General features: G+C 39.0%; 1 protein-coding gene and 1 pseudogene across 1 annotated transcript; one reads left to right on the forward strand and one right to left on the reverse strand.

Annotated features, from left to right (window-relative positions):
- Positions 1 to 12453: 12453 nt before the first annotated feature.
- LOC148013839 (aldehyde oxidase GLOX pseudogene) lies at positions 12454 to 16035 on the forward strand (annotated as a pseudogene).
- Positions 16036 to 46262: 30227 nt separating this feature from the next.
- LOC148013840 (pentatricopeptide repeat-containing protein At2g27610-like) lies at positions 46263 to 51979 on the reverse strand. The gene is made up of 2 exons (XM_087666637.1): positions 50075 to 51979; positions 46263 to 49987 (listed from the first exon to the last, which is right to left on the reverse strand). Exons 1-2 carry the CDS (start codon positions 50150 to 50152, stop codon positions 47678 to 47680), a joined length of 2388 nt encoding a protein of 795 aa, XP_087522763.1. The 5' UTR covers positions 50153 to 51979; the 3' UTR covers positions 46263 to 47677.
- Positions 51980 to 72089: the final 20110 nt, after the last annotated feature.

Below are 72089 nucleotides of genomic sequence, written 5' to 3' on the forward strand. Positions count from 1 at the left end.
ATACTACTCATGTTGTGAAACATATAAAAATAGGAATGCAAGGATAACCTTCCTTGATTAATCTTTACACACAGGGTTTATTGACACATTTTTAAATAGGAATGCAAGGATAACCTTTTGGAAAACATGGTAATTCATATTATTCTCATAATTACAACTGTCCCCAAGAGCAAACAAACCCAAAAACTACTTATCACCCTACCCTGTTCTTTAGGGGCCTTCCAATGCTAAACCACATTGGGCTTGTATAGGTTTCCTTTACTATCTTAGGATTGGGATCGAGATTATAACCTCAAACTAGAACCCTACTGGTTCTCGCCCACTGTAAAGGAGAAACTTCTTATATGGATGACCATACAATCAACAAATAATTAATAATGAGTCGTCCTTTCCAAATAAGGATCATCTTAAACTTTCCAATTGAATTTTTAAATAATTTTCATTCAACCACCAAAAAATCCAACTCATAAATTGAGTTTAACTTCAAACATGTGAGCACACGTCAATGAAACTTAAGGTATATAGATTGATTTTTTATCAATATGGAAAAAAACAAAAAGAATATTTTATTGTTTATCATATAACTTTTGCTAACTTGAAAAAATATAAGCACAATGGGCATAATCTATAAAATTTTTATCTTTCTTGACATGATTTCTAGGGATAGACTACAAAAACACTAATTTTCATAAACCATTTAATGATATTGTGACAAAAATTCCATCTAAAAGTCTAATCATTAAAAAAATAATTATATTTTTTGATAATTTCTATGAATTATATGTATAATTTTTAAAGATATTTCTATCTTATGTAATTAGTTTCCTAAATAAAATAAAGTTTTAAAATATTAAGCCTATTTTTTGTATAATTTATTCCATCTATCTAAGTTTCTTTTAATTTTAACCATATTAGCTATAATATTTACACCACTTATATAAGTTAAATTATATTTTCCAATTTTCAAAGTTAATGTTTACTCATTTTTACCTATAGCTTTTGCTATACTTTCAAATTAAACCTATATATATATATATATATATATATATATATATATATATATATAGCTTTTGCTATACTTTCAAATTTAGGAAGTTAATGATAATTCAAAAGCTAATGGAGATATTATAAGTCATAATTCTAATTTACAATTTTTTGTGATTAAAATTCAAATACTATGAATTGTTTATAAATTTTTGAAAATAAAATAATATGCATAGGCTATATCTAGAGACATATTCTCAACATTTTGATTAGTTGATGGTCTCGCCATGTCAATGTGATATCTTCTCATTATAAAGATTACCTCACCTCTCGTTAATCTCACTCTTTTACTCATCACATTGACTCTCGCACTCACTCTCTCAATTATGAGTTAGAGGAGGGTGTTTTTCTAAGGCTTTAAAGGGAAAAAAAAAAAGGAAAAAAAAAGTTAATTTCTTAAACAAGAAGATGGAAACAAATTGATAAGTAAGTTAAAAATGTTAAAATTTTAGTTTGAAATTAATCCAAAAAAATTATTTTAAATTCAAATTTAATTTGGAATATTTTGAGGGTATTTATGGTATTTAAAAATTTTGGAAAATATAACAAAAATTTGATAATAAATCTTAATAAATTAAAAAAAGTTATAATCAAAATGAGGTAAATAATTCAAAATATATCAAAAATTTAATTTTAAAATAAATTAAATTATAAATAGTTAAAATAATAACCATTTATAATTAAAAATTAAAATAAATATTTAAAATGATAATAAAGAGAAATAACTTAATTTAGTTCAAAAATCTGTAATTAAATCATAATAATATTTTAACTTAACTATATAGAAAACAAATCAATTGGAGTTTCTATGAGGGTATATAAACATCTTCTTTTGGAAAATCCTTCCACTAGATTCGGTATTCCCGTAAGAGGCTATTCCTTAAAGGCTTTTCTCTAATTTCAAGAATTCTTTCTAACAAGGTCCTAATAATTCCTTAAGTTGGTATTACAATTTATTCATCATTAAGAATATGTTCAAGATTGGGGACATAGGATTTCAACATGCTTATGTGAAATACATTGTGAATCTTCATGTGAGGAGGTAGAGCTAGCTTATAGGTATGTATCCCAAGATATTTTATGATTTTATATGACCCACAATATCTAGTACTGAGTTTCTTGAATTTCCCAAGAGATAAACAACTTTTCTTGGGGTGAACCCTTAAAAAGACTATGTTGCCTTAAAGATTTGATTTGTCCTCTTTGGGTTCGTATAGGCCTTCTATCGATCTTAGGCTATCTTTATGTCTTGATAGATTGCCTTGACTTGTTTGAATATATTATTTAGCATCCTTTTGGAGGCTTCAACCTTTAGGATTCGAGAAAGTTAGAGAAAATAAGCACTCTAGCCCATGTAATGCTTGGAATAGTCTCAACCCAATGCTTTGCTAAAATAAGGTATTATAGGCATATTGCACCAATGGAAGGTATTCAATACACTTCTTTGGCTCTCTACTACAATAGGCTCTCAAAATATCCTCCAAAACTTGATTGACCTTTTCAGTTTGGTGGCCATTGATTTGTGGGTGATAGGCCATGTTGAAGCATTGTTAGGTTCCGATGATCTAAAAGAGATTTGTCCAGAATTTGGAGGTAAATAGTATGTCACAATCATTGATGATCCTTTTTGGAAGTCCATGTAGTGGAATATCTCCTTGATGAATATCCTAGTGATATCTAATACCTTATGAGTTAATTTAATAGGAATAGCATGAGCTATATTAGTAATAAGCATGTCTACAAACACCAAAATGGAATCATACTATTAAGAGTGAAAGAGGCAATATTTTTAGCTATTTTTAATTGAATTTTTGGTTGTTTTGATGCATGGTTGATTTTTTTAAATTGGTTTTAGATTTGTTTTCGAGATTTTGGATAGTGGTTAAACAAGTTTGATTAGTTGACGATGATTTGTGATTGATTTATGAGTTGATTGTATCATTCATTAAGAAGTTTGCTCCACCCAATTTGTTGGTGCTCCACAGAAGGGAAACAAAAGGGCTTTAGTCTTTGAAAATAAAAATTCCTACTAACATTTCTTCCACTTCTTTCTTTTCATTGTCTTTGAATTTAGCTTTCATGCCATTGCAGAGAAGGAGGAATTATGCTATGAAGATGTCAAGATTCATGCATCTGAGGATAGCCAAAGTACCACCTTTTTAATAATACCAACTTCGGAGGGTTTCCTTAGTGTATGTGGAGAAGAATACCCTATCCACCAACTTCCAATGGGGTGCTATCTAAACATACAGAAGATTGTCAATACACCAAGCGTCCCATGTATCATGTTGTTGAGCATCTACGAACAAGTTCCATCTTTTCTCCTAGTTGTGGTGGACTTACTCTTGAACCTTCTTCACAATCTCCCATTTATGGGATCCACTAACTTCTCTAGCCATCTAAGGAATGGGGCAATATCCACTTTAATTTTTCCTCCTTCTTCAAGCAATTGTTGCATCACTACTACTTCTACCATTGGAGGTACATCCACCTCTTCCAACGCTTGGACCTTTAGTACTGTGTCCTGGACTGTCTCTATATCATTCTATGGCACTAGAGTGATGGCTTTGTTGGGAGCTTAAACTTTGCATCTTTTTTAGATTAAATATTTTCTTTTAAAATTATTGGTTCTCTTTTCTTGGCACGTGTAATTGCAACTACCTCTAATTCTACTAGATTGGAGGTAGGCTCTTTAAGTATATGATTTGGTGAAAAACTCGGATATATTCCATGCTAATTTTAATTTTTGGCAACTAATGTTTAAGTATATGATTTGGTGAAAAACTCGGATATATTCCATGCTAATTTTAATTTTTGGCAACTAATGTTGATGTCTCCTAGTTGCTGCAAAAGATTCAAAAGCATATTGACACAAAGATGTGGCCTAAGGATTGCCAACCCTACAATTACTACCAAGACCACCTGTGAAAGAAGTGGATGTGACCAACTCCTTCTAGATCCTAGCAATCTAAAGACTGGCGTCTAGATAGAAGGTTATTTCATTGCAAATACATTGATCAACAGAGGGTCCTCAGTGAACATAATGACTAATGTGATGATGAAAGATTTGAGCCTACAAGGCATGGAGCTGACTCAATGGCTCACCAGAGAAAAATCAAGCCTTAGGCATCTTCCATACAACAAGAGCATAGTTATAGGGTGAGATTACTGCCTAGCACACTTGACGGTGAAGCTAAACTCTTATGGGATCTCTTATACCTTGTTGTTGAGAAGACTGTGGCTATTTGAAGCACGACCAAGGACTAATTATTTCAAAGGAACCCTAACCCTAGGTAGGGAACCCAATAAAGTGGTGCTAAAGTTCTATGATTCATAGAAAGGACATGGATCCACTTTCATAGAAGTCTCATCTAACCCTTCCAATGAAGACACAAATGGCACATCAGTAGAAGAAGATGTCGTCAAGAAAAAAAATCCAAAGAAATTTGAGGCTTTGTCTATGATAGTGAGCACCATAAACCAACCTCTAAAAGAAATTTGAGGCTTCGTCTGTGATAGTGAGCACTATAAGCCAACTTCCAAAAGAAGCAAAGTTTTGTCGATGGGTGAATATCTCTTACTTGAACCACACATGACCTCTTAAATTAATTTTAACAATGAGATACATGAATATATTACTCTCCCTATTATATGGTCATAATAGAGCTAGAGACAGAAGCAAAAAATGTAATAAAGAATCTATTCTTCTCTTATAGAGCCCTATAGAAGCAAAGATAGAGTCAGAAGAGAAAGATTATGACATTGAAGATCAAGATTCCAATAGGAGTAAGAACATATTCAATTAGAAGAGACTACAAATGAAGATGAAGTTCCAAAGGCCTAAAAAGCTAAAGATCCCATGCTATTGGATGGAATGATGATGGTACCCTTCAGATAATCAATGAAGAGTCTCTACAACACCACCTACTATTGCACTTTGAATGCTTGGACAATATTCAAAGGATGGCCTTATAGTGCATGGAAAGCCACATAATCTTGATACAAAGTCTACCATGATAACTTCATTAAGCATAAAGATTTCAAAGAAGGAGACCTAGTCCTCACATATGACTTACGCTTTGGTAAGTTTCCAAGAAATCTCCGATAGCACTAGATGGACCTCTACAAGATACTTGAAGTCCACCCTAATGTCTCTATTCAAGTGCAAGTAGTGGATGCCTTTGATGATCCCTTCTTGATTACTGTGCCTAAAGAAGTACTTCCCTTCCTAGGGATCCTAGCAATCACAATCAATAGTCCCCCTCCCCTTGGGGCATCACTTATTACTATTTTTCATGCTACTACTAATAGCCATTGCTCTCATTTTGAGGAGGCATCATTCTTTTGCCCCTATAACTCCATCTACCACCCTTGTTTTATTACCTTCTTTTTCAATCCAGCAGAGGTGGAGTGGATGGTTTGAAAAATGATGTTCTTGTCAGTCCCAAAAGAAAAGAATGAAAATAAAAAAACCCAAAAATAGGTTATGAGAGAAAAGGACTTCCATCCTTGCCAGGTTGAGTTGCTCTTCAAGAAAAGGTAGAAATACCCTCGAGAGCAGGGACAACAAAAAAAAAGAAAAAAATACATAAAACTATTATGGGAGAAAAGGAAAAAAAATCCCCTACCATCATAGGTCCTTCTTCGAGAGGCAACACCCTTGGGTGGGAAGTTGGTTGTCGAAAAGGTGGCACCACTCTAGAGTCCAATTTAGTTTATTGATCCTTTCAAGATGTAATTTTGAAGCCACCTTCCTCGGTGTGTTGTTTCTTGTGATTCCACAGATATTGTCCGACTCCTATAATAGATATACGATCGTACACCGACACATGTTCTTGATATGTTTGCTATCTCTCTGGGTACGCCTCTTCATCAACATACACTATTCGATATCATCAACAAGCAAATGCCGATCTTTGTCAATAACCATTGAGTGAGGTGAGCTTTCATCCTAATAGGATGGAATGAGTATGGGTTGCCCTTTGTATCTATCAACAAAGCATGAGACAAAGGGTGGGGCAAGTGACCACTCTTTGCTCTTTTTAATCAATGAGAGATGCAATGTGTGAATGGAGTGTTGCATGCATGGATTGGACCTCTCAATACACAATGTACTATTTGTTCTATGCATGATACTATAAGGCTCTTTGGCCTTCTATTTCTCACATCTTATGCTAGCATAGGGCAGTGGGACATACTTATGCACCATCGATTGCGCGCAAGGTTTACAACTTTTGCAAAAGTGACTTTGAGGAATAACTCAATGGGTGTTTAGACACATGCTACCCTCCTGTATCTATCAATAGAATATGAGATAGAGGGGGCTTTGTGTTATCGACCTTATGTTCCAAATACCAAGAGGTGAGGATTGAGGGATGTTCTAATGCTTAGCAAGAGGTATGTTCTTGTTTCCCTATGCACTCACGAGATGGGCCTTTGCGACCACTACACAACATGCCACTTTGTTTTGTGTACTAAATTACAAGGCTACCTAGCCTTTGTTTCTCACATTGTATGCTGGCACAAGGTGGGATGCATTGATGTATCCTCAATTGTGCACGATGGTATATTCCCTCTTAACCCTTCCATCTGCCTAATTCTAAACTAGGTGTTAACTCTAGGTTCTCTTCATCCCTCTTTGAGCAATGTGAGTGCATGGGGTGAGTGCATGATCTATGATTCTCAAACCAAGTGGTTAGTGAGATTGAAGGTTGCATACTTCATCAATGATAACTTGCTAGTCTTCATTAACAATGCTACCTCCTTGGGAGTTGTGTAATGGTCCCTATTGTGCTAAAGCATGGCGTGAACAAGCTATGGTGCCTCCTGTAGTCAAGTTCGACACCTCACATACCAACAAGTGACCATGATAATTTTCTCAATTGGTCGAGTGTTTCCAATCCTACTCATTGTATTTTGTATTTGTGTGTTATGTCATAAGTATGGTGATACGAGGGTTGGGCTATTTGTTAGTGTTTAGGTCCATGTTGGTCATTCTAACCCAATTCCATCAGGTCTTTAATGTGTCCCTGTGTATCCTTTCTACATAAAACTATGAGAACACTCTTTACACATTTCAATTCAATGTTGATATTTCTTTTTCCAATGTTATTAGGGTCATTTCCCACCCACCTCTCATATTATAGCCCATCCCTAGGGTTTTTCTTTTTCAATTTTGTAATTTTTCTTATTTTTTGATCCTTCCATGTGAACACATCCTTGGTTCACTGAAACTGGATTCAAACATTACAAACCTATTTATTTCTTTGAAGTGGCCACTTTTCCTTTTTATATTCCCTTGTTCCCCATTATGGTTCACCCATTATTAATTTTTGAAGGATTTTATAAGATTTTGGCATGTTTCCATATGAACATGTATTTTTTGCATTAGAACTAAGCTTTAACATTATAGCCTTGATTGTCCCATCAACACGCATATCTTTCCTTTTTACATCCCATTATTTGGATGTATGGATCTGTTTATTATTAATTTGTTAATTTTCTCAGATATTTTACTTACGTATTTTTGACATTTTCCCATGCAAATTTGCTCAACTATCATTAGATTTGCATTCTGTGACTAGACAGTCCTGTTTAGCTCTTTAGATTGGACATTTTTTCTTTTTATCGCACTCTATTTTGACAAATGGATCTTCTGTTATTAATTTTTTATCAATTTGATGTGTGTATTATTGGTTATTTTCCATGTGAATGTGCCTTTTTCGGGTTGGATGTGGAATTGGCATTGCTCATCATGTTTCCCCTATCGTAGTGCCCATTTTTCCTTATTTCCATACTTTCATCCAACTTACACATTCTTTGTACTTACTTTTTGCTCTATTTTGTATGTTTCGTCTTCTTGAGTTCTCGCGTGAATGTCCACTTTTTCATCACGAGATGCATTCCATCATTTCTTATGCTCTGCATCTATCTTGCATGTGCCTCTGGCTTGTGTTTCAGTCCCCCTACTGCAAATTCTTTTATGCCTACTCCATGCATACACACGAAGGGGGCATTGCCTTTACTTTCCTTTATTTTTTTAAAAAAACACTACAGACACACACCCCCCACACCACAAAACAAACAAAAATCTTAATTAATTATTTCCTAATAAAAATTCAAGAATAATTCCTCCCTTCCCCCACCAACCTCATCCACCACCACCTCTATCTCTCTCATCTACAACCACCCTCCTCCCTCTACCACCACACATCCCCCCCGCCCCCAATCCACATGCAGAACAAAGTTTCACCCTCCCATGTACGCCCCTCCTAACCCCCCGTCATGTGAGTCCCTTCTTGCAACAGCCACACCTCCCCCATCACTGCCCTCCCACATGTGTAGGCCCTTGTTCACAAGCGAGTTGCTCGCATTTGATTTTTTTGGTGCTATCCGTGTTCATGTATTCCGTTCCTGCCTGTGTGTGTGAATTTTTCGTTGATGTTCATGCACAAGAGGCCCAAGTGGTCTACTCTTGTCATGACGTCATATTCACGTGCTAAAGCCAAGTAGAGGTCATTTTACCCATGACTCACACGTTTTTGGAATTAAAAAATCCAAACAAATGCATAAATTACTTGAAAAAGTCTTTGAAAAAATTCAACAAATTTTGAAAAAAAAATCAACATATTAGTAAAATAAATAAAATAAATCTTTATTTACAAAGTAAAATAAATAAAAATGGAGAAGTTAAAAAAATTAGAGCCAAAATCTAATAAAATTTCAACTAAATCTATCATTCCATGTAAGAAGTTGCACTTGCTTTATTTTTCTTAATTGGCTAGAGTTCTTTTGCTTGTTCCTGTGCCTTCTTTTGCATACATGTTTACCTACCAATTTCTATGTGCCATCAAACTTTGGGGGCGTTCCACAATACACTAGGTTTTTCTTTCTTTTCCTTCCTCCATATGCATTCTAACGCACATTTAATTATAATAAAATAAACCACCATTGTACCACTCAAATTAATAGAAAGCATCTCCTAATTTGTAATAAAAATGAGCCCAACTATTAATTTTGTAAAAGAAACCTTGCCATTGCAGATGCACCTTACTATACAAAAATCCACATGGCTTTTAAATTAAAATCAACCCCACTAATTCACTTGTGCACGTGCATTCACACTCCATACATCCTAAATTGTAATCAAAATAAATCCCATGTCATCACACATGTATGTGCTTTTGCTGCAAAGATCATATAATTTTACAAATGAAGTGCATTATAGAGACCCTTGGTCAATCCAGTCTAAGAAAGGAAGGGTTATGATAATTTTGATTCACCAAGCATTAAAGGAAAATTAATAATAATCTGATGATTTATTTATCACCTAATTAAAGGAATCTACTTAGCCCTTATCCACTCACTACATCATACCTTAAGTAAACACAATGCACATACGACGATGGAATGACTCATTCATGTCTGGTCTTATGAGTGCTATACTAACAGGTCTATTAGTCCATGGTCTTGATACACATTGACCCTCATTTGTTTAATCACAAGGATATTGTATGCTTGACTTTTCTTTTCTTTTTTCAAAATTGATTACAAGGATTAGGGCATATATTTATCTGCATATAACCAACATATGAGTCACATTTGTGCATAGGTCATGTAAAATTTTCCATAGGTTGTGGTTTACTTAGGGAATGTCTAGTCAAGTCATGTCATTCACGGTTGCATTGATCATTTCTATTCTCGATTGTGAGCTCTATTTCCTTTTTAGATGAAATTCCTCTATTTTCCTAGTTTGTGTATGTGTGGGTTTTCTTCTTGTAATCTAAATGGCTCCCCTACTAGTGATAGTGGTGCAACATGTTTCACTGCTAGTCCCCGACTATTTTCTCTTGTTAGAAGAGGATTGTATGTCAGGTGGGGTTGAGTGACTTTGGTACTCTTCAGTTCTCACCTATGGATGCCAAGGTGTGCTAATCTTTTTCAAATTCATATAAACACAGGCAGGATTGGTTTTTATGGCTATGATTTCCATATTTCTTTCGCCAATTTGAGTGAGGCCTTGTCCTTACCTCACTCTACTACACCTATGCCAGTAGTACAAAGTTATTGTCTATAGAGCATATTATGAAGAACAAATTCGCTAGGTAAGGCATGAAAATATCCTACATCAATCTATTAATAGCTGATGCATTAATTAAACCAAAGGACATAATTATACAATCAAAATGTCCATAGATAGTGTTAAAAGTAGACTTTAGGATATCTTTGTTTTTAATTTAGATCTGGTAGTAACCCAATCTTAGATCAATCTTCAAAAACATTTTTGTTCCTTGAAGCCTATCAAGGAGCACATCAATTCGTGAGATGGGATATTTATTCTTGCACTTTTAACTATTTGAGTTGAGTGGACTTCCTTCCCATTTGCTAGCTCAATAATCAGTTTCTTAGTAGGTTTGGGATCTAGCTGTAACTTCTTTATACATTTAGGAGATATGAAGGAGTGAGTAGTACCACAATCAATGAGAATCTAAAAAGATTTATCTTGGTGCTCTGTAGGCACTTGCAGGATAGTATATTGGTATCCAACCTCTTGATTATTGGTGGATGCATGGGTGATAGCTCTTTCCACTTCTTCGAAAATGGCAAGGTCATTTTCTTCTTCCCTAGCCAAGAAACAAGCTTGGCCACCCATATCACATCTTGCTCCTTGTCCTTGCCCTCGATTATTGAAATTACTCCTTGCTAGAGAGTTATGAGGAGGGTTTGCATTGGCACTCTTTGCTGCCCTAGTGAAGCACTAGGCTCGAAAATGGCTTCGCTAGTTGCATTTAAAGCAATGCAATGAATGATGAGAAGAGAAAGACTAGAAATATTTTTTAAAAAAAGAGAGAAGCCATAAAAGCTATGAACAAGGAGGTGAAATGAGAGACAATAATTGTATTATTGCCAAAAGATATAAATTATTATGTCTTATGCCTTTTATACATATCACTAAAATATATCTTCTTAGCAATTCACAATCCATCCCTTTTTGGTAATAAGTAAGCCAGTAATGAAGTCCATGGTTATATGTATCCCTTTTTTATAGTAAGTAAGCCAATAATGAAGTCCATGGTTATATGCATCCATTTTCCCTCAAGAATAGGTCATGGCTGCAATAAACCATTTGGCTTATGGATGTTATCTTTATTCCACTAACAAGGTACATACTTCATAACAAAATTCTTAGTATCTCTCCACAATCCTTTCTAGTAAAATATTTTACTAATCTTATCATAGGGTTTAAAGACTCTAAAATATCTAGCTAAAGACAAAGAATATAACTCCTCTATAATTTTCAATTTGAAAGAAGAGTAGAGGGAATAACAATCTTGTCATTAAGCCACATTAGGCCATTTTAAAGCCGATAATGTGAGTTGTTCTCCATGAGACCTTACTATAATTTTTAAAAAACATGGTTGAGCTCATAATCCAAAAGATAGGCCTTTTGTAACTCAATCCAATCATTACGTAGCTCAGTCATAGCTAAAACTTTACACGTCCACATTCTGAAAAGAAATCGACTACCACATTATCCTTACCCCCTGTATGAGTGACATCAAATTTATATATATATATATATATATAGGTGGATAATTTTTCTATATATATATGGATGGATAATTTTTCTCTTAAACTAGTATCCTTCTCATTCCAAGGAATGAGGGTGACTTTATGATGCCATATTTATCCTCATAGCTTGGCAAAAGATAACCAGTGTCATCATCATCCATGTAAATAAGCACTTCATATATATTCTTAAAGAAAATTATGCTCTTTTTGTGGGAACATTTAGAAACACATCTCCGTTTTCATAACATATTAATGTATACAAACACATCTTGAGTTTCAAACGTATTGATATATGCCTCATTTAGCAAAAAAGTTCTCAATATATCCCTCCATTTTGACCAAATACTCAAAAGTGCCCATCCAAATTTCCTCATAACATTGTCTCCGGGGCTTTTACCAAGTTTCAAACTTTCCTGTATGGAAGATCATAGATGTAAACATCCATCTTTGGACGGGAGTAAATAAATGCATTACATTAATGAATATCTTTGAATACACAAGCTAGCTAGGCCGATTACGTATAGCATGTTGGTCAAGGCTCTATTACTTAATGATACATGTGCAAACTAAGGTCCTCGAGATACCGTGCGACTCTAAAGACTTTCTAGCCAAGAAACTACCATACCCATGCCATCGGAAAACTTCTTTACATGGAGTTACTTAACACAATTATATGATGTATACATATTTTTCTGCAAAGAAATGTAAGAAAAAAAAATGTTAAGCACACGAGCACATTGGCGGTTCAAATAAACGTTTATTTGCGAGAAGGACAAAAGGGACCAAAGCCATGCCTGGATCACGTTACTGTTGACCCTGGGCTATGAGACTATATATGAGTGTGGGGCCCAAGCCCCTAGCGATGGAGGCAGGCACGATGATTCATCCTTGCACGTCCGCATGCCAGCACGTGCCACGCCCCTGCCATTTTTCCTATTATCCACCCCAATCAGTTGCGTGTGCACTCCATATTATTCAGTCCTCCATGTTACTTCAGTGTATATGCCACCTCCTCAGTAATCCACATATGTCCTTCATTCAGTACAGCATTCAACACATTTCCTGCATTGTCACCTCCTCAGTAAACTATCCAATAGAAGAATTGCCAGGACATTAGAAGCAGCCATTGAAGCTGAATAACCCCACATGACAGCCTGTGTGATGGGGGGGAAATCATGGCACACAAAGGACAAACTGTTCATGAGAAACTGAGGTTTAGTGCCAACCATATTGCTAGATTTTTTTTAAAAACCTGCAAACTGTAAGAAAGAACTTGCAAATTGTCAAGGTTGAAGGTTTTTGCATCGGCTCTGAAAAATGCTGTTCATGGACATTGAGACAAACCTAATAGGTGAAACCCATTCTTCTGTGATGCTGGGCGGCGCCCAGGGGCGGTGATGGCCGTACTGTTGTCTGGGTCTATGCCAGCCAAATGAAGCAAGGTTTTTCAGTGAGTCACCTTCCCATCATGATGCAGCAACCCTTAGCTGGCTGGCAGTAGTGTTGGCCCATTTGTAGCATTCCCCAACCCAGTTTGTATAAACCAAGGTTTGTTGACTAAAACCCAGCCTTTTGCCTCCATATAAACAGGTCATGGTGTTGTAAGCTTGCACTTGAAGGGATTCCTTGAGCTCAATAGTAGCCAACAAACATCTTTTGTTGGCTGCTTGCAGCCCACTTCTTCTCTCGACAAACGAATTAGATGATCTCCTCTCTCCATAGACACCATACCCCTCATGACACAGTTGTTGTCCCTCCCTCTCTCTCTCTCTCTCTCTCTCTCAAACATCATTTGCAGTGATGGTCGACAAACTGCATCCATTCGCCGCATTGCTCGGCTAACTTGGATTGTTTGACACAACTCAATTGATCCTTCTCAAATCCTTGTCTAACTAACTCGTTCTTATCAAATTCATCTCTCAATGTTCATTGCTTATACACTTCATGATTTCTTATTCCCAGTCCCAAACCCTTGAAGTATTCCTTCATTCTGATTAAACACATTTGCACACAATCCATCCATAGTGAAGTTAACCCAAACTGTGCTTCATCAATTTGAAAAAAACCACTTAACCACCAACAAACATAATGAGACATCAGCAGCCAACGCTAACCCATTATTTCCTATTGCTTCTACTGTCTGTGTTCTCCAGCTTCCATGATGGCTCTCTTGTGGCAGGCCAGACATTTCAAGTGCTAAATCCGAATGCTGGCATTGCTTCGATGCACACTGCGGTCACGAGATTCAACACTGTCATTTTGCTTGACAGGACCAACATTGGGCCTTCCCAGATCAGGCTTCCCAACGGGCGGTGCCGCGACAACACGCAGGACCTCACCCTCAAGCATGATTGTACTGCCCATTCAGTCATGTTCACACCAGGTCCGAACACTGTACGGCCACTCTTCATCTTCACCGACACATGGTGCTCGTCTGGGGCGTTCTTCCCAGATGGCACATTGGTGCAGACAGGAGGTGATTTTGAGGGCAAGTTCAAGATAAGGAGGCTGACCCCATGCCCATCAAGTGGGCAGTGTGACTGGTTTGAGGAGACCAGAGTAGCCCTGAAGGACCCTAGATGGTATGCCACCAATCAACTGCTGCCGGATGGCAGGATGATCATTGTAGGAGGAAGGTCTGTGCCTTCCTATGAATTCTTCCCAAAGCCAGCTGGGCAAGGGAGCTTCTTCCTCAAACTCCTGGCTGACACAAGCAACTTTGAGATGGACAACCTGTACCCCTTTGTGCATTTGCTGCCGGATGGGAACCTGTTCATCTTTGCCAACAGAGACTCCATTCTCCTCAACTACAAGACCAACAGAGTCCTGAGGAAGTACCCCACCATCCCCGGCAACCCGCGCAACTACCCGTCCGCAGGGAGCTCCGTGCTGCTGCCACTCGACGGACCAACCAACTTCGCGACCGCAGAAGTGCTGGTGTGCGGCGGGGCGCAGCTGGGGTCCTTCAAGAACTCGGCGAAGCAGTTTCTGTGCTCGGCGTCGTGCGGGCGGATGGTGGTGACCTCGCCGAGGCCGGCATGGGCAATGGAGACCATGCCAATCCCGCGGTGCATGGGCGACATGGTGCTGCTGCCGTCGCGGGATGTGGTGATCATCAATGGGGCCAGGAATGGTGCCCAGGGTTGGGGGTTTGCCACCAATGCAGTGCTGAACCCTGTCCTGTACAGACCAGGGTTTAGGGCAGGGAGGAGGTTTGTGGTGCAGCCTGCAGGGAGGATCCCTAGGGTTTACCATTCCACAGCCAATCTGCTGGCTGATGGGAGGGTCCTCCTGGCAGGCAGCAACACACACCAATTCTATACCTTCTCAGGGGCCTTCCCCACAGAGCTCAGGCTTGAGGCATGGTCCCCTCCATATCTGCAAGCAGGGAACAACATCAAGAGGCCCACCATTGTCACTGCCCCTGCCAGGCTTACCTTTGGGCTGGTCTTCAATGTGGTGTTCACATGCAGATCAGCCCCCCAAGGTTTTGAAGTGAACCTGATGAGTGCCCCTTACACCACCCACTCTTACTCCCAAGGCCAACGCCTGGTCAGGTTGAAGGTCTTGTCCGTTGCATTGGTAGGGGCCAATAGGTATAACGCCCGTGTGGTTGCCCCGCCCAATGGCAACATCACCCCCTCTGCCTATTACATGCTCTTCCCCATCATGGCTGGCATCCCTAGCCCGGCCTTCTGGGTCCAAGTCGTTGGTCGCTAATAAATCCCGCTAATATTCTTGTCACATTTACCCTCTCTCGATTACACTCAGACTAGATAGTCACTCACCCACCATTTCTTTCACTTCACATAGGCAATAGAGGGAACTTCTAGGTGATAATCCATGCCAATAGCCCTTGCTTCTTCTCTCTAAGATTACAAAACAAAAAAGAAACGAAAAACCAAGTATATGATGAGAAGGGCAACATACCAAGAAGAGGCTTAGGTTGTCCTTCCTTTCTTTGGAATAATTTTACATATGAAGCATCAACTTGTTCAACAATTCAAAACTTCTACTCATGCCTTACAACTCTTTCTGTGTGCTCTCTAATGGCCACATTGGACAACCATCAATGATCATATTATGGATGTTTTGAGATTGCGCATCAATAAGAAGTAACTCTCTTATTTCACCTTTCTCACCATCCGTAGCAGTAGAAACTTTTATGCTTTTTAGAATATATTTTGGGTCCATGTACAATGATATATTTATGACACTTGATGATTCATATCCATGGGAGGTTGCTCCACATTAATCTTATCAAACTCATTATATGGCCCCGCGAATACAAAGGTCCTTGTATGGAACCATAAACAGTGTACTTAGTTTCACCAGGTGTGGAATCTCACACAATGAATCCACAGCTCACTTTGCAAAATATAGTATCCCGTATGATAATGTTCTCACCATTTTGTGTGTGGTAGTGATAATGGAAGAATAAGAGAGGGAGCATCCCTAATTTTTCCTTGCTTGTTGCTTGTATTGTTGTTGATACTTCCATTCATGCTATTAGAGTGATAGTGGCTCTATTTTATGAGATGCACAAGGGTTGAAAGTTGTTAGATCATCGTTGAAAAAGCATGTCAAAGATGTGCTATGAAAGCACAAATGGTATCTTCAAATGCAATAGGACATTAAAAAAATTATAACCAAATAAATTACATGACAAGTTGAGCCCTCCAACTCATTCACTTTTCTCAATCCTCTATTTGTGTGTGTGTGTGTGTGTGTGTGTGTGTGTGTGCACATGTGCATGTGTGTGCATTGTTGCTACTTCTACTTGTGTTGGTACTACTAGTATTGGTGGTGGTGTTGCTTCTTCCTAGTTGTTTTTCTAATATTGGCTGTTTCTTCTTTGTTTTCTTCTTACATTTTCCTCTAGTATCTTTTCTTGTTGCTCTACTTGTTGGATTCGATTATTCTTCTTGCTTGCTCCACAATTATTTATATTGTTGCTCCTCCTCCTCCTCCCCCTCCTCCTCCTAGTAGTCCATACTAATCTTATCCATTCTCAACAATTGAGAGGGATGAGTTTTTTGCTTCTTAACATGGCTCAATTTTAGGAATAGATTGTAATCTTATCTATTCTAGGCACTTGAGATGGATGAATTTTTCCCATCTCTAGCTATATCTTTAGATAACAAAGTTTTTGACAAGGTTTTCATGGACCATTAACCATATCATTTATTGCACTTAAGAAATCAATCCTGAGTACCAAAGAGTTAAAAGCCTTCAAGATGTGACAAAGGAAACATAGGAAAAAGTGAACATTGCTATAGGGAATGAATGAGGGGAAATGGACATCTAAAATTGATTTATTCGCACAATGTCAAACTTGGGAAAAAACACAAGATATGGCATAATGCATTGAGTATTGATAAACATACGAATTAATAATTGCTTGTGTTGACTCTATGAGCTCGATAGACGAAACCATTGGACACATCCTTATTCTTTCAAGGATTTTGGCTTATGAAGTGCACGACTATCTCTCACCTACCCTACTCACACGCTTGATAAATGTGATGACTAGATACATTTAATGAACACACTTACCAATACCCAACACATTGTAATCATTGCTTCAACAAGCCATATCCACAATCCATGCCCATACTCCTTCGCTCTCAACCTTGCTCTTGTTGTTACCTACTATATTGGAGATTCAAGCTCATATATGTCATCGGTCGTCACCAACACTAGAGAGCTGTAGCTGCCTTAAATAAGTCAAATAGGTTAACCCTAGTTAGTCAATCATGGTCAGTTGCTAGACCTACCTTTTACATTATGGTTGTAGACTAAGTGTGTAATACATGAATGAATAATGGGAACATGACAGTGCACTGCTCTCTATTGTAGCTCCAATTCTTTGTCTCTATTTCTTCTCCTTTCTTTTGGCATGGTATTAGAGCAGGAGAGCTTAACCTTGCAATGCATGGGAGCTTGGCTTGAAGGAGCTAGAATGTAAAGATCTGTGAGTGGTATGTAGAAGTGAAGACCTATCCTAGAGTGCTGATAGACATAGCTCAAGATCTAGGTATGTTTTATTCAAGATCTACACAGTGAACAAAGCTTATTGAGACTTGTAAAGAGGGATTGTTAGCTTGCATTGGAACTTGGGAAGCACTCATTTGAGGCTATCATAAGAAGCAGGAATCAAATGTGAATTTGGACTAGAGGTGCATGTTAGGAATGCTTGTTGGAGCAGCATTGAGGAGTGTTGTGCTGACTCATGTTAAGTATCACTTAGATCCATTTAAGCATTGTGATGTACTTGTTGATTATCATGGCGAGATTTGGAACTCCCATACAATTAGCGTGATGATCTACACAAAACTATGCCTTCATTTACTGGTTGGTTGGGAGCATCATAGTCCAACAAAGTAGCTATGATGTGCCTTGCAAAACAATGAGTATCCTGCCTATTTAGTGGTGCTTATCTAGCACTAGTGAGGCCTCAAGGTCATCAGCCAAAGAAACCAACATTCCATCAGTTTCAAGAGGACAATGTGACAAGCAAGAGTGTGTCAGTTTGTTGCAGACAATGCTTTGACATATTGAGTAGGCTTCTACTTGATTAATGGATGGTTTCAATATTGAAGATTGAGCAGGTATTGATCTGGGCATCATCCTTGATTGATTGGGCATCTTGAGAAGTTGCTTGGCTTCAGTTATATACAAAACACAACATACATAGTGCTATAATTAAATCTGGATAGCATGTATTACATTGCATAACACTCATTGGAGTTTATACAAATGTCTAGTGATGCCACCATGGTGATTGGTAATTGTGAAAGGCTTTATGAATTGTTTTGAGCATTTGTCGCTCGAGTTAGAGTGGAGTCATTGCTGGTTATAGTAAGGCATTGGCTGGTTACTATCTAGACAAAGATTTCTCTTCATGCTTGTCTGATGTATATGCAATAGAGTTTTTCACTATTGGTCATAATAGGTTGCTTGCCTATCATAAACTTTGGGAAAGTTCAGTGTATGTCAGCATCCGTTTCATGCATTCATTAATGCCTATATGAACATAGTTTGATGTTGGGATTTTTTTACCACTACACTAGAATATTTTTGAGCTAATTTGATTTTGATTTATGCACAATTTGACTATGTTTTTGCAGTGCTGAATAGATAGTTTACAACAAGTAGTTAGTCAGTGGAAGAATTGCTCTTGGATTGTAGGGAGTCAAGCATCTACAAATGGTGTACTGTAGTGAATACCTCCTATTGCAAGTATGGAAAATGCTACATGGAGTGACAATATAACACAGATTGTTGGTGAGAAGCTCGACAATAAGAACTTCACTTTATGGAAGTTTAGGATGCAAATTTTTTTGATTGGCAAGGGATATTGGGATCTATGCACAGGAGATGAGGCTGAACCTAACCTTCCTACACATAATTCAATTGGAAAGCAATTGAGATTGCACAAGCAGTGGACAAAAAGAGCGACTAAGGTCTTGCATTGGTTCTATTTATGTATTTCAGATGCCATGGCCATATAGATTACTAGTTGTCACACTCCAAAAGATGCATGGGATATTCTAATGAAGAACTATGGGAATGTTACTCATGCTGCTCGGAAGATTTAGTTGAAACGATAATTTAATAACATGACATGGAATGGCAATAGTATTCAGGTATACACTATAGAGATCAAAACTATTGCAGTAGTTCAGCTTGCATCCATTGGCTCTAAGATCGAAGATGATGACTTGATTGCAGTTACAGTGAATGGCTTGGGAAAGGAGTATAAGGCCTTTGATACATTGATCTCGGTGAGAGAAGATGCCCCTAATTGGGATGAACTACTTGCCATGTTGCTAGATGAGGAAGTCAAACTTGGTTTGAACACTAATTCCAGTACCTCTTAGGTTAGAGATATTGTGTTTTACTCTAGTCAGTGAGCTAGAGGTGGCAGAGCTTGTGGAGCTTTTTGAGGTCATTGAGATACTCAAAATGCCTATGGACAATATCAATAGAATGCATGGCAGGGTTCTCATGCACAAGACCAGTGTGGATCTAGAGCATTTAGAGGTAAGGGGAGATCACCTAGAGGCAAAGGTGGCTCTTGGTAGTCACATGATGAGTCTAACAGGGATAAAGACTGTCATCATTATTGTGGTAAATATGGACATGTAGCAAAGGACAACCACAAAAAGCAAGCATACATGAAGGCAAAAGGTAGACAGCAGGGCAAGTATGCATCTTCTAGTGGTACTCATGATGATCAAATAGATAGGTTGTTTGCTATGCAGCATGTTTCAAGCAAGGCAAGAATGAAAAGTGGTATATAGACTTAGGAGCATCTAATCACATGACTCCGCATGGTGAGTGGTTTGATGAGCTAACAGGGTCTCATAGGTATGTATGCACTGGTGATGATACGCAGCATGATATCTAACATATAGGTGTGGTTCCACTAGTCATGCATGGTGGCAAGAAGAAAAGCATGTATGATGTGTTACATGTACCATCGATCACTAAGAATCTATGGTCTATTGCACAAATGGTAGCAAAGCAGAATCTACAAGTTAGATTCAATAAGGATGGTTGTTTTATTAAGGAGTATGGAAATGGCTACAAATTGATTGCTAGAGGCAAGAGAGATGGCAGGATGTTCACTTTGGATGCGTCTATCCCTAAGTTGAAAGCAACCATGTTTGCCCATGATAATGGAGCAGTTAGGGATGTAGAAATCTAGCACAAACACATTTCTCATGTAAATATCTAGAGGCTGAAAAATATGCAACAAAAGAAGGTTGCACTTGGCTTGCCAAAGCTTAAGTACACTAATCTAAGACGCGTCTGTTCCGCCTGTTAGTTTGGGAAAAAAGCAAGGTTTCCACTTATGAGGCATGTCAGAAACAGTTCGCGACCTTTGTAGTTGCTATATCCCGATATATGGGGTCCAACCCATAATGCCTCTTTTGGTGTTGGCAGGTATTATGTGTCATTTATTGATGATTTCAACCAATATACATGGCTATATATCCTGAAACACAAGGAAGAGGTGCTTGATGTATTCAAGGATTTTAAGACACATGCTGAAAATGAGTTTGGCTATTACATTTCATGTCTAAGATTTCATGGAGGTGGAGAGTATGTGTCTAAAGAGTTTGCCAAAATATGGCATAAAAATGGAGCTCACATGCAGTTACACACCATAGCAGAATGGTGTGGCAAAGAGAAAGAATTGTATTCTCTAATGGAAGCTACCATAGCAATGGTTAATGAAAAGAGCTTGCCAAATGGTTATTGGGCTGAACCAGTTGTTATTGTTGTCTATGTATTGAACAGAACACCTAGAACTAGAATTCATGGCTTAACTCCATATGAGAAATTGTATGGGCACAAGCTTGACATCACCCACCTTGAAGTGTTTGGTTGCATTGCTTATGTTCATGTGCCTGATGAGAAAAGAAGGAAGTTAGACACAAAGGTAGTAAAGAGTGTCTTTCTTGGATATGCACAAGACATGAAGACCTACAAGTGTTACAATCCATCTACTTGGGATACCTTGATTAGTAGGGATATAGTATTTGATGAGCTAGCATCATGGTATGTGCTCTGAATGGAGTGGTTTTTGAAGCACTAGTCATTCCTACTCATGCTAAAAATTACCTTATGCTAGCACTACAATGACTGGACCTACATAGTATCAATCCTTGGACAGGACGACCACGTAGTTATGATTTTGCATCCACTGACATGGATATGTTAGTGAGGGGGAGATTAGTTGAAGGCAAAGAAAAGATGTTTGAGGATGTTATTGGCCCACTTACATATGGATATGAGTCACCTGGTAGTGGTAGTCTTGATAATGAATTGGACATACCATCAGTTATGACGCATGGTGTAAGGCAAAGTAGGTATGTTGCCTCATGAGAGGTAATCGCATTAGTGAACTGCAGCTAAGAAGGTTAGAAAGAGTCAATAAACTAGTTGATAGGTTGACTTACAGTGGGTGTTCAACCAGACATTATGCATATATGACTAAAGTGATGAGGTAGAGAGAGCCTACAAAGTTTAGTGAGGTAGTTGGAGATAAAAATTGGTGTGCTACCATGGATGAAAAATACGTAGCATTGGCTAAAAAAAACACGTGGGAATTGGTCAATCTGCCTGAGGGAAAAGTATCCATTGGCTGTAAATGGGTCTACACAGTGAAGTGCAAGGCAAATGGCTCGTTGGAAAGGTATAAAGCTCAACTAGTTGCAAAGGGATATGCATAGCAGTATTGGTTAGACTATGAGGAGATTTTCAGCCTAGTTGCAAAGATGGTGATTGTGAGAATAGTTATTGCATTAGCAGCTTCTAAGGGATGGAAGCTCTGGCAAATGGACGTGGAGAATGCTTTTTTGAATAGTGACTTGATTGAGGAGGTATATATGGAATAGCATGAGGGCATATGTGCCTTTATATCAGAAGCATGTATGCAAGTTGGAAAAGGCCCTATATGGGCTGAAATAGGCACCGAGAGCATGGAATGCTCACATCAATACATATTTGTAGTAGCTTGTTTTTTAGATGGGTCATGCAGACCATAGTTTGTTTACAAAGAAGACAGAGAATGGCTATGTTTTCTTAGTGATTTATGTGGATGATCTAATCATTACTAGAGTTGATGATTGTGCGATTACTGAAATTAAAGCAATGTTGCAAGCTGAATTTAAGGTGAAGGATCTTAGAGAGCCAAAATATTTCCTTGGGATCAAGGTTGTGTCTACGCCTCATGGTATATGGCTGCTACAAAAATAGTGTGCTCATGATATGCTACTGAAATATGGGATGATGGAATGTAAGCCTATGGAAACACCATTGGATCAAAATCTCAAACTAGTAGTTGATGTTGGAAGTGAAATAGAGAATGTCACTATGTATAAATAGATGGTGGGTAGCATGATCTATCACACTATCACTCATCCTCATCTGAGTTATGCAGTGGGGCTGATTAGCTAGTTCATGCAAAAGCCTCGTAAGCCACATTTAGATTCTATTAGGAAAATCATGCAATACATGAAGGGTACTACGGATTATGGACTATTCTATGAGCATGGGAAATCACTTATCTTGATAGGGTATACATATATTGATTGGGCTAGTTGTGCCTATGACAAAAGGTCAACCATTGGTTATGCTTTCAGCCTATGCAGTAGTATGATCAGGTAGAGTAGTAAGAAGTAGCCAACTGTTGCTTTGTCTAGCACAGAGGCACAATACAGGGGTGCAACCTTAGTGGCATGCAAAGTAGTTTGGCTTGTGAAACTGCAACATGATTTGGATATCCAATTGTGTGACAAGGTCACATTGCATTGTGACAATCTGAGTAGTGTGATGTTGGCTAGCAACCCTATCTATCATGCTAGATCTAAACACATAGAGGTTCATTACCATTTCATCAGAAAGATGGTACTTGCTGGTGGACTGATTGATCTACTTCATGTGAAGATAGAAAATTAGGTAGCAGACATCTTTACCAAATCACTTGGTAGAGATAAGTTTGTCCACTTTAGGAAGCTACTTGGAGTATAGCTGTTAGCTTGAGCTTAAGGGGGAGTGTTGAGATTCAAGCTCATTTATGTCACCATCACCAATACTAGAGAGTTGTAGCTTAGTTGGACTAGATATGTGTGTGCCTTAAATAAGCCGATTAACCCTAGTTAGTCAATCATGGTCAATTGCTAGACCTATCTTTTACAATATGGTTGTAGAATGTGTGTAATACATGAATGAATAATGGGAACATGAGAGTACATTAATCTCCATTGCAGCTCCATGTCTTTGTCTATCTTTCTCCTCCTCTCTTTTGACACACTAATGATGACATAAAAATCCAATGATGAGCTTAAGGAGATGAAGAGAAAGAGAGAGCTTCATAACAAAGAACTACACGAGGGATTTTTAATCAATCCCTATATAGGAAATCTTGTGAAATATAGGAAATGTTGCAGTATTTCCTATGTATGTATGCATGTATTCCCTACATAGAATTAGGGATTCACATTCCCTACATCTAATAGTAGGGAATTAAAGGTCAATATAGACTATTTCCCACCTTCTTTTGAAATTCCCTATATAAGAGTATACATGAACGTAATTCCCTACTTCTTCTTGTAGGGAATCATAGGTCACTATGAAGATTTCCTATGTTCTCTCAAAATTCCCTATATAATAGAATTATGTAAGAATGCTATTTCCTAATTGTAATAGTAGGGAACTATAAGTACATGGAGAATTTTCTACCTTCTCTCAAAATTCTCTGTATAGGAGATTATAAGAAATTCATAAGCACAATATCAAAATTAATGAAATTGGAAGTAACCATATGGAGACCATATGGAGGTGAACCTAGATTTTCTATTCCCCCCCCCCCCCACACACACACATATGAACATGTTGCACACACACACACACACACACACACACACACACACACACACACACACACACACACACACACACACACACACACACACACACACACACACACACACACACACACACACACACACACACACACACACACACATGAACACGTGTGCACATGCATACACAAGCGCATAGACACACACACATGTAGCCTTTTCACTTTCAATCAAAAGGCCACATCCATATATAGTCATGGGCTTGTTTATCCTAGCACTAAATGTTGGAAATGACCACCATGTTGCATTAAAAAAAGGCCTCAAACCTAGTTAGATACCTATTTTGTGCAATATTACTCTCTTTTCTTTAACTTTTTTCAATGATTTAACCATTTAATGCACATGTTTTGATATTTCATGTGGACATAGAATATTGTATAATGGCACACTTGGCAATGTTTGGATTAAAAACCTTATAGGTTTTCATGCACTCCCTACATGAATTGGTCTATAAATCATGGTTAATTTAAGAACAATAGTAAAATACTCACCCTTGCAAGCTTGAACATGCCAATGTAAACATAATCTTGGTCTAGCACCCTATGAGCCTTGGATGAGAAACCATCAAGATTTTGAATGGTTATAGTGTTTTGACTAAGACCTAGATGGTTGAAATGATCCAAATTTTTTGAGATATCCTATTGCTCTTGTTGTTAGAAGAAAATGTTGGTATTTGTATAGCTTCTTCAAATGAGCAAGATGTGGTGCTCGCCTTGACTGCCATAGTGATAACAAGTGTCCAATGAGCCATAATATTCCTTTAGTAGTTCTTAAAATAGTAGGACACATATGTTGTATACTCTAGATAACTCAAAAACCCTGGGATCTCCTAGTAAGGCCCCTTATGGACTAACTTTTAGAGGTCCCTAGAAAGGAGGAGTTACACTCTATGACTATTACAACCATTTTTATAAAAAAAAACAAAATAGAAAGCAACATAGTTCAACAATCCATTGCGATGGCTTGGTTGGTAGTCATTGTGATAGAACAATTCTCCAAATGAATGTAAGGGTGGCGTTATAAGCTTGGGTGGGGCCCTAGAAATAGACAAGAACTCCACTTTTACTTCTTTATCACAACTCATTCTAGAGTGACGATGTCAGCAAACATCCATTTTTTATCTATGACCATGTAATCCATAAAGGACCTAAGCATACAAATTAAGACAAAAGTGTTTGCCATTTGTATCAATGCTCTAGAATAACTAAGGGCCATTTCATATTCATTCATGGACAAATGTGTGCAATAGAGCCGTTAATTGAGGTTGCAATTATCTAATGGGGGATAGAACTATCTTAGTGTTGCTAAAGTTGACAAGTAGGAGGTGATTGGATAGTTTTCTATAGTACACAAAAAGGAGTGGCTAGCCAATGCCATCAATCAAATGCATGCAAGCATCTAGACAATTTTGAAAGCAAGAGCACCCAAATCATGTTTGATTTGCCTTTCATTTCTCTCGGTTTATGCATTCTAAGGTGTTTGTTTGTCTGGACATTTATGAAACCTTCCTAAGCCAACAACATTTTTCAAGGTTAGCTTTGGCTCTTTACATCCATAATCTAGTATGTCTAACCAACAAACCACCATTCCAAGTCTATTCATAACCTAGTACATCTATCCAAGATTAGAGAGAGCACCATTCCAAGTCTATTCATAAATCACACTTTGTTGGCTTGTGGGGGCTAAAATCTTGTCCAACTTACAATGATCAAAAGTACAATCCAAATATGGTGATGAGAATACATAAAAGCAATATAGTTATCAAAGATACCACAAATATAATTGAATTACACCAATCAAAATACATCACAGTGAGAGAAAATGGATGCATGTGAAATAGACCTGGGTAATTTACTATATGTATACCCTCTATATCATGTGCATACATACATATATTTATGATTGACCTCCTCGAGGAAATAGGAATAGAGTTTGATTTTGGATATGGCATGTGAGCTTTTGGATGACCTGTGCCTATGTGGTTTCTGAAGCATGCCTCAATTGCTTCAATATTATAGCATTAGGATCTGAAAATGGATCCCATAAGGTTTCATGTGCTAATGGTGCCTTGAAAGGTATTGGTGGTTATTGAAGGTAGATTATGTGCTCTCGGATCCGCTTTAATTTTCTAGGAAGAAAGGACATGAGATGTGGGCAATTTTGTCAGTATAGTTGCTCTTGATTTGCATCCAATATTCATCAATCAATTTTTTGCTTTTAACTGATATAGATAGTTAAGGCTTATATTTCTTATTTGAACCTTCAGCAATTTGTCAACCTCTTGCTACTTGTATGACAATTCTACTATGCATCATCAGGCCACATGCGACCAAAAAAAACAAACAAGGAGACCTATTTTTAGATAAGAAAAGAAGGAAAAAATTATGGTGGGCCCATGAGAACCTTGAGTAGGGGCCGCTATTGTCTTTCAAGGGAGGCAAATGATATCCTGGACTTGCATCAAGAAGAAGACCGTGCTAAAGAGGGTGACCAAACTATGAAAAGAGACTGATACAAATAGAACTAGCAATTGCATCAAATCATCAACAAAAGGGTGGACAGCTCCTTTGAAAGCAAGACAAATAGAGTGTTGTAGTAGACTAAACCGGGTTGGGCTTCTCATGCATTGTACAACCTCAATGTTGTTATTAGGGTTTAAGGTTGGCGTGAGAGGTGACAATGCAAGTGCGGACAACTTAAAATTCAAATTTGCAAGTCTGTTAGGATGGCTTTGAAAATGGAGACTAACTCAAACATGAAGGGCATGTTGTAGCATGGGAGTTGGTCATATCTGAGAGGTCAAAAGGAGGACTTGGATTAATGAAACCAAAAGAGGGAGCATATTCCTCGGTGTTTCAATTGCTTAAGAGGTTGGGTGCACAACAACTATGGGCTATCATTATCAAGATGGGTGGCAACCTACCATAGAAAATGGACTATGGGAGACGTGAATTGGGGTCGGGGGGTGTTGTTGTGGTGTAATTGCACAAAGATTTCCATACTTAATATAGCCCTTTCTTTCAATTTCTAAGAGCTTATATATTGGCAAATTTGTAGGATTACCATTGGCTATACATTGTATCATCATTAACCTACTCTTGGCCTCAATAATTCATGCAAAAGAACACTCATGATCATGTCTCATTAACATCACTATGTCCAATTTTATTGTAGCACTAGCATAAAAGACACTAGACACTCTAAGCCTAGATTCTTTCGATGCTTCGCACCACTTGGCTACCCTAATTCCTTGATTGACTTCTAACCTAGCCCACAACCATGCTATATGGAGCTCTCATTGATTTGTAGGAGCATCCCCGTAAGAGAATCCATCACAAATCAAGTTCCTCAAAAATATATTTGGACTTGTTTGCATCTCCATATGGAATCTCTCTCTTTCTCTATTATATGTATGTCTACACACACACACACAAATAAGAAATGATTTAGGCAAGGTCCAAAATTAGGCACCACATCTTGATTGGTCTTGTTGGAGGGTGCACAGGGAGTATTGGGAAGTCAATTGTGTTTGTATGCATGCACACTTGAGGGGGTTAAGAGTAATGGTAAACTTCCTTTGTTTAGAACACATTTGTGCATGTTTTGGAAACTCTTTCTCTTTGGGTCGGTGAAATAAGGCCAATTCATAGAATATTGAATATGTAACTTTTTCATGCCCAAAAAACCTTAATCACTCGAAGCAATCTCCATGTACACCGAGAAGGTGTTGTTATCTACTTGTATTAAACCTAAAAAATTCCTAAGTTTGCATAGGATGGCTAGGATTTTGGACTTTTTTGTTTGTGTGATAGTGAAATCCTTTGGTGAGATGTATGAAGCATTTGAGTGTGTTTTAACTCTTTCAAGAGATCTCATTCTCATAGGTAGTTGTAGGAGAAAGTCACTAATAGTCACATAGCTCATCGAAGGATTTAATGGACCCTCTTGGGAGGCTCCAGTACCATTTCCTAGCTTCTCACTTCAGGGTGCTAGAGAACACAAGCATTTGATGGGTATCATCAAATCCACTTGCAAGGCACGTTAGGCAGTATTCCTTTAGGTGCAACATTGGGTCCTCACTTACCAGCCCATGAAACACTTGGAGATCGCTATAAGAATGAGGGCATTTAGTCCTCTTTCTTGAGATTAGCATTGGGTCATTAAAATCTTCATATTCGTCACGACCTAGTTCCAGCCTTTTAGGGTTTCTTACCTCTTCCGTTTCCACCTCTACTGGTGTAGGAAGGTCAATACTATCCTTAATATCCCATTTCTCTAGCTCATAAAGTGATTTAGGGAGGCCTATAGCTCTTAACATGTCATCCCGATCCTTTCTTACAAGATCTTCCATATCTTGCCCCTTCCTAGGTAGTTCCATGATGGCTTTATCTAGGAGCTTCTTCTCCTCATCAAAAGCAAACTCATCCTTAGCACTTAGGACTTGGGATCGTGCCTTTTAAGCAACAGTTTTCCCTTTACAGCTAGGGCTTCTAACATTCTTGTGATACCTAAAATTTTGGCACGATGCCCCACCACATGGGATGTTTCAGTCATAACTGCACTCCATTGTATGTCGAGTTTTTACCATGGAACTACAGCTAGCATAATCACTTGTTGATGCCATGATCGCCATAACTTCCAACATACTTGTTCCATGCCCTCTAGGTTGATGGATGGTTATACATGATTTCTCTTAGGTAGAGACCACACCAAGGAAAACCTTGGTTCATGCCATCACATTAGAGGATGGGGTAACCACTAACTGGTTACTCTTCTCATCACCTAAATTATCTTTTGTAGAGGACTCATGCTCTACATAACTAACTAAGTCCATCAGTAAGTTTTGTATAGGGAAAGCCAAGGTTTTCCATCCTTGAACGAACCCCATTTTATGGGTAGCTTAGCACACTCTAATGAACATAATAAACATAGGTCCCTTCACAACCTTGATTTGAAGATCACCACTTATAGAGAGCTTCTGGTAAACGCACCACCTATCGGGACCTAAAATGGGCCTGACACTGGCTATAGTGGGCCTTTATAACACTCACAAGACAACCCCACATGGCCTCATGACCAAGAGCGTCCGAGGGTACACTACCCTAATCACTACTAGAGATATTGCGTTTGTAATGGAATGTAGTCCAACGATTGCCTTTCCCTTCTCCTCAGAGGGAGATCCCACACATTTTGGTATAAATCACCATGTAGCACAAAGATAAAGGAGGCACCCCCTCCAATTGAATGACATGGACCCACTACTATAGCTCTCCTCCTATTGGGGATAAAGGCACCTCCGCCTAGCCACCCGTGTATTACTACATTGACAGTATCCACCACTGCACACTACAGGTGGCGGGTGCCCATCACAGTCACTTATTCTATATTCTTTTAGTGACAGTTTGAATAAAAGAATGCATGGCCACACATTGTGGTTGTTGGAGTTCCCACTTTTGAGTGTCTCTCTCTCTTGGCTCTTGCTCTCCATCTGCCATAGCTCTCACTACCAAGCTTCTTCCTCCTGGGTTCCACTTCCCTTTCAATTGGTATCAGAGCAAAGGCATTGGAGCTTGCCCGGCATTCTCTTCACCTCAGATTTGTAGAGCTACAACCTGAGCTTCAATGGAAGCCATGGTGCCTTCATTTACAGGTATGTTTTGATCTCCCACCTCCTCCCTAAGCTTTCGAACCTTCATTGACTTCTTCCCGAGCTGCATTGGAGCCCCCTTGACATTGCCAAGTGCCCCCAAGGGCTATTGAAGACCCCCCAGGCCCCAGGAACAACCAACACATTTCTAGGGGGTTGGGCTGATGTGCTCCCTGGCATTTCCCTGCTCCTCCTCGGCTTCCTGGCACTCTTGGCAACCTTCTTGAGCATTGCTTGACTCCCTGGCATTCATGCTTGACTCCTGGTGATCAATTCAAGTACTTCCCCCTTTAGCCCTTTGCTGTATACACAGTTCCAGGACTGTTAAAATAGGGCTGCACTTTACATTTACTGTTTGATGCTTCTTGCCATTGCCCATTTGATGCCTATTGATGCCCGATGATGCCCAGACGTTATGGGGTGCTATGTCTATGCTTTGGGACTGATTTGGAGCAGATTTGAGCACCATTTGAGCTTCATTTAATAGTAAATTGCTTGCTGTAATACAAAGGGCTGAAGCTCATTTACTTAGTGTATGCATTGGTTCATGGATACAGGGTGCTTACTGGAGGTTTGAATGATCATATTGATGTATTTGGAGGTTGTCAAATGCTTCTTCTTGATTCCGAAATGGTTTTGAGCTTGGATTAGGCTCCCGACTTAGTCATTCTTCACTGGCATTTGGCTTCAATTGGTATGCTTTGGACCGGTTTATGCCTATTATCACTACTCGATATTTAGGCTTCTTACATTTACGCTTTGGTCAGATATGGATGCCACTTGGTTTGCCCATGCTTGACAGTTACTTGGAGCTTCATCTTCAGATATATTTGAGTATTTTGGATCTTGGGCATTACATTTGGTTGACATTTACATGCTCTTTGAATGCTTTCAGGCTTATGCTTTACAGGTCTGAGATAGCTTGAGATTTATACTTTGGATGTACCCTACTAGGATTTGACATGTCTGATGCTATGTATTTGATGTATTAGAGCATTGCTTACTCTCTTTGCATCTGACTTCACTTCCAGTGGGAGCCTCTTGGTATATTCAGATGTACACAGAGTCTTATTTACAGATGAGCTTGAGCTTGTGGGACAGTTACATGCATTTTCTCTCTTGAGAGCTTTATGTCTGTAGTTTGTCTGTAGTGGGCTAATTCGATATGCCTATTGGGGCTGGTGCCTATCTCTCTTACAAGTTTGTCAGTTTTGTATGCATCTTGGATGGTTATGTATTGAGATTCTTGCTCTATCAGTTGTGCTTGTGCTTAGTCTCTTCTCTTATCCCGAGACCCATTACATGCATGACTTCTAGACCTATGAGATGTCTCTTGCCTGATAGGTGATTGGTTTGACAGTTCTTGGTACCTTCTTGCCCCTGGAAACTCACTGTTGGATGTATCTTGCTACTTGGCAGTTGTAGTGACATATGTATCAGTGATCACTTCATTTTGGGATAGTTTTACATACTGCTATCATTTATTATAGCAAACTGACATATGCAGATTTTGAGCACTTCTATGAGGGTAATGCTTAGTATTTGATGTTATCTTGGCCACATTTGGTGGATAGGTGCTTCTCTTGGTGAAATCCACTCTTTCAGTCAATTTTAGCAGTGGTTTTAGTGCATTTTTTGCTAATTACAGTAACCTGCAATTTTACTTTTTTGCTTTGATTTGGGACAGTATGGCTGGTCATCTGAAAGATACAGGTCTCTTTAATATTGCCAAGTTGGATGGTACCAACTATGGGTATTGGAAGTCCCAAATATGACAGGTTTTGGTACAAAAGTTGCAGATTAAACCCTTGCGTTTCAAGGATGTTAAACCTGAAGATATGGATGATGATGTTTGGATGGAAGTTGATGAGTTATGCAAGTCTACCATTATTTTGTCACTCTCAGAAGCGGTCCATCATAATATTGTGAAGATGAGAATCAGAGTGCATGGGATCTATGGGAGAAGATTCAGGAGCTCTATGCATAGCAGAGTCCTATGCAGATGTATTGGCTGAAGCAGTTAATGGACCTTCATATGAAGGAGGGGACCTCCCTTTTATCTCATTTCAGTCCCATGAGGGTTTCCAAATCCATGTGGCTGATTACATTGTCCTTGTGGTTGAGAGAAAGAATTACCCATGAGATGTGGTTTTCCACATACTCCTTGATGTTGTCCATACATACGAGATTGAATATTTGTTGTGGCATTTAGTTGTGGTTGCTGCCCACTAATTTGATGAGGCCAAAACTGATTAGAATGAGGACTTTTCTTAGAAGCCTAATTATAAGCATGATTCTTATTGACATGCTATTGCTACCCATAAGAATTTGGGGCTAAATTGACATGACCATGTCCATTCTAATGGTGCCGCCCATGAGAAGTATTGCCTCCACTTGCTTGACCATGATATAATCTTTGTTCTTCAAACTTCTCTTCATGAATAGGTTTAGGGATAGTAGTGGCTGAACATAAAAAGACTTATAGAAAGGATCGCACCCTTGTGTGTCTTCATCATGCTTAGAGTTAGCATGGAGCCTCTCTTGTGGGTTTTGACCATGAGAGCTTGTGTAGGCTATAAGAGAGGGGGATTTAATAATGGGGAAATACTAGCTACATTGGCTGGTGTAAGGTGTTAGGGACTTGATTTTTGGACCATCAAATTATAATACAAGTCTCCTTTCATCTTCACCTCTCTCTCCAAGCTTTCATGGCTTCTTCCTCTCTCTCTCTCTCTTTCTCTCTCCTTTTCTAGTCTTTCTCTCTCCTCGTCACTCTCTTCTCTCTTCCTGGAGTCTTTCTCTCTCTTCTGCACTCTCTCTCTCTTCTTCTTCTCTCTCTCCTATCCTCTCTCTGACAAGTGGTATCAGAGCTTCTCATGTTCTTGATCCAGTTAGTCATATTTCATTTAGTTCCTCCTTTTTAGTCACACACATTTAAGAGCCACAGGTACACAAGTACAAACATGACATAGAGTAGCAATGCAATTATCAAGAAATTTTGGACCACAAGGACTACAGTTCTAGAGCATTAATGGAGTCTTGGACCAAGTTTGGAGGGAATACCACTTTTAGCAGGTCGTGGGTCATTTTGGGCCAAATTTGAAGGCAAATTTCTAAAAAATTAGTGGTAACAAGAGTAGAAGAGGGTATAGTTACTGTTACTTTCCAGGGAGAGTCTTTCTCTCTCTCTCTCTTTTCAAGCTCCTCTCAAGCTTCCATGGAGGAGATCAGCCTATTCTTCCTTACTATCACTACTAGTTTCCATCATGCTCTTCATTTTTGAAGCATCAAATCTCTCCTTTCTATGGCTTTTGCTCGAGATGGAGGGGGGAAAGATAGGGAGGAACTATCCATGTGATGAGAGACAGGAGATGATCCTTGAGACAAAGGTGAAGGAGCAATGGATGATTTTAGATCCTTGAGACAAACATGAAGGAGCAGCGGAGGGATTTCAGGGATTAAGCTTGGCAAGGGGAGTAAGATCTTCAAGGATAGAAATTTTGTTGTTAAAAAGGTCAAGATCATGCAGGGAGACCAAGCTAGATGCAACAAAGGGAAAGTCTTCCATCTGAATACAACCGCTTTCTCAACAACCAAAGGTGCATGCTGCCCTTGGGTGGAGGTGCCATTTGCTCTAGTATTGCGAGAACCTGATGGAGTGTATGCAACTTATCTTCCACCAACTGCTTGATAAGGCACACCTCTTCCATCTGCATTCAATGGGCCACTCTCAATTGCATGACCACCCCTTCCATGTGGGACAGAGGCACCCCATGTTGATTCAAGGGTAAGTGTAGTAGATCTTACTGTCAAAGACTCACCAGCTGCTATGGACTGCCCAGGTATGACATCAACAGATTGGGGAGAAGCTTGCTGCTTGGTCCATCCAGACAGTCCTGAGCCACCACAACGAGAGTAATAGTAGGATCATTTCCTACATTCTCTCTGTGCAAGGATGGAAGGTTTACAGGGAGGGAAACTAAAAAAACAATAAAGCTTCAAGTTGCCTTTTGTGCTTATCTAGCTCACCATGCATTTAGAGCAGCTTCCTTGTAATGTTCACTTGCACCTAGGAGCATGCCTTCAGCTCCATTTTCATCAACATCCACTAAATTTCTCCTTGTCATCATAGATCTGGGTCAAAGCAGCTTGTTGTCTACTACTAGACGTAGAGCAGCTTCTAAAAGGATCTGAGAGGCTTCTTGGGCCGACCAAAAGCCTTCCAAACACTCTCCAATCACCTCACAGGTGGGATTCTCGTAGACCTGGGAGACACTAATCCGGTGACCTTCTGCCAGAGTCTTCTTGGAGTTGATGTAGATGGGGTATAGTATGATCCACCTTGAGATGTCCGACAGCCTGTCATCCATAATTCTCACGAATCATGAGCAACGCAAGAAAATGCACTCAGCCCGCAACTGAGATTATTCTTTTTTTTTAGAACAGCCAATTCCTAATACAAATCGAACACTATTCTTCAATCTCTTCTCTAGAACCAAAAATGTCAATTAACTGTGTTTTAGCAGCTTCATTTGCACACACTCTACTACGTGTCGACTCCAACTGCTTAATCTCACGGATCAATTGTTTCAAGAACTACACGAATTTTTGGCTTTAGAAGACCAAGCGACTTCTCCCTCCTTGACTCAGTTCTAGATTTTAGGATTGCAGATTTTTGGCTAAGAAGACCATGAAGAGCAACTGATCCAACAACCAAGAGATATTGGATCAGAGTGAACTTTGACATGGAGATACATCTCTAAGCTTCTGAAGACCGGATTGGTTGAGTTATTTGAGAACTCAAATCAACATTTTGGGGATCTTGAGATGTGGAGGCCATTGCTGCTAGGATACAATTTTCCCAGCTTCTAAACACCAAATTGGTTGAGCTATTTCATTTCTGAGTACAGCAAAGTTAGGAAGAGTACTCAATGGTCCTGAAATTCTGCTTTAATAGTTCCTGCAGCCTTGGAGTGAACCACATGATGTAGTCCATACAGCAATTTTAATGACTGATCCATGATTGGCAAGAGCCTTTGATGCTTGGAAGGCATTATGGGGTACATTTATAAAAGATCTCCCTTCTATGCCCATCTATGCAAGTTGTGAGCTATTGAGAGTTCAATCCTCCCATCCCAATTGAAGAATTTTCTTCTTCAAGCTCAAAGATTCCTCTCTTGGCTGAGCATTGCAACCATGGAGCTTATTGGAGCATAATGGAGCATCTTGAGCACTCAAAAAGGGCTAAATCATTGTTTGATTACCGTCTTCATCAAGCATCATAAGGTACTTGGTTCTTGAACTCTTATTCTCTCAAATTCATCCTCTTGCTGAGCCATAACCAATTTCTTGAGACAATGCAAGAGCTCAAGTAGGCATTAGGAGATAAATTTGATGCTTGTCTATTGTCCAATTCGTCATAGTCATTTTGCTTTAATCTCATTACATTGGAATGGGTAAATTCATGCTGAAACTCATTGAGGATTATTGCTTCTTCTTACCTTAACCAATTGAGTTGTTGTTTCTTGACATAGCCACTTGAATCTTTTTGTTTTTTTAATCCATTGTATAAGGGTAAGTCAGTAGTGAGTCACTGCTTGGTAAGCCCCTACCCTTGAACCCAATTTTTGATTCCATGCATTTCATGAAAAGGTTCAATTTCTACTTCCAAATGCATCTCATACTGGGTGTTTAATTAATAAATGTCTGCCATGTATATTCCGGGTGAGGAAAGCCCAATGCCAGGAGAGGTGGCAAGACAAAAGAGGGGTGACCCCCCCCCTTGCCATCAAAGACCCTGAAGGGGTGCACAACCCGGCCCGGGGGGAACTTTGCCCACCTCCTAGTGATCCAAAGCTCGAAGTTGCTTGCAGGTATAGGTACCCACTTGAAGAACTGAGATATTGACTTGGAACTGATGTATGGATGTATTATTGACTGCAAATGTATGGAAATTTCTACTGAGGATGTATTTGCAGACATGAGAATACATATGCAGTCAATGGTAGTGAATACGATGCTTGGGATGTATGGAAGATGCCTATGCATGGAAAAATTATGCTAAGCAATGTTTATGACATGCTCAGTTCTGGAATAAGGTTACAAGTAGTAAATTTGTATGGTTGAGAAATGTATTATGCCATGTGAAATGACCTTTCAGTCATGCATTGACAAGTTGATTCCTTGCAATCCCTTTCTTGACTCCCGCAATTTGTTGTAAGTGATCTGCTTGCATTTACAAAAGTGTATCTACTTCTAGAAACCCTACAAGATACTTACAGGTCAAAACAGGCCTCCTACAGGTGTAGACAGGGTACTGGACTGCACAATACAGCATTACTTTTCCTATTACATAATTTTTTGTATAAAATCTGGGAGCGCGTGCTTATGCTCAATACGAAGAGGGAATCTGTGGCTTTGACTTGAATAAAAAAGTAGACCAATCGGAGCTTCTTAGCTCAAGTTACGAGCAAAATAGTGCTAGGTGGTCTAACGAGACTGCATCTAACCATGGCATGTAAGAAGGGAAAAACTAAGGCAAATGATGACCTCCAACAAATAAGGGATGCATGCATCCCGAGGGCTGAAAGCTCTAGGAGACTCATGAGGAGACAATGTGCTCATGCTATCCTCCTTGTTGAAGCTCTAGGAGACTCACCAAGGAGAGAATGTGCTCAAGCTTAGAACTATGTCCTTGAGCTTATATCAAGCCTCTCTCTTTGAGAAATAGTTTGGCCGGTTGACTACAACAAAAAGGAATTATAACATTACAAAAAGAGAGGATATATGTATGATTTTTGCATTGCTCCATCATTATTTGTTGGGCCATTTAGTGATATTCCATATTGATCACCAATATATGTTGTATTTGATTAACAAAATACAATTGATAGGAAGGTTAGCCCAATGGATACTTCTACTATAGGAATTTGATTATAAAATTATTCATACACTAGGCAAGAAATATGCAATAGCGGATTTTTTTAGTAGAACTAAAGTGCAAATCTTGTGCAAGGTGGTGATGATTAATTGCCTCATGATGAAATTTTTGGTGTCCAAGTCCACTAGTTTGACTCTTATATTGATCAAATGTTAAACTTGTTGTTGGATGGGGTAATGCAAGCAAACTTATCTATAGTAGAATGAAGATTAGCATTACAGAATAGGAATTCCCATGTTATTGTTGGAGTACTTTACAGAAGAGAAATTGATCAAGTTCTTAGAATATGTATTTTAGTATGAATAGCCTATTGTATTACAAGAAGCTCATGCAAGATTATCAAGGGGATATTATTCTAATGAGATTTCTGGTAAGAAGATCCTCCTCCATGTAGGTTTATAGTGGCCTATGGTGCTTTAGGATGCCCATCAATATGAAAAATAATGTATTGTCTATATGAGGGAATGTCAACCATAGACCTAGGGATATGATGTAGGATCATCCGATTCTACCCCTAGAGCCATTTCAAAAATGGGGAACAGCTTCTGTAGGCTCTATCAAACGAGCTGCTAGTCAAAGCAAGAACTAGTACATATTGGTGTACATAAACTATTATACCAAATGGATTGAAGCAAAGGCTTTACAAGATAACTAAGCAACAAGCGTGGCGCAATTCCTTTATTCTAATATCATGACAAGATTTGGTTGTTCAATTGAGCTTGTTAATGATAGAGGTAACACTTTCTGAATGAGGTCATAAGGGAGTTGACTAAGAAGTCTACACTATATTATCCTCAAGCTAATGGACAAGCTAAAACATACCCATTAGCTTAGGGGGGGTCATTTAGTAGTTGTCTAGGAACCAATTCCAACTACCACAAATCTATGCTAACTTTTTGTGTGTAAACTTAGATGATTGGGTGTTCCCTAGGTCTACCTCACATGCAAAATGTCTAGCGTTATCTCACGAGGATCAACTTACAAGTTCCTAAAGACTCGACTATGGTCTCTAGTAGTAATCTAACATTGAGCGTAAAACAAATGTATTTCATGAATCTTCTAAGATCAAGGTAGGTGAGCATCACTCTTGGTTCAATGATAATGAGAAACGAGGGGGAGCTAAACATCAACCCCTCTATCCATAAGGCGTAGTCTCACACCAGCATCCTAAAGTGATGCTTACTACTTCTAGGGTTGTCTCTTAGGAAGGTCACTCTTATCCGTGTTTTTTCTAGATTTGGTCTTTCTAGCTAACCAAGTCCACCCGACCATAGGATTATTCTTTCGAAAAATCAACCACCTAATTTCCATGTTATCAAGGTGCATATTAGTGTTTTAAATAGAAATGCTACCACACTATGATGATATATAAATAGAGCTTCATCAATTAGTCTTTGCACAAGGTTCATTAGCATACCCTTAAGTTATCAGACACTAAGCAATCCATTTGAAAAGAATTATTTTTTATTTTTATTTACATATATACAATCACTTCAAAAGTGAACTACCCAAAATCAAGTTGCCATCCTTGCCATTTTCATCTTACGTCTTTCAATGCTAAACCACACTTGCCTCGTATAGATTTTTAACTCTATTTTAGTTCTAGGAGCGCTCACTAACACCCTCAGTTCGCATGAGACAAGGCATGTTGAGAGGCATAGAGAATTGATGGAAGGCATTGGTCAAATGAAGACCACTATGGACACCCTTGCTGCCTAGCTCACTAAGTGGATGGAATTCCAAATGAAAGGGAAGGAACATGAGGATGGATCAGGTATGCATGCTGAAAGAGTGACTGGCCCATCAGTGAATGCAGCAAATATGAACTCCCAAGGCATTTTGGGGACAGTGGGCATCCCTAACAACACTTTTGAACAGGGAGAGGCTTCACATAGGCAAGAGGAGCCCATGAACAATGCAATGAGGGGTAATTTTCAGCCACCAAAAGGGCCCATGCCATCTATGCGAGTTCAACCATCTTTTGGCAGAATTTTCTCTAACAATGGTTCATTTTTGGGCAGCCACATGGATCAGCCTCAATTTGGATATATGGGACAGCTACCGAATCATGAAAGAGAGCTGAGAGACAATATTATTTTCTCAAAATTCAATGGTCAATCGTCATCTCCAACTGAACTCAAAGAGTGGCTCTCCAAGCTTGAGGATTATTTTGACATATTGCCCCGTAGTGATGACCAAAAAATCCATTTTGCAACCATCCACTTGGAAGGATTTGCACATACATGGTGGAGATACATTAAAAGAGAAAATCAGCAAGTAAACTCGTAGGAAGCGTTCAAGGCACTCATGGTGCAAGTATTTGTCTCGCAGGTGGAAAAAGAAAAGCTTTCTCGCCAATGGTATGGCCTTGAACAGTGTGGTCTTTCTGTTAGAGAATACACAAATCAGTTCCTCAACCTTACCATGTATGTTGAGTCAATTAGTGATGATGCCAAGTTACACAAGTATGTGTATGGGCTGGATCCCCAACTCTCGGCTAATGTTTCAGATCAAAATCCATCAGATTTGTTCAAAGCTATTGAATTAGCTAAGAGGTACTCTCGTAAGTATCATCGGAATGCTTCATTTTAGCATGGACAGCAAAGAAGGGCATCTTAGCCAATGTTTGGGCAACAAAGAGGACCTATGCAATCATATTTTGGACAGCAAAGAGGTGCTATAAGGCCGGGATAGTTTGGGGCAAGTTACGGTAGTGATAACTTGCCATTCAGCACTCCTAAGATCCCCACATACCCAACTTTTAATGCCTCAAGTCCACAAAGTAATTTAAGGATAGCAAATAGCCCAAGAATGGATAATAGGCAAGGGGACAACAAAAATAAAAATGCTTCAGCCCCTTTGGTAGTCCAAAGTCCATTTCCATGTTGGTATTTGAGGACTCAGAGGAGGACCCTGAGGATGCACATGCTTTTATGATGACAGCTGAAACGAATGATGTTGATGAAGAGTTTGGTCAAGAAGAGTTCTTTGATCCTGCTGACTCTTTTCCTTTTGACCCCGGTGGTCATGTACCACGGGATATGGGTAGAAAGAATGAACCACATGCTGAAATACATGCTGCCATTGTTTATATCATATCTATGGATGCTTGGACAGGATCCAAAAGCCCTAATACATTGTGTATTAATGGCAAAATTCATGGGAAGGATGTGTTTATACTTGTAGACAGTGGTAGCACTCATAGTTTCATTAATAGAGTAGTCATGGACAGGCTGAAGTGTTTTTCCACTGATTTACAGCAGCCATTGAAGGTGCAAGTTGCCAATGGGGATGAAGAAATTAGCACGCAAGTATGCCTTGCTATTCATATTCAGCTTGCTGAATATTTTGGACAGCAAATGGATTTAATTGCATTGGAAATGGAGCCTATAGATGTTGTCTTGGGTTGTGATTGGCTGAAAACTTTGGGCACTATAACTATGGATTTTTTTCTTGCTATATATGGAGTTTGTTAGTGTAAACAGCTCATTCACTTGCAGGGAATTCAAAATAACAGTGAATTTCAGCTCATTACTAGCAAACAACTCAAGAAAGAGTTCAAGAAACGGTCGCAAATCTTTGTATTGCAGTTAAATAAAGAAAATTTCAGATCAGTCCACTAAAACGATAAAGAATTCAGCATTGGGAGCTCTCTTAGAAGAGTACAAGGACCTCTTCCAAGTACCTACAACACTACCTCCTAATAGGGTGGTTGATCATCCCATAGATCTGGAGCCTCAGTCAAAGCCTGTGAACAAGCTACCTTACAGATTCTCTAGGTGTGAAAGAGAAGAAGTTACCAAACAAGTCAAAGAATTACTGGACATGGGATTTATTGAACCTAGTTCTTCACCATATGCTTCCCCTGTGTTATTGATCAAAAGAAGGATGGATCTTTCCGGATGTGTATAGACTACAGGGATCTTAATAAGATCACCATGAAGAACAGGTACCCTGTTCCATGCATAGATGACTTGCTAGATGAGCTCAAGGGAGCTAAGTACTTTACAAATATAGATTTGAGGTCAAGCTATCACCAAATCCACAGCATGAGGGCAGGGGATGAGGTCAAAACAACATTTCAGACTGATCGGGGGCTTTATCATTTCTTGGCTATGCCTTTTGGGTTAACTAATGTATCGGCCACCTTTCATAGATTAATGAACAAAATACTTCATTCCTTTCTTTTCAAATTTGTGTTGGTTTTCTTTGATGACATCCTCATCTATGGTAGATCACTAAAGAATCACCTTTGGCATATGAGGCAGGTGTTTGATGTATTGAGGTAGCATAGACTCTTTGCCAAGGAGACAAAATGTTCTTTCATGCAGACAAAAGTGAAATACTTGGGGCACATTGTTAGTAAAGATGGAATTAGGGGAGCTGATCCTAAGAAAGTGCAGTGTATAAAAGACTGGCCCACACCTACAAATACTACTTCACTTAGAGAATTTATTGGTCTCTCATCATTCTATTGCAGATTCATTAGGCATTATGCCACTATTATAGCTCCCTTGACGAATAGGCTTAAGAAATAGACCTTTTTCTAGGATGCCATAGTTGTTAAGAGCTTTAATCAACTCAAGGAATTGCTTACCTCAGATCCCATCTTGGTTTGCCCTGATTTTTTGAAAGAATTCACAATTCAGTGTAATGCCAGTGGCAAAGGCATAGGGGCTATATTGTTACATGAGCATGGAGCTATAGGGTTTGAGAGCTGCAAACTTGCTAAAAATGAGATGACCATGAATGTATATGACCAAGAAATGTTGGCCATCCTTCATGCCATTAATAGATGGCACCACTACTTGTATGGCAACTGATTTGGGTCAAGAGCGACCATAGGGTCCTCAAGTATTTCCTCTCTCAGTCTAATCTTACCCCCAAACAACGCATATGGGTAGCTACATTACAGAACTATGACTTTGACATTACACATACGTGGGGAAAAGACAATGTAGTTGTTGATTCATTATCTAGAATGTGGGCTTGTAAAGTTTCGGCCATTATGGAACTTCATAATGATTGAATAGAAGAGCTTCAGGAGGCCTATTTGTTAGACGCTGATTTCAACCACATTTTCCAGAAATTACAGCAAGGGCATATGGAAAAAAACTCTCCATATCAGCTTAACAACGATCTCTTATGGTTTTAGGGCAGGATTGCCATCGCATACACTTCTCCATTCAAGCAAAAGATCATGCAAGAGATGCATTCCTCACCTACACCTGGTCATTTGGGCATATTTAAAACCTATGACAAGATTGCTAAAATATTTCATTGGAAGGGCCTATAGAAGGATGTAAAAGATTTTGTCTTGAGTTGCGTGCCATGTCAGCAAAACAAGGACAACACCTTAAAACCAGCTGGTTTACTACAACTATTGCCTATGCCCGAAGGCAAATGGATACACATTACTATGGACTTCATAACCGGCCTATCGGTGACCAAGAAGGGATGGAACAATATCTATGTAGTTGTGGACAAACTCACCAAGGCAGCCCATTTCATTCCTACAAAGACTCAATACAATGCTTCTCAAGTAGCGAGCCAATTCATGGAACATGTTTTCAAATTACATGGCTTACCACAGGTCATTGTACATGACCAAGATGCTAAGTTCATGAGCAACTTTTGGCATGCAGTTTTCAGCTCTATGGGCACTCAGTTAGCCCCTTCCACTGCTTACCATCCACAGATCGATGGCCAGATAGAGAGGGTTAACAAGTTGCTGGAAACTTTTGAGGCATTTCCATTATGATGTGCAGAATGCTTGGGACTCATGGTTGCATTTGACTGAGTTTGCCTATAATAATTCTACACACTCTATCATTGGAGTTTCACCTTTTGAGGCATTGTATGGCTATAAGGTGCCCCTTCCCACGGTTATCTTCAATGATAAAATAAACCCACAAAGCAAGGAGGAGTTGGATAGAATGTAGGCCTTACTTCAGCAATGTAAAGTCAACTTGAAGAAAGCTCGGGATCAAATGAAGCTTTATACTGATGACAAAAGAAGGGATGTTGAGTTCCAAGAAGGGGATTTGGTGCTTTTGAAGGTGCCCAAGTCCAAATATGCCACCCTTAAGGATGGGTCCAGCAATAAGTTAGCTCACAGGTTCTATGGGCCATACCGAATTGTCAAAAGAGTGGGAGACTTGGTATATCGATTGGCATTGCCCCCATCCACGAAGGTTCATAATGTCTTCCATGTGAGTCAATTGAAGCCCTTCATTGGATCATCAGTGGATTATGTTGAGGAGCTACCACCAATAGATAAAGAAGGCATCATTCAATACATACCCGAGCGAGTCATAGGACAAAGGGAAAAGAAACTTCGCTCTCACTCCATCATGGAATATTTGATTAAATGGCAAGGTTTACCACTTGAGGAAGCTTCTTGGATGCCAGCTTTAGTTTTGGAAGAGTTTCCATACCTATTAGAAGCAGATTTGGCTGAAATCTAGCTAACTATGGCCCTGTTTTCTCTCAAATTGACTGCAGACAACTCTCTGTTTCAAAGCAGATTTTATTCTATACTATGGACATCAATGGACATCATACATGGGCTGAAATTACTCCTCGAGAGCTCCGTTTTGATATATGGCTCACCCCGATCGGAGTCTCCTACAGAGAGTTATAATAGACTTAGTACAGCAAGGCCCTGTAGTAGACAGTTTGTTGTCCACTATCTGCAACTCGCATTTACTCAAGATACTTGGGTCAAAATTCATTTTTATAATTCCTCAATAAGGCCCATGTATCGTACATACCCCAATGACCCATCATACAATAATACCTCTTCATTCATTTGTATACCCCTGTAATAATGCAACAGAGTAGTACTCTAATATGCTCTTGCCCAGTTATCATAAGTGCCTAAATTGTTTTTTAGGGCAAAAATCTTCGGGTGGAGATGGAATATAAGAGAGGGGGATTTAGTAATGGGGAAATACTAGCTACACTGGCTGGTATATAAGGTGTTAGGGACTTGATTTTTGGACCATCAGATTATAATACAAGTCCCCTGTCATCTTCACCTCTCTCTCCAAGCTTTCATGACTTCTTCCTCTCTCTCTCTGTCTCTCTTTTCTTTTCTAGTTTTTCTCTCTCCTCGTCACTCTCTTTCTACAGTCTTTCTCTCTCTTCTACACACACACACACACTCTCTCTCTCTCTCTTCTTCTTCTCTCTATCATATCCTCTTCATGACATAGGCCTTCCGGCTAATACTAAGGCTGAAATTACTCTAGATGGCTCTCCAATCTCATTGTGCCCCATAACCTTAGGTGTTGTGATCTTTGGCTACTCCTCAATAATGGGAGGGCTTAGAAAACTTGAGACTGCTATAGGTAATATTCTCTCACTTAAGAGAGCCACAAGTTTGTCAATGCTTGACTTCATATCCCTTATATCATTGGATAATTGTTGAAAGCTATTACAAATCCGTAGATACATGAGTTGTGCCAACCCCATTCGCTTGATTGTTGACTACAGCATGAGTTGAACTCATTTCCGCCTCCTCATTATCATGGTTCACATGGTAAATAGCTTCTTGGGAAGCTTCATGCTCTCTTTCCTACTATTGGTAATCCCTTAAATCTTCATTGATAGTATTCATAATGGGATTCTTTTTCTTGTTTTTAGCCATAGGTGATGATCTGCCCTTAGTATACACAGTAGTAGTAAAGCTCAAATATCCTTAGCTTCAATGATCCAAACGATGAACTTTTTGGCTTTATTTGAAGCTAAGGATGTCTCCTTTCCAATGAGTTATCAAATGTTGAAAATGGTTCAATATAGAAATTTATGTAAGTAATTTTCAGTGGTTGTCTGCAATTCCCTACACCCTCTAAGTACTGAGAATAATCTCTACAAAGACCAAAACAAGTTGACTAATCTAGCTATATAACTGTAGAGAAGTGATCCAACAATGAATCTCTATTTGCATTCACTGCCAAAGTCTTCAATGTTGAGCTGAAGTACTTCAATGCAGCAATAAGCATACATGTTGCCCTGCATATCGCTGCCCATATTTGCTAAGTGTTTCATGTTGTCATACATTTGCCCACATAACATGTTGCCATACATTTGTCAAATGCATCATGGAGTCATTTGCTAAGTACATCATGTTGTAGATCAAAGTACATCACTCTTTATGTCAGTACCTACACCTAAATTGAAAAATGCATGGAATCTATAACTTGAGGGGTTTGCAAATTTTCCTCTCAAGCCGGTTTGTGCTCCACTTCAGGGTCCTCGTCAGTAGGGGAGGATCACCTCAGTATTGTCCTACCAACTCACTCGACATCCACTTTTTGTCGTGGAACATAACATGGCAGATCAATACTAGGCTAATAGAATAGCATGAAAAGCATGGATTGAAAGAAAATTGATATTCGTTTCACGATATGCATGAACAGAGTGAAATGGGTTGAAAAGTGAAATGGAAGTAGGTAGGAAATACCTTCAGCAACAACTCAATGCATTACAATTTTTTTCCACTTACCATTGGACACAAATTTTCTCATGACATTTGAGACAACAATCAAACAAGGCAATGTCAAAGTTATGGAAAAATAGATGAGAAATGGGAATCTTAGAGTATGATTATGGCAATGAAATCAGAGTGGTTTGGTAATCATTACCATCTATGAAAGCTCTAGGGAATGATCATGAAATGCATTTAGGAATATGGATAAATTTCTTACCAATTTAACCTCTCTTTCCATCAATTGGATAAGCTCAGCAATAGGATATTCAAGAGAGATTAAAGATGATTGATAATACCTCTTGTACTTGGAGTTGAAGTATATTGTTGATGAAGAACCCTTTGACAAGAATGGCTTCAATTCCTCCTCAAATAGACCAAGATTCTCCATTATGAGCTTGCTCCATGTTGGATTTCACTCCTCGTTGGCCAGGCTACAGCAATTCTTGTCGAATTAGAGGATGAGATTGCAAATTCTAAGAATTATAAAGCTGCTGGTGATGAATCTCCTCCATCACCACCCCATTTGTCATCCAAATTTTTGTGAAATGTTGACAGGAAAGACCATCAACAAAACCACTATAAATGGTGCTTGTTGGCAAGCTTACTTGATAAAGAAGCTTGTTATGGAGTACCTTTGTAGGATAAAAGCCATAGAATCAAGGTAAGAGCATTTTTCCATGGAATCCATGAAAGGAAGCTTGAAGAGAGGAAAAAAAAACCCTATTCTCCAAAAGTAACTCAAGTTTGGTCTCCATGAAAGCCTGTAGCCTTCATTTTGTCCATCTTGCCCCAAATTTTGGTTGAAAATTTGGTCACAATCTACCAAAATAGCTAAAGCCCGCCATATCCACTGGTTCATACCAAGAACCTCCATCTTGGTCTTAGTTTGTGATTGATCTCCATGTCTGGCCATGGTTATGGAAGAACCAACTCCTGTGACTAAATTTTAACTGCGGTTTTTACTTCCTAGTCACTGCAACTAAATCTAATGCATGAAAATGACTTCTGACTGGATCTAAACTATTGCTCTAATACCAATGTAAAGAAGCCTATTTTACCATGGAAATCAACAAAAAAACTAATGAACTGAACTAAAAAAATAACAAAAAATAACATGAAATGCTTCAATTATGGCCATGCCATAGACATCTTTCATTATACCATAGCACAACGTAGCCATGGAAGCTGAAATCAAAATACAAAAAACAAAGCTTGTTACTCACCCCAAGATGGTGATGGACAAGAGATCTCCTCAAATTAATGTAAGTGTCCAAAAGATACCTATATTAGCACTTCTTGCCTTTTTATAGTAAACCCTAGTACCATCATGGCTAAGGTATTTACATGGTTTATTTTAGTAAAGGTGAGTGAACAATGTGGCTAATTTGCTTCATTACAAGTCTCCCGAAAAAGCCACACTGCAATAGACCCTCCAAATAAGAGCCTAGTGTAGTAATGACTCCACATGCATGTACCCCGGTTGGTAATGTGCCAACCCTCTCTAGGGTTTTCCTCAAGCTATTTGACCACACTCAACCACCATCGAGTGTTGAAACCTCTCAAGGCCTACCAAGTAATGTGCCGCCCATAAATGTGTTCTCATATGGGGGGCTTGCAAAAATAGAGTCAGCTATTACCTACATAATTACCCAAGGGGTGGAGCATTGATCTCCAACAATGAGACCTTCCAAAAATTGATATTCACGAAGGAAAACTAGAGCAAATCCTAGCTCCTTTTTCATTGGCTGGGGCAAACGTTTTTCCATGAGAACTGGTCCAGACACGAGTTGCTCCTCTACATTGCACCTGCTGTCTGTGGCAACATTGCCTATGCGACTCTTCCTCCACCTTCAGTTGCCTCCTCCCTCCACCCTCACACAACCTTTGTTGGTGTTACCCAAGCAGGCTATCCAGGTTTTGTCATTCACAACTGAATGACACAAGGGTGGCAGAAAAGCAGCTGTGATCTGTTCTCTGCGGGCAGAAAGTATTGCAACCAGGGTCAAGCATCTTTGCTCCATACAGGTCTCCACCTCAACACATTTTGGAAGTGCAGATTCATCCCTTGTCACAGTGATTCACTTTGACTCAGTTTTTTACTATGTGTACAATAAAGCTCTAGTTATTTGGATGTGATCTGTAGAACCAATGAACTACCACACCACTATGATCATCATAGTAGCCTTGCCCTTGCAGGATAATGCTAACAAAAAAAATTGCTCCATAACTCATCATGAAAGCTTTGTTGTTAAATTGGACTGTTGAACTTCAGCATTATCAAAGCGTTCATCCTGCAATTTTCATCCTCATCTGATCTGCTTTGCTTGTTCTTCTGAACCAGCAACACCATTTGGAGTGAAAGGAAAGCTTTGCATTGTACTACCATCACCAGTAATGCTCACAATACATTTTCCACCCTCACAAATGTGAATATGATTTGCAACTTTGACCTGAGTTATGCAGTTCTCCATCTTTGAATAAAGTGAGGTAACAAAATAACAGTCACCAATGCATATGTTTTTCTGGCATCTATATGTGTACCTTTAGGTGAAAGCACATGCAATGCCCAACTTACTATGCCCACATAGCACATCTTCCCTTCCATCATCCATTATGGCTTGCGACATCCAATGCAAATCTGGGGAATACCCTTCCAGCCGCAAAATTTGGGCAATGTCATTTAGCTTTGCATACATACAATTGCTCAGAGGATGGCTCTTATCCCCCACAGTAAATGAATGTACATTCCCACTAGCATCAGTCCACCAACAGCATCCCGGTATCTTCCATGCTCCATTTTCTGTTCTCAAAGCCTCAACCTTGTGTGCATCATCCCACATGCCAGCAGCTGCATATGTATTACTCATGCAGACATAATAATATGCTGCAGCATTATTATCATCCAACTGTAATGCATGCTCAAATGCTGATCTCCCAAGCTCCACATTCACCCAGTTTTGACAAGAATCTGACAGAGCAAACCATAAATCCGAATCCGGTGCATCCTCAATCATGCTTATTGCCTTGTCAAAGTGACCTGCACGGCTGAAAAGATCAACCAGACAAGTATGTTGTTCTGAACTTGGGCTGATGCGGTAGACAGTGCTCATAAAATCAAAGTACATTTGCCCCTCCTCCACTAGACCTGCATGACTGCAAGCAGTAAGCAAAACAGTCAGGGTGGCACCACTGGGCTCTATACATTCTCCTCTCATATTGCTGAATAAGTTGAAAACCCTTTCAGCTTTACCAAGCCAAGCATATCCAGCCATGAGTGCATTCCAAGCAACTGTATCCCTTGCTGGAAGCCCATCAAACACTTCTTGTGCTTTAGCAAGTGCACCACACTTGGCATACATGTCCACCAATGCAGTGCCTAACACAATACTGTGATTCTCCAGTAAGCCCAGCCTGCGAACCTCCGCATGTATTTCTTCGCCCTTGCCCGTTGCTCCTATGCTACCACAAGCTTTCAAAATGCATACAAAGGTGGCTGTGTCTGGGGAGAAGCCTTCGTGTCGCATCCGTCCAAAGCAGTTCAGAGCTTCCTCAGCGAGCCCATGCTGGGCATAACCAGTGATTAGAGCAGTCCAAGAGACTGCATTGCGCACTGGAAGTCCATCAAACACTTGTTGAGCTTTGTAAAGTGCACCGCCCTTGGCATACATGTCCAGCAATGCAGTGCCAAGCACAATATCATGATTTTCTAATAGCCCCAGCCTGCAGACCTCTGCATGTATCTCTTCGCCCTTCTCAGTTGCTCCCATGCTTCCATAAGCTTTCAAAATGCATGCAAAAGTGGTTGCATCTGGGGAGAAGCCCTCCTCTTGCATCCTCTCAAAGCAGCTCAAAGCTTCCTCACCAAGCCCATGCTGAGCATAACCAGTGATTAATGCGGTCCAAGAAACTGCATTCCGTACTGGAAGCCCATCAAATACCTCTTGTGCTTTGTCAAGTGCACCACACTTGGAATACATGTCCACCAATGCAGTGCTAAGCACTATATTATGATTTTCCAATAACCCCAGCCTGCGGACCTCAGCATGTGTCTCTTTACCCTTCTCAATTGCTCCTATGCTGCCACAAGCTTTCAAAATGGATACAAAGGTGACTGCATTTGGGGAGAAGCCTGCATCCCTCATCTGTCCAAGCCGGGTTAGAGCTTCCTCACCGAGCCCATGCTGGGCATATCCAGTGATTAGTGCATTCCAAGAGGCTGCATCCCGTGTTGGAAGTCCATCAAACACTTCTTGAGCTTTTGCTAGTGCCTTGCACTTAGCATACATCGTTACCAATGCAGTGCCGAGCACAACACTAGGATATCGCAATAAGCCCAACCTGCGAACCTCTGCATGTATTTCCTCTCCCTTCTCGATTGCCCCTATGCTGCCGCAAGCTTTCAAGATGCATACAAATGTGACTGCATTCGGAGAGAAGCCCTCACTTCGCATCCATCCAAGGCAGTTGAGAGCTTCCTCAGCGAGCCCATGGTCCACATATCCAGCAATTAGCGCATTCCAAGAGGCCTCATTCCGTATTGGAAGGCCATCAAACACCTCTTGAGCTTTTGCAAGTGTTCCACACTTGGCATACATTCGGACTAGGGAAGTCCCAATATAAGCATCCCTTTCAAGCAACCCTGTTCTGAGAATCTCAGCATGTACCCTGTGCCCTTTGCTTAGATCCTTGTGTCTGCCACATGCCTTTATCAAGTCCATAAAGTCCCATACAGTGCAGGACCCTCCTGCTTTCACTCTCAGCTCCTCTGGGGCCCAAGGCAGATTGGGCCGACCATCTATCCGTGAGGGCTGCCTTGTCTGTCTGTGACTGAAGTCAGGGGACCTTGGCCCTTTCTGTGACACACTGTAAGATGTTACAATGAGAAAGGATGAAAGTTGAAATTTGCATATCAATGTGACAACATATTGTGCTTACGGTACCTTGCTGCTGCTCCCACTCCGTCTATGCCAAAATTGGGACTCCTTGAGTACGAAGTCCTCCATGTCTCTGCATGCCATTCCTCCTGTTCTGCGTGTTGTCGTTGTATGAGGACTCGATAAACTGCTATGACATGTCTTTTTATGTCTTTATTAATTTGTTATATGTAAGCTTTTCTTGTTTTTTTAAATGCCAGGAGTAACTATATTAATATAATTACAACATCTCTAAAGAGATGAGGTCAACTTTACAAACAATTCCTTCACCACCTTAAAGGTTGGTTCTTTTTTACCCAATAAGCCAAAATTTACAAATACTTCAGCATGCAGCTAAGACAAAACAAAATCTAACAGGACAGCATTATTCCTTCTACCAAACAAGGTTGCATCTTGCACAGCCACACTGATCTCATAGTGCAAATCACTGCCCAAACCTTATAGGACACATCATTTAGATTCTCTCTATTACCCAACAAAGCTTGTTTCCATCCTATCTTTTGATGCAATCCAATTTTCTCCGTCGTATTCATCACGTGTTTCCAACATTTACGTACTTCCCTACAATCCCACGTAATATACATCAGAGTTTCATCTTCCATTTTGCTAAAGGGGCATACGAGGGCATTATTCATAAACCTCATTCCATTTTGCTGGGGAGCTTCCCAGCCAGCACCCTCTATAACATTAAGTGGAGTTCAAAGGAACTGGTAAAGAGCCACGCTCTTCTAAATCTTCTCTTCCACGTTTTAAGTTTGCTCATGGGATCCTGTTGTTTCTAGACCTCCTTCACTTTGGCAATCCATCTATCATCATAGCCCATAAAGTCAGCGCTTTGGTCGTTCTTGGCTTCTAACCACTGCAGCATACCTCTTTCCCTGCTATGAAAGGCCGTAGGCTAATTCTCTTTTTACTTTGTTAAGACAACATCTAAACGGCTCTTTTCCTCCTCTATCAATCCATTGAGCTATGTCCTTGATCCCCAAAAAATCCATTTCTTCTTGGTCCCATACATCTCTCTATGGCTTGACTCCTTTGTCGTATAGAGACTTAGACCTCCTGTGCTCTACACAAACTGTAGTAAACTCATCTTAGAAAGGTTCCGACCGGATCCAAACAACACATCCGATCAAGGGAGGCATCAGACCCTTGCAATGGGGACTCCACCCATCTCAGAGATTCTGGAATTTCTCTCCAAGCATCCACAATCCACTGTGCAGCTTGTGAGCATTTGATCTTGATTATGACCACCCCCTTCTTGTAGAGTAATACATCCCAGGTCTCGGCATCACCCCAAACGCCATCTGCAGCTTCGCTTCCCTTGATCCACGACCTAAAAATGATGCTCCAGGGCTGAGTCTCATCCAACCGCTTAATCACTTGAAAAACTAGCCGGGATGCCTTTTGCTGGAAGGATGATTCTAGACCTAAGACCGCCTCTGCTCTTAGGAAATATCACTTTGGTCCCATGAAACTGCACGGAAGGCAGTCTCCCCATGAAAGGACCAGCGAAAGATACGAGCTAAGCACAGTAAGCCAACCAGCTAGCCCTAAGGCTAGTTTGTTTCTGCAGCTTAGCACTGAACTTCTCCCTGGGCCAACAAGAACCCCGCCCGCTCGGCCCCAGCTCCCCACCACCCCTCCAAAAATTGGCTCGAAAGAGTGCTCGGAGTACCTTAGCTTCATTTGCTTGCTTTCTTGCTCGGACATGCTTTTGTGTCACAAGTACTTTTAAGCTCATATTCATGAATGATCCATTGTGATTGACCAATATGAACTACATCTATTTTCAAAATGTTTGCAGGAGGTGCCATGTGTCAACCTACCAATCCCCCTCGACAACTCACACTCATGGCAGAGAAAAGGACATGCACTCGCACTCGTTCACTCACGATCTAGACAGCACCTGTGTCGACACCTGCCCGTTCAAGAAAAGGGCTTGCACCCGTGCCCACCCCTTCCCAATCCAAACGGCATCCACCCAATCAAAAAGCATCATGCCCACCTACAACGTCCATGAACCGACATCCCAGAACCTCATGCCTTGACGCCTAATCTCCTTTAAAGTTTTTTTGATCACCCTTTTTCTTTTTGTCACCATTCGTAGAGGAACCACCTTTGCTTTTTACATTGGCGGAGAATGCATCATCTCCAGCATTGCTACCTTCTTGGGCTTTAAGCCACAATTCCTTCTTCATTTTAGTAGTGCACAAAATTCCTCAAACATCAAAGCTTGGGATCTCACCTGAGTGTTTAGGGCAATTACCAATCCATAAAACTTTAGTGAACAAATTTAAAGACACCTTTGAGCTAGCTCCTCACTAGTCTTTTGTATCCCAGTGCCAGCCACATCATGTCATACAGATTTTTCATCCGAGTGATAAATCCTTCAGCTATCTCTCATTCAGCAAACTTCTCTACTACTAGTTGATTCTCTAGGTTTTAAATCCTTGTTTGATTTCACAATTCATAAGGACTCCTTAGTATGTTTCAAGCCTCTAATGCCTTGGTTGTACGTTGAATCAAGGTCAAAACACTCTTAGAACAACTTGTAACTAAGGCACACAATGCATTTGTGCTCCTTCATTTCCAAGCTCGTAGAAGATCTGCATTTTGAGGAGTCATAACACTCGAATTTGATGGGTTGAGGGTGGGTTGTGGTTTTGGGTTAGTCTCCAACACTGTCTCTAGAAGCTCATAAGAATCAAGGATAGTTGTAATTTTAAACTTCCACACAATGTAGTTTGTACCATCTAACTTGTCTTCACTAAAGGTTGAGGTGCAAATCCTTAGTATTTGGATTATCGAACACCACCACCACCACTTGATACACCAACACAGCTACATGAAGTTATAGACGACATTTCTTCTCTTCGTTGTTGAAGCCCTTGCCTCTCACGTACTTTTCACTCCTTAGAGTCCCCTAGGCTTTAATACAATGTAAAAATTATACATGACTGTGGATGGAATTTGAGTAAGGAGTAAATAATACATAGCAAATGTGAGAATAACAGAAACTACTTTAATTTCAAACGAGTTGATACAAGGAAGGCTTTGTCCATCCATACGCTTCCACTATGAAGCTTAGATGGTGATTTAGATAGATGATAGATAAAGAGCTTAAGGCTAGTTAGAAGAACTCTAACCAGGTGAAAGATAGATTGATAATTGCTTTGGAGAGATCTTCCTTGTATAGCTCAGGATGGTAGTATGATCGACTTGTTTGACCATATTATAAAGCTAAGGAATATTCCATAGAATATTCCCGTTATCATTAGGGTAGAGTACTGCTCCCAAGTCCCCATCAAGGGGAGCCACTAGCTCCCTTGAGACCCCCTAACTAGGGCCTGCTTCAATGGGCCTAAGTGATGCCAAGAGGCATATTCCACGGTGGATTCCGTGAGGTTTTGTGGTGTATTCCATAAAATTATATTTATTGACGGGGCTCATACACAAGGTGGATTCCTTGTGTGAAAAGTCGATGGGGACGCCTGTCCTTTTCAGGCATCTCGTTAATTTAATGTGCAAGTGGGTGATTCCATAGCGAGTGGTTCCACAAAATACATATTTAAAATTAATGGACGTTTATGAGTTTAGAGTGTGCACTTGTAATAAATTAAGGTTAGGACTGAGTTCTAACCTATCTATTTATTTTGTAGCTGAAGACTGCTAGGTATTTACTTTTGTCGGTTTAATTTTATTAATTTCTAACAATTGTGAATGCTTCAGTTAATGTGTAGAGTAGGTGGCGGTGGCATTGGGAAGCACTGGGTGATAGCATGTATTCAAGTTATTTTGAAGAAATTATCATTTTTTATGGCCGTGCATCTTAGGCGTGGTGCCAATATTTATTTTGACACGCTTATTTATTAAAGCGCTTGACGTATATTTATTATTTTGTATGCGCATGGATGCACGATTTAAATATTTGTTATTGGGCATTGTATTTGGGCACATCCCGACTCTTTGGACGCCCAACCGCTTTATTCTTTATTTGGACAAAAGCAAACACAAAAGCTAAAGCATGCTAATTGTAAATTTGGGCGTTGGGAAGCACTAGGCGATAGCATGTATTCAAGTTATTTTGAAGAAATTATCATTTTTGATGGGCGTGCATCTTAGGCATGGCGCCAATATTTATTTTGACGCGCTTATTTATTAAAGCGCTTGACATATATTTATTATTTTGTATGTGCATGGGTGCACGATTTAAATATTTGTTATTGGACATTGTATTTGGGCACAGCCCGACTCTTTGGGCGCCCAACCGCTTTATTCTTTATTTGGACAAAAGCAAACACAAAAGCTAAAGCGTGCTAATTATAAATTTGGGCTATTTTTGAGTTTGAAGATGAATAATATATTAAATACATGCTTTGTGGAGTGCTTATACAAGGCATGGGGGGAGATTGTACCCAATGAGTCTTCTTGCTTCATGTCGTGCAAATTTTCTCTCTTGGTTTTTGAGCAAAAAGTAGAGTTCTTTGTTCTTGGGGACCTTTCGGCGTTCACTACATATGCATACAGCATCCGATTTACGCACCACTAAGACTCCAAATTAGGGGTCCCTGATAACTCCCACACCCCACAACTCGATGCATTATGCATCCAGTTGCTACTAGCATAACTACTCTATCTAGCCCAAAGGCTAGATTCACAAAGGCCACCTTTTTGGCATCTAGTTACACAAACCTCATCAGATATACAAGTCAGGACCGACCCACACATGGCTTCTTTTTGTAATGGGGGCCTTACAATTTAGAGCACCATAGATCATTGGTGGCACCTTACGAGAGTGGGGTATTGAGTATATCTAATACCACTAGTGTGCTAGGTACAAAGATTTCTAGTTGGACACATATTTTCTTAGATATAGGGAGCCCCTCGTTTTTCAACCTATGCATATGCTTACCAAAGCTACTATTATCTTCTATCGTCACTCTCAATGCTTTTCTTCATGTGGAGAGAGAGAGAGAGAGAGATGGCATCTGATGAAGCGGGAATGATTAGGGAGAAGGATGAGGAGGAGCAAAGAGAGAGGCTACTAGGCTTTGTGTTACTACAGGCCACATCAACCCGATGCTCCACATGATGCAACAATTGTTGGAGCAATGAGGCTGCCATGTCACCCTAGTCCATCATACACACACCTTCCATGTTAGTAGGTTGCAGCATTGGTACAATGAGTCTGCCTTGCCAGATAATGTTGACGATGGGGCAAATGTAACTAGCAGTAGTGGAAACCACATGCACCTCACACTAGCACACCTAGCCCACCATGAGGCCTTCATTCACCATCTCCTAATGGACAACTTCTCCCCAGGTTTCCACAGACTTTGAGGATGCATATGTCAAATCTATTTCCCAAGTTCTAGTTTACAAATTTTGGATCCAAGGCAATGTCAAGGCCTTGTAGGACATTGGCATGCATACTAGAGTAGGAATATTGAATCCTAGCATGCATGTAGCCCCTATGAGACATACCCATCATACATTTTGTTTTCAATCCACCAGAACACATAATCCATACCAATGCTCAATCTACATGGTCATATGCAGCATGTAACAATCCAAGTGTTAACATTGTAGCAAACATAGAGATATAAGGTTTTGCATTAGCCAATGGTCCATCAAGTGGAGCACCATCAACATATCTTGATTATTGTGTACATCAACATTATATGCTTTATAGAAGCATCACCATCATCATCCTGATCATGAAAATAACTATGCCATCTATAATTTTAAAAAACAAGATACAACCAATAGAGTTGACTAAATTGCAAGATTTATAGAGTGTAGTGGATTGGGAGTAGATTTTGAAGTCTATAAGTATGACCTCCAAGTTCTATTCGTCATCATCAAACTTCCTCACAATTGTGAGACTCAATAATGTCATATTTTCTTGGTGCTCTCAATCTTGCAAGAGTATTGGATAGTAACATGAGAGAGAGGGAGAGGGAGAGACAAAGAAGGAGATGCTAAATTTACTCGATCCTTTGAGGTTTTTCAAGAGTATTAGATTGTGGAACATAAGAATGTGCACATTATATCTAATTGATCCTCTATTTTGTGAGAGTATTGGATCATGATACATATGAGAGAGAGAGAGAGAGAGAGAGAGAGAGAGAGAGAGGATGTGTGGAAGTGAGAAATAAGCAAGAGCTATGGAGGATTAAGCAAGAGAAAGCAAGACTATATGTAGGAACTCTAACAATCACAATGTGTGACCTACCTTCCCTTATTCCATTGTCATGTAAAGAATAAAGAATAAAATGGGAGCAACAGGTGATCGCCACTTGCAATATACAAGTATGTGAGTAGTAAGTACAAGTAAATGTAGATAGCTAGGCACAAGCATCCTTTAGCACTTAATAACCTCCCACTTAAAGGAAAATGTGCTTAAGTATGAAGAAAACAAGAAAAAAGTGATGAAGTACAAAGTGTATATAAAAGTATAACAAGACAAGGAATAGATGTCATCTCATTCTATGACCATCATCTTCCTAATGAAGTTATGGTGTTTCATTGGGAAACTTTTAATGAGCAAATTTGTAGGATTCTCGCCAATCTAGATCTTGAAAAACTCTATCTGCTTTTCCTCAACCACCTCTCTAATGAAGTGATAACAAATCTCAATGTGCTTGGTCTTCGCATGAAAAAATGAATTATGTGCCAATTGAATGGCACACATAGAGTCCAAATGTAATGTAAGAGTCATAGTCATACCAAGGTCAGTCACTAGTCTATAACCATAGGGCCTCCTTGCAAGCCTCAGTGGTGGCTACAATCTACTCAACCTTGCTAGTAAATAAGGTCATGCATTTCTACACTCTGGACATCTAAGAAACAACACCTCCAACAAAGATGAAGTCATAACCAAAGTTGGGACTTTCTATTGTCTACATGTCCTGCTTGCATAATCAAAGTAGAGGAGTCATTTAGAGCAATTGCACATAATACAAGTACCAAGTATGTGAGAGGTATATCACATGTCCTTTATATCAAAGCTATTCTTAAGCTGAGTCTTTAAAGCATCCATCTCATCATGAGTACTCCCAACAATTATTATGCCATCAAGATATAGCACCAAAATAATAAGGCTATCATCACTAGTCTTCTTCATGTAAAGACATGGATCAAAAAACCACTCAACTGCCTAAGACATATTCACCCCCATTGTCAAATTGTAGGTATTTTAGCCTATGTCTAGCTTTGTTTTCAACCATACTAAGAAAGTGTTGAAATATAGCTAACACCTCTAATTTTTACTTAATATGATAGGCCCAAACTTTATGTAAATAATCATCAATGAATGTCACAAAGTACTTAGGATCGCCTAATGACTAACATGGCATGGGACCACAAACCTTTCAATAAATAAGAGCCAATGGCTCACCCACGTACATAGAGCTAGAATTTTGATAAGAGTTACATGTTTGCTTGCCATATAAACAATGATCACAAGAGTCAAAACATTAGTCAAGAGGTGGCAAATACTACAAACAAGTGATGACTTTCATTTCTTTAAGAGACATATGTCCAAGACAAAAATGTTAAGGAGATACATGAGGAAGATTGGTCACACAACCAAGACATTATCAACAGATTTAGATACAAGCAAACAACAAAGGTTGCTAACCTTGACACCTCAAGTGAAAATAAGGCTATCATGAGTAATCTTTCTTTTAGAATCATTAAAAGAGACATGGTACCTATCATCATCCACAACTTTCTAGCAGAGATAAGGCTTTTAATCAAATCCAGGACATGACATACATCATAAAGCACAAATGGAACACTAGTACCAAACTGCAATTTCACATCACCTATGCCAATAATATCCAATGTAATGTCATCTCCAAGTCTAATCAAACCTACAACAGTATGCTTGGTATAAAACTAATCATGATGCAAGGTAATATGAAATGAAGTCCCCCGAATTAAGGAGCCAATAGTGAGAGAGTAACAAGATGGAGCATTGGTCAATTGAGTAGCATCAAGTGATGAAGCAGTAAGTTTGTAATCATCTGAGCTGGACTCCAATGAATTTATCTCATCTATCTTAACGCTAGACTTAGGAACAATGCTACGATCATAAGAAGATTTGGCATTATCTTGCACTTTTCCTTTGCCTTTTTCACACCTATTATGTTATATCTTATGGCACTATGGCCTTATGTGACCCTGCTGCCCATAATAATGATAAGTAAGAGAGGGCTTAGGACCACATGACTTACTATGTGATTGCCTACAAGATGTAAACTTGCCCTTGTTGGGCTGTGAGCCTTTACCATAGAACTTAGAACCATAGGACTTACTATGTGTTTGCCCATGATTATTATTCCCATTACCACATTGTTCACCTCTTATGGTAAGTGCATGAGAAGTATGAGATGCATCAACATTCTTCCTATTTTCTTCCTCAGTAAGCAAAGCACCCTCTACATCCTTGAGTTGAAAGCCATCTTCAGGAGGGTTTGCACTCATAGCAATCTGGAATGTATAGTGTGACAAGCAAGAGAAGACACTTGACATTCTTCTCAAACTTAGGACCCTACAAAGTAAGCTAACTCAAAATAGAATGGAAATCATTTAAAGGAAACAACATAGATGTCCCTTCCTTCATCTAGAGGTCCATGAGTCTTTTAAGCCAATACAATTGAGTTGTAGGACTCTGCTTATCATAGAGATCACAAATCTTTTTCCATAATGTATAAGCACCACCTTTAGTCTCGATGACATTTGACAATGATAAAATGATGGAAGACTTACATAGCTCATCAAGCTCTTCCCAATCATTTACATCATAAAGTTTTGGTTTTATTCCCTCTAACTTCAATGGCTTGACTTGATTCTTTTGCATGAATATCTATCAATTTGAGTCTTCTAATACTAGAAGTTATTGTCATCTAACTTCTTTATGTTGAAGATAGCACTGTCATTGGAAGCCTTTGAAGCACCTACCATGTTTGCCAAACAAAGAGAATAGGGGATACTGTAATAACAATAAATCAGCCCTAGAACCAAGCCAAAGTATAGCAAGAGGAAAACTAAGCCAATACATTGTTGTCCACAAGCATGAAGCATTAGAGTGTTGAATACAAGTGTTTACTCTCAAAAGAATTGCTTAAAAACCGATTGTCAACATGGCTATCCATAAAACTGTAGTAAATCAGCATATAGCTATAGAAAAACATACAAAATAATAAGCTTCTGCTGCCATGAAAATTGAGATAGCAATCGAAATGAACAATGCAACTAGTTATGTGCACAAACCATCGAGTATTAAAGATTATCAAAGCATCCAAGGTGTCACGTATATAGATGCATACCACAATGCATGCCAAGCATGTATCCACCACTAATAATCCACTAACAATAAGCAATACAAGGTGCCAAAATCAAAGGCAAATCGGTCCATAGTCACAAACCTCCGCAGTGATAATATATGCATAAACTAATAAAGCATAAGAGAGTATCCCAACGACTCAAATAAATCAAGCTCGATGTAAAGATACCAACTCCCACTAGAGCAAATCTAGAGTATCCAAAGTAGCAAAGAAAGCTCAATGCATTGATCCCATAGCATTTGGGTACCTAGAGTACATCATGTATACATCTAATAGCATATACATTCAATGTCTTCAAGACAGTAAGTGGAAATCATTGGAGCAAATAGCCACTATCTAAATGCAACCAACCAAGCTCAAATCCAAGATGTAGAGCTCAACATAAGCATATCCAAGCATACACAACAATGCCAAGCATACCATGTAGTATACCCGAATAGTATGTAGGAATTCATTACATAGATCTTAACTATGAGTGCTCACTACCAAACTAAAACTATTCTATTCTATGTAAAACAAATAACTAAAAGACTAAAAATTGCATAGAATCAACTCTATGGTTACTCAAATCTATAGTTCTTGTTGTGCTCTTCATTTTGAGCTATAGAGCACCTCAATTTGATATTGTACGCAAAAGTTATGGCCAAAATATGAAAGTATTGTGAAGCTGCCATAACTATCCCATGACTTTTATAGCACGCTATGTATCCACTCAAAATGGATAGAACGGCTACTTCTCACCTCAAGGTACTCATCAGCAAGGCTCAACTAAGGCCTAGAAAGCTCCTCAACCGGCCTGGAACAAGTGTTGAAGGTAGCAAAGCCAATGCATACCTCAAATGGAATAAAATGGGGCTGCTATGAAATCTATAATTCGAGCTCTCTTCTAGGTTGAATGTAATGCTAGTGAAGCTCCTCGAATACCCAGTTTGATATGAGTTGAAAGGTGGAAGAAAAATGGAAGCACAAGCCAAAATAAGAAAGAAGCAAGAGCTATGGATGTTTAAGCAAGAGAGAGCAAGACAGTATGTGGAAACTCCAATGCTCACAATGTGTGGCATGCCTTCCCTTATTCAATTGCTATGTAAAGAATAAAGAATAAAGTGATAGTGACGAGTGGTTGTCACCTACAGTATATAGGTGTGCAAGCAAGTAGTACAAATAAATGTAGGTAGCTAAGCAGAGGTGGCCTTCAACCCTAGAGAGAGAGAGAGAGAGAGAGAGAGAGAGAGAGAGAGAGAGAGAGAGAGAGAGAGAGAGAGAGAGAGAGAGAGAGAGAGAGAGAGAGAGAGAGAGAGAGAGAGAGAGAGAGAGAGATTTGATTGTCTTGCCTCGCAAATCAATCCATCCTTCCCCCAACTCATGGAGCATATTGAGTCTCTATGTAGAAATCCAAAAAAGTAAAATTTGCATCTTACGACATTAGTATTGTCTCTCAATATGTTTGGTTTGGTCTTCTTATTTCGATCTTTTTGTATTTTTAAGTATATGCACAAGGCACATGTCATTCAAAAGTTGAGTTTTTTCTCTTTCAAATGCTTTTAGTGATAATTTACTACTTAGTGCCTACATCCTACATGGCTTCATTGTAATGATGCAAGGTTTAAGGTATTGAGTCATCATACAAGCATGCATGTACGAGACCTTCAGGTCGTCATAGCTACATCATACATAGATGGATGTATGCTAAGGTATGTAGCTACATGGCATGTTCAATTATGTATTTGAGACGAACAACATAGAACTTACACGTCGTACTATAATCACACAAAAAAAGTAATCCTCTTTCCTATTTTAGATGACACATGTCAAATTACCCTCTTTTCTATCCTTATCTAATTTTTTAAAAACAAAATCATGAATTATACAAAAAGCACAAAACTTTCAAACTCTAAAGGGTATATTCTTTGTGTGTGTGGTGCACAACGGGCGCGTGCATCAAGGCTCCCTTCAAGAGCCCAACTCGAAGACACATTTGCTTTGCCTAGAATGATAAATTGAGATGACCATTACAACCAAATGAAGACAAATGAATATTTGCAGAAATATGAGTATGGTAAATTATGTAAGAAGGAGGGTGCATTTATAAGGAAAGGACTACAAGCGTGTTTATAAGATGTGAATAAGCACCCTAATTCACATAATAAGCATATATGCATGTGTGAAGCTATCTTATTAAATACATATTTCTCTTTTTACTATCCATTTGATCAAGATTTCATTGAAATATATGCCAAAAGCATAACATTATACATAAGATTTGTTTCAACATCTTTTAGACAAGTGATTCTAAGGTTTAGTAAATTAGACCCTTTACCTCTATCTACTTGATGGAAACAACATGCCCATGGACATGTTGTTTCCATCAAGTGATTCTAAGATTTAGTAAATTAGACCTTTTACCTCTATCTACTTGATGGAAACAACATGCCCATGGACATGTTGTTTCCATCAAGTGATTCTAAGATTTAGTAAATTAGACCTTTTACCTCTATCTACTTGATGGAAACAACATGCCCATGGACATTCACCATGACATTGTCGTAAGGCAATAATCTACTTGGTTTTGATCCTGTTGACATTGGTCTTCCACTCCCTATATATCAATGATGCTACATCCCCATATTCCATTTGTGTGCATTCAACATTATGTAGGTCTAAGTTGCCAAAGATTTCAACGTTATGATTACATTCCTTATACCAACCTCCCATGAATCCTCTTGCCACATAAAACATGCCTTCAAACCCTAGTGTGACGCACTAAGAGAACACTGATGTGAAGTGCCAAGAGAATCTAGGCACAAAGTGCCTAGTAATAGAACTATCGTAATCAATAAACAATAGAAATATAGAATAGGGCCCAACGTCCCCATTACAAAAGCCATTGACTTACCATTCTCAATTATGGAATTGTGAATTACATAATTACAAAGCTTTATATAAAGTCTTTAAACAATAAGAAATATGAAACACATAAAAACATAATATCGAGCTCTCTCCTAGAGGTTGCCATAATAACTAATATGAAAATCATTGCTTGTAAAATCACAACATTTTAATGTCACCATCGTGTCAAGTGCCCTATCCCCACTGGTTTTGACTAGCAAATCTTTCCAAAGATAAGTCATAAAAAGAAAATAGGAAGAGTGCACTAGTACATGCAAATATTACTCCTTCAATATTTTTCTTCTAATTTTAATTTTCTTACAATCCTTTATCAACCTTTTTCTGAAAGTGGTGTTTTAGTGGTACTCCTTCTTTTGCTTGTTTTATTTTTTTGTGAATTGTTATAGCTCACTCATTTGTAAATCAAAGATTTATTGCTTGCACTAGGAAGAAAATTTCTATTTTGATATCTTATGATTCAAGTATTTGATGGCCATGGTATAATTTTCTTTTAACTTCTCAAATCTTTTTATAAGAAATTCCCACAAAATGATGTGTGTAATAAAAATCAAAATCATTTTCTCTAAGTATACTCAAGTCTTTATGAGTTGTCCTTATTTATAAATCCTATCACTTGGTTCTACTTACATTACAAATGAAAACCATGTTTTGTCTAAGGGACTTTCTTATATAAAAATGTTAGGAAAGAGATTATAATATTTGCAAATATGAATTGCTTTGAGCTTATGTTTTGGCCTCGAACTAGTGGGTTTTAGCTTGAAAAATAGCAATCCCAATTTCAATTATAGTCCCATAGCCCTCAATGTCTTATTACTCATTAAACTAATGAGCCTAAAGACCACATGAAGATTAACATATCCATTTGCTACATCACAAGTACATAATATTGCACTTTCAAGTTTCAATGACTTGAGTTATTGGCTAACAGATGAAGTCTAATAAACATTAAACGATAATTTGTATAGTTCTTAAGTATATCCCCAATAATAAAAAGGCTTCACGTTGGCCATGCCTTCTTTTTTTTTGTATTGATTTAATATAGTATTTGATCATAACATGCAAAACTTTATCATCTAAAAGTTGATATACCACATACATAATATCATCCAACGTAGACATTTGACCCATTATCTACATTGCCCTATTTATCTTTGGCTTAGTTTCTTCATCCCATGATCCTCTATAGGATTGTAGGAATCAACATGTATCCTCTTAAGAAATACCCTAACTTGCACATGTGTTCCAAAATTTTGTGAAAAAAAGGGCGTGCTCTACATGACCAAAAATGTCAAAAGGAGATTGTTAGCGTGCATGTGTCACATTGAACATGCATAGTAGTACAAGCCATGGTGAAAATCTATGCATGAAGAGCTACGGTTATCTACATGAATTTTGTTCTTTAGATTGAGAAACCTCTATATGCTTATGGCCTCTTGAAGCCAAGGTAGTTAGGAATACGAATAAGAAGAACAGTTTGTGGTCACTCCAAAAGATGGAAATAAATTTGGTAAGACATGAAGGACCTCTTCAATTCGTAAGCTCATATTCTTAGAACAGTAACTTATTTGGGAAATGTTATGATTGGGGTATTTTATGGGATAGAGCTAGCTCAAAGACCTCCATCAAAAGCATTATGTCAAAGGTATCTCATCACAAGTTCTCACCAACTAAGCGAATTCTAAATTTTTAAAGCTTTTGTTGGTGACTAGACCTATGCGGAATATTTTTGCATCACACACATACCATAGGTTATGTAGCTATTTTTGGTACAATGGATTCCAATGACAACTCTAGCATCTAAATCCTAAAATATCTTGTTAGTGGTTCAATCTAAGCATTAGCCCAACTAGCTTGTGTGATTGCTTTTTCCATTTCATAGTTTCAATCAACACGATTAGATCACTACATTTAATATCCATGTGAGAGTGGATGTTGAGTAGGAGGCAAGATATTTGTCTCAAATGTGGCTAAGAAACCTCTATGGCATACATAATAGCCCTAAGAGTACCATGTATAACAAGCACATACCTTTTATCGATGCAATAAGCACAGATAAAGTCCGTTCATTAAACTCTACGAGCTACCAGACCTATATTTACATGATGTAAGATCATTGACAAAGACTGATCATTCATTTGTGGTGGTTGATGGCTTGTAATGATCTTTTCATTGGTGCTAAGAGTGGAAGTTTTCTCTGAATTAATGGATAAATCCTCCATTCTAGCAAGCCAAAAATTTGGAAGTAGCTATTCACCTTCAAGCTTTGTGTTGCGGACTTATTTCCACGTCATCAACTAAACATGTGAAGAGAGTGATGCTACACTCATAAGGATGATGAGCACATCAATGCCAAAAAATGCAAGAGGGAGACTATTTGGTTTGGTGATGTCTCCAATGAACGCATCTGTAGCACCTTCAATTTTGGCCTTGCTTTCCTCTAACCTCATGATTCCTCTAACTTTGAATTGATTCACCCTCTCCTTGAGCCTTAGATAGACAATAGTTTCTATCCCACATTAAGAAACCCAAAAATCAATGCTTGATCCATAATCAAAAACACTATAGTAAGAAAACACGATTTTTGGAATGGAAAACCAGAGTTATGAAAATTCATGATGTATGAGAGACGTTATGGTACAAGAGAGATCATGAGACCATGATCGTAAAGAAACAAGAGAGATCATGAGACCATGATCATAAAGAAGTGGGAAACCTTTTTATACCCACATTATCCTAACTTATCATGTACCATTCATTATTATTGTAATAGACGCTCAAGCAATGTGATGGATGCTCAAGCAAGGACAACCCTTGGATTGTTTGCAACTTAGTACAACCAGTAGTTTTATGAAGTTTTTAGAATATTCTAGAACATTCCAGAAGATTTGAGACTAAGAAGGTTCTAGATAATTCTTTGGAAATTTTTAGAAGAGGCTTGCATCAATGCTTACATCAACATTGCTTATGTGATTACCTATATCAATTATGCTTATGTCATCAATGATGTCATCATCTAGGAGCTTCCCCTTAACCTCCTCAATTCTAGTATAAATAGGGGTCTTAGGTTACAAGCCCTTCATTCTTGCCAACACTAGTTACAAGGCTCCTACAAAATCCTCTTCCAGTTCTTATCTCAGGTTACAAGCCCTTCAGCCTTGCCAACACCAATTACATGGCTCTTGCAAAATCCTCTTCTAGTTCTTGTCTTGTTCTAGTGTTGTCTTGTATCGAGTCTTATATTGTAATCAAGCCACACTCTTGTGAGCATTCTCATGTAATCAAGTTCTTTTGTAATCGAGTTATCTCACAATCAAGTTCTAGTTCAATTTCTCTTTCAAGTTCTTCTCTCATAAGTTGTGAGAGAAATCTCATTGCTTTCAAAGAGCACTTGCCATGCTCATAATGGTTTGGCAAGTCTCTCCTACCATGATCTTGCTTTGTCATGATGGAGTTCGTGATGGAAGGTATTGTTGCTTCTTTACAAAGCATCCAACAACAAATGTAAGAGCTTCAAAAAAGTAATGCAAAGCTACAAGCAAAGCAACCACAAGCTTTGGGCTCATTTATGCAAGACCTACAATGACAACTTCAAGAAATTCAATAGACAAGCCTACATCAAAGCAAAGGTCCATCAACTACTACTAGCAACCTTCATGGTTGACATAAGGAAAGAACCAAAGGTTAGTCTTCTAGAAAATTTTGATGGTAGAATATCAAAATTTAGAATTTTCCTCCAATAGGTAACTATTGTTTATACATATGCAACCGGATCATTACCCATATGATGCTTCTTGAGTTGGCCTCATAGAAACTCTCCTCTTAGGTACATCTCTCTCTTAGTTTGCTCCTTGCTTGAGGATAAATCCCCATTACTATATAATTTTGAGAACTTTGTATAAGAGTTTTTTGCCACATTTGGAGTAGTAGATAAAGCAAGAGTAGTTGAAACAAAGATTAGAAATTTGCACTAAGGGTCGAGACTTGCCTCAGTCTATGTGTAATGTGCTTGATTGAGGAGCCCTCAATGGCATGATTAAATGGTCCATCGAGAGACTTTTCCTAAGTGATGCCACTCGGTACTCCTTAGAATAACATGGGGTTTGTTACCTAGGCTCTCTCAAGTCTACTTTGCAATGAAAGGTTCCGACCATAACCCATAAGGATCAACTCGAATCCCGATTCCTAATTTGGCACTAAGGTCATCTAACAACTTAATTAGCATTGGTCCTTGAGCCACTGCATTTGCAAGTTAACTCAACCTAAAGTAGATTGATGCCACACTTACTTCAAAGAGAGTGAGAAACAAGGAGGAGTGATACATGTCGGGGTATAGTCTTGAGTTTGTTCCCCTAAAACAAGATTGATCGGGGTCTAAGAAATCACACTAGGCATTCACATGTTTGGCCACTTCCTAAATCTAACACCTTGAAGGAAAACTCAACTTATCGAGACCACCCATCCATAGGACAACGAATATGTCGGCAATCTTGCCCTCCTGCTTTCCTTGAGGTGTAAATTAGTTATCTAATTATCCTGACATATTTATGTTTGACATGCAAAGATAGATTCTTTAATTAACCATTAAACACTAGCTTCTTTATGTAATTTAGCCATAGATACAAAGACAATGTCAAATAATCCTTTGAAAGCAGTTACAAAACAAAGTATTTATTCTGCACCTTCTCACAGATGTGATGCCACCTTGACATTCTATCCCTTAATTAAGGACTTGTACCCAATCATGGGCACATGATCCACCAATCCACCCTTATCTAGCATTAGGTCCTTCTAAAAAGTCCATCCTGGGTCACGTAGGGATTGGGTGATTTAGTGGCCAGAGTCCCCTTTGCACCCTCACCTCCTCCTACCAAAGGGTTTCCTATAAAGAGACCTCTTGCATATGGGATTGGTCCTAAACTTCAGCACAGTCAAACAATCGCTTGGTGAAGGGCTCTTGCCACCAACCTTGAGGGAGGTTTAGTGCATAATTATATATTCACCCATGAGGGCACAAGAACTTTTCCAAGGATACACAATCAAGCAATCAACCTATTATCATCAACTATAGGAAAACATTCCTTTTCCATAACATCAACCCAATAATCACTTTGAATGCACCATAAAAATCAGCTAACTCATCTTGGCTAGGAAGGTAATCTCTTTCCAAAAAACTAATTAACATAAGTCACACAACTCAAACAAGTCCTTTCCAATATTCCTCTATTTGGAAAAATTATGACCATAATTTCCATTTTTAAAAAAGGCATAACATTTGGTCATATATATTGAATCTTGTGTGCATATTTATCCAATTATTATCCTCTTTTCGTATTCCTCCTAGGATTTCCAAGTTCCTTGTAATCCTAACTATGACGTAGTTCAATGCCTTCAAAAACTACATTTTCACTTAGTCATTTTTATCCATTTGGAACAAGATTTAAGATACAGTTTAATAACTCTTGCCAAGTAACCCAACTATTCTTTTAGAAGAGTTATCAACCATCATAATTTTCTTCACAAGAGCACAATGTTTCCAGAAGGCTTAATGCTTAGAGCCTTTAAGATTTTTCCTTTGAGACCACATCTACAAGTAATACTTCTAAAAAGAAATACACACTTGTACTTGAGCAATTTAATCTAGTGATGTAAAAACATAAGTTACTCACATACTTGTCTCCTTTACTTAATACAATTGCTCTTGGACATTACTTGGGGATGAAGGGGTTCCACTCCTTTGAGTCTTTAAAGTTGTGTTCTAGCTTACTCCATGGCTTCATCGTGTTCCAACTTTCCCCGTGAGCTTTGCATTATGAGGGACGGTACCCTATGATTCGTCATGTTCTAGCTTACTCCGATGTTACATAAGGCTCTCTCTCTCTCTCTCTCTCTCTCTCTCTCTCTCTCTCTCTCTCTCTCTCTCTCTCTCTCTCTCTCTCTCTCTCTCTCTCAATCTTCTCAATCTTTCCCTCTCTCTCCCTTCTATCTCTATTCTTCTCTCTCTTCTTCTCTATCCCTCTATCTCTTTCTTCTCCTCCCCTATCTTCTTTTCTTCTCCCAGCTACTTCTCTTCTTCTCTTCCTCCTCCTCTTCTCCCTTTCTTCCTTCTTCCACTCTTCCACCCTTTTCTTCTTCTCTTCTTCTACTCTTCCTATCTCCTCCTCCTTCTACTCTTCCTCCCCCCCGGTGCATGTGCATGAGCATGTGCATGCGTGCATGCATGTGTGTGTGTGCATGCATGCGCATGTGTGTGTGTGTGTGTGTGTTCCACCTTGTTCTCTCTCTCTCTCTCTCTCTCTCTCTCTCTCTCTCTCTCTAAATATTATAGCAATGTGTTGCCTCAATATCCCTCCTTCTTCTTCCTCAATCCTTAACATTAAGGTTGTTTATAGCCTTAATAGGGCCTATTATCCTCTCATCTCTTGGTCCTATCAACTCATCTTAGTCTGTTCTCTATAGTCGCTTGTTGGCAAGGGAGAAAAGTAACTACAAAACAGTGTTAAATAGTTGGAGGGGAGGATGGCTATGATGATGATGACATAGGATGTTGATTTGCATGGCAGCATGGTATGTGATGGCTTGCTATTGTATGAGATATGGAAATAAAAATCCTCATAAAAGAAGAGCTACACATCATGACGAGACGAGTGGGCCAAGGAAATGTGATATTCAACATTTCAAGTTACTTATTTCTACTAATTAAATTATTGTAGCTTATTGACACCTATGCTGCATACAAATATAGGCCCAATGTTTACGAATTGCTTGTTCCTCAACATATTGCCATTATACTAGCCACTCACTTGTATATAAGTAAACAATTTATTACATGTGTTGTATATAAATAACTCTCTAAGAAAGAAACACATAAAAAAAAAACATGCACATAATAAGAACTCCACCCTACAATGATTGGAAGCATTGCAACATCTTTCATGAAGGGGGAGGAGTGGCAAAGTGATCGACAAGATTTGCCAATACTAAGCTATTGTAGTTTTAGGAAGTGATATAAATCTAAATTAAGTGCTTTATTTATGTGTAAGGACCAAACTACATGTATTCTTAGGTTTTATCAAGTGAATGCAAGACAAAATAGGTGACAAGGAAAACTCTAGCTCATAGGAGATGTCAACAAGCAACAAAAGGTAGCAATTTCTTAGAAGATCTCAAGAGCACAGAGATAATCCTCTGTAGTAGTGTTGACTAGTTCTCTTGTATGGTTGCAAAAAAAAGAACAGTATGAGGAGGTAAGATGTGAGTTGTAACGAAAGTTGTTTGCACTTGCATATTAGTAAATTTATTGTAATTCTATGAAAGAGAGGAATTTAGGACCAATTGGAGTTGGGGGGTACAATTGTAGGCCTATTGCAAGCTTTTCGGGACACCTATGAGGCTAGTTTGGGCTCCTTGCAACACATAGTTTTGGTTGAATTGGTGTTCTTTCATTTGCATGACCATTGATTATGGAAATTGTAGGTTTTTAATTGAAATGATAGGTTTTCCACTAGCCACATCCTCCCCTTTCTCGTCTACTTCTTTGTTCTAATGATCAGCATAAGGAAGTGGTTGATTAGACACAGTCTAGCATCTAGCTTACCTTTTGGTTCTCAAGAGGATAACATGCGTTTGGCTCAGCGATCTACTTCTTTATGTTGGTGATCGCTGAGCCATCCATAGGGATTTTGCTCTAAATTTGAGGGGGTAGCTTGCAACCTTGCATAATCACTTGATGATTGTGACCTTGAGCTACACCACTCCATAGACCACCATCATAGGAGATTGGGGGATCACCTCTGTGGTCCCACAATCTCATGGGATAGGCTAACTACATCTTGGGAAAGTTTTGGAGCTTTTGGGGCTTCACAAAAGTAGGGTCTTTCCTCTTAGCGTTGAGGACTAGACTTGCAATTTCCACCCACATACTCAAGTTCAAACTTGAGTGATGAATCTTAAGCCAAGGCAAGAACTCATTGAGGTGATACATCACCATAAAGACCTCCTTCAAGACATAGTGCTCATCATCCCCACTCTCATGACCTTGATTCTAGCCATCAAAGATATAGCACTTGAGCATACAAACTAGTGCCGCACTAGCTAAATCCCCATCATGCTCTTCTTCTTTGAGCTCAACTTTCACTCCTCCTCATTCCTTTAGGGACAACCTTAAACCTTACTTAAGGAGGGATTTCTCAGTTTGCAACTCTCACTTCCCTCCTTGTGTTGAGCTCCATGCATCAATTTGGATTTTCACCTTCCTACAATCCAAAGCTCGAAAAGGAATACAATCTTGAGTTCGAACCAGAATTCTGTTTGGAGCTCTATCCCATATTCGAATCTAGATTGATGCTCAGTTTGAATTGACTCAGTTTATTGTTTGAATCAAAGACCAGAGTTCTATTTATCCATTGATTCTAACTTCTACTCAGCACTGTAGAGCTCAGACTTTACTACAATTAGGATCTTGGACCTTCCTATAGTTTGGATCTCAAATTCATCTTGTAGTTCGAAGCTTGGACCATTCTATAGTCCCAATTGCAATGTCAGGAGTTGTGCCCATACCCTAATTCGGATTCCCACCTTTGCTCACCTCGAGACAACTATCTAGAGTTTGGATCAAAATTTTGTCTACTCTATATTCTTACCTCGAGTGGATTTCATCATGATTATTACTTTGAGCAAATTATTGTAGCACTATCTCGAGTGCTCACCACCCCATTATAGTGAGTCCAGACTACATTGAGCTTGATTGTCTTGAGGGTATGTGGACATTGTATTGGTGATTAGAATTGCATTGAGTGCACTAGTGAGGCCCCACCTTCAATTCACACATGAGACATTAAGAATTGTTTTTTCTTGAGAATATTTTTTGGGTCATCACCATGTACTTTTCAAGGTACTAGCACATTTAGTGCTTTCTATTCCAAGAACACATAATAAAAGCTAAAGAACACAAACATAAAAGCAAAGGCTTTGGTTAGAGGCTTTGAATGATACACACATGGAGGAGTACTAACAAGTGAAATAGGACCCACGAAATAGGCTTTGAATGATACACACATAGAGGAGTACCAACAGGTGAAATAGGACCCATGGAAATTGAGAGATCCAAGAGCTAGGGCAAAGGCTCTCACTTATCCACACAATTCCTTTGACCACTCAAGGATTATCGAGACATCATTAACACAACCAAAGGTATTCATCCGAGCTATTGTTTTGATCTTGCAATAGAAGTATTTTACTTAAGTTAATGCACACCATATCAAGTTTCACAATATCCACATTCAAGTGCTTGACCTACAGGTTACAATCCTTGCCTTGTAAAGGAAGATTTCAATGTCGACAAGTGGAATAAAACCATTAGAGAAAAACCCACTTGAGAGGAACAAAGAAACATAGCAAAGAACAAAACAAGCAAGGGACACAAAGAGGGAATTGATAGAGAGCTAAATTGGAAACTTTGATGAACTTGAGACCATAGAAAACAATTATTGAGGGGAGGGAAATTAGACCCACAAGTCACATTGATGCACCTAAATACACCAGCGAGGAGATGGAAACCAACCCATACACAAAATGTAGAAAGGATAGAACGTGCCTATTTAGCTATATGGGGCTACAAAGGTAAACCTACTTGTCACTTTAAGTGTTGCAATCCCACAAACTTTAAAAACAAGAACTGAGAACCTTGCATCTCTCTAGAGAAGACCAATAGAAATGCCCACATCCCTATCATAGCTCATTAGCTCGTAATCATGTCTAGATCA

This window comes from Lygodium microphyllum, chromosome 25 (assembly GCF_053477565.2).
Source record: "Lygodium microphyllum isolate KBCC chromosome 25, Lygodium_microphyllum_v1.1.10, whole genome shotgun sequence".
In the NCBI taxonomy this organism is placed as follows: Eukaryota; Viridiplantae; Streptophyta; class Polypodiopsida; order Schizaeales; family Lygodiaceae; genus Lygodium; species Lygodium microphyllum.

Bases quoted from the DNA above. Each gene is read 5' to 3' on its own strand.
- LOC148013840 (XM_087666637.1), bottom strand. From the start codon at position 50,152: ATGGCATGCAGAGACATGGAGGACTTCGTACTCAAGGAGTCCCAATTT. The intron at 49,988-50,074 runs GTACCGTAAGCA...AGTGTGTCACAG, and splicing joins GGAGTGGGAGCAGCAGCAAG to AAAGGGCCAAGGTCCCCTGA.